Source organism: Squalius cephalus, assembly GCF_949319135.1.
Source record: "Squalius cephalus genome assembly, chromosome: 7".
NCBI classification, from domain to species: domain Eukaryota; kingdom Metazoa; phylum Chordata; class Actinopteri; order Cypriniformes; family Leuciscidae; genus Squalius; species Squalius cephalus.
This window is the reverse complement of record NC_137128.1, coordinates 11,896,485-11,957,432: the sequence shown is the minus strand read 5'-3', so window position 1 is coordinate 11,957,432 and position 60,948 is coordinate 11,896,485. Positions and strand designations below refer to the sequence as shown.

The window sequence follows — 60,948 nt, the reverse complement described above, 5'->3', positions numbered from 1 at the left end:
TGCATCGTCATCATGTAAACATACCCTAATTCTGTTCACATTAAACAGGTTGAGGTGATGGACCTGGGGCTACGACTACAAGTCTGTGGAGAATAACTTCGAATAACGAAACAATTGACACAAGAATTGTGTCAAATCTTTGACAGTTAAATAATTTAAGCTGATCTTATATGAATGGAAAACAAGCCCTGGAGCACTTCCTAAAATAATGTTTTATTTAATGCAGAACTGAGATACAACTTAAAACTGACATAAACCGCTTCTGTGCTCATTAAATAAGTCACACACAGAGGAAGATTAATGTACCTTTTTTATTTCTGGAAATGGCATGTAGTGACCACCACACTACACGTTAGTGTCGGTCCGAGATTAGAGGATACAGTACGAGACAGGCTACCCTATTCAAACATGACCCCTTGTTACCCCACAGTTAAAAAACCGAAATGACCAAATTAACTTTATTTCTTGATTTATCTCAGACTGATTGAGTAACTACGACAAATGAAAGGAAAGAATAGCGGTGCATTAACAATCCAAATAGTAGTATTTCTACTCCCATCACAGAAGAAAACTTGTGGCATTTGACAGCGACACACCCTACTTTTCTAAAGGAAAAGTTTGTTTTGTAAAGCATGTACAAACAAGTTGTTACACAGAAGGACAGCTCATTCAGCACAACTGCAACTTCTCACTGTTTAAACTGCAACTGAAGATGAACTTTGCTCACTGTGTGACAACATTGGACAAGGCTTTCTTATATGATTCTGCAGATCGCTGGACTGGGTGAAAGTCCTCCCACACGCAGTGCAGTGATACGGCCTCTCTCCAGTGTGCACTCGCTCGTGTCTTTTCAGGGCTCCAGAATGAGTGAAACCCTTTCCGCAATAGGAGCACTTGTAAGGTTTTTCTCCAGTGTGGATTTTTTGGTGCTGTTTCAATGCACTGGATCTAGTAAACGTGTCCCCACACTCAAAACATATGTGAGCTCTCTCGCCAGTGTGTATTTTCTGATGATCATTAAAACAGCCCAAGCGCAAAAAGCCCTTTCCACACACAGCGCACACGTAAGGCTTCTCATTTGTATGGATTTTTATGTGGGCCTTTAGGTTTGATGCCAAAATAAAATTTTTACCACACTGATCACACTTAAACGCCCTTTCTCCAGAGTGCGAGCGCTGATGATCTTTGAGGTTCGTTGCACATTTGAAACTCTTTCCACACTGACTGCACGCGTACGGCCTCTCTCCAGTGTGAATCCGTATGTGCCTTTTAAGGTGTCCTTTACATGTGAAACTCTTTTCACAATGAGGGCAGGCGAAAGGCTTCACTCCGGAGTGAATTTTGACATGTTCATTGAAGTGTCCTTTATGTGTGAAACTCTTCCCACACTCAGGGCAGGTGAAACAACTGTTGGCTTCTGTTCTCTGCTTCGTTTCTTGTGAGAGATTCTGTTTCGATCCTGAACAACTAAAAGACTTTTCTCCACATCTGAAACTATGAGCTTCTTGATACAGATATGTCTCCTCTGTGTCATTCACTTGACCTTCTTCTTTCACTTGCACCAGGTCTAAAACGAAAACAGTATACGGTCAAAAATCAATTCACAAAAGGTGAAATCAAAAACCACAATGATCCAAGCTTATGGCATAAAGCAAGAGCTGTCACGTATCTATTTTTATCAGATCTCTGATGTGCTGATTGATGCACTGCTAATATACAAATTAATGATCATTGCAGTATCTGTCCTCATATTATAAAGGGATAATTTACAGAAAAACTTAAAATTCTGTCATTAATTACTCTCCCTCATATCATTCCAAACCTGTAAGACTTTTGTTCATCTTCAGAACACAAATGAAGATATTTTTGATGAAATCTGTAAGCTTTCTGTCCCTCCATTGACAGCTACTCAACTACCACTTAGACGCTTCAAAAAATTCATAGAGATCGTAAAACTAATCCATATGAATAGAGCGTTTAAGTCCAAAACATTTCTGAGGAGACTTAATCAAAATAAAAGCCTAAATGCAATCTGTTCATCATATAAAGCGATTGAGTCTCTTCAGAAAATGCTGAAAATTCAGAAAACTCTTCAGACTAAACCGCTCAATTCATATGGATTAATTTTACGATCTCTTTATGAACTTTTTGAAGCGTCAAAGTGTCAGTTGAGTAGCTGAGTAGAGTCAATGGAGGGACAGAAAGCTCTCAGATTTAATCAAAAATCTTCATTTGTGATCCGAAGATGAATGAAAGAATTATGGGTTTGAAACGACATGAGGGTGAGCAAATTATGACAAAATTTTCATTTTTGGGTGAACTATCCCTTTAACAATGTTATTTTAGTAGGTGACCAGGGAGTGTTGTATCAAATGATAAGGTGAAATAGTTTAACCAGTTATAAATGAGATACAGGGATTAAATCACATACACAACATCAGATGTTGTAAGTATCTGAAAGGATTTTCAGAACAAAATCACTTCTGTGCTATAATTTGATGTTACAATTGTAGGTTTTTATTTGACAGAATGTGTATGTGCATCTGCATTTATCTATAATTTAATTTATAATTTATTTTTTAAATAATTTTAAGTTGACCAACTATCGATTGATATAACATGTAACACTTTCCAAAGTACTTTACAGAAACCGTAAAGCATGAATAAAAACGTTTAGTGTATCTACATTTGCCACAGCTGTGAGAGTAACTAACACTGCTGTTTTTTAATCTTTAAATATTTGATAAATTAGTTCAGTATTTTGCAACCTGAAATTAAAATGGAATTCCTCCCATTTGTTTACTTTGAATTAAAATGCTTCAATTGAATTGGGGTGTGGGGCTGATAGAAAAACAACTGTGAGAAAGTGCATTTAACAAAGTATTCATGCACACGCACGTAAAACTAATAGAAAGATGGAATTCCAAATGTAATTTGAGTTTGAGACAGGGCAAACACACTGAGAGCAATGGAAGCATGGACAAAACTCCCCAGTCTCCACTACTGCCATGGTTTTCTAAACAAACTCTATTTGAACTTAACACCGTTTCATTAGTGAAAACTCACCAACCTATTTGTTCTTCAGTATCTTCATCTTTCACTCTGCATGCTTCTGCATCACTCATGTCTTCACTCTCATCTTTAATACACTCCATCTTTACGAGAATGCCAGGCAGATATCAGCATTTATTTCTATACAGATTGTTTCAAAGCTGATTCACAGTAATAAACAGGAAAATAACGAGCAATGACGCTAACTTTATCAAATATGAGCTGTTACACCTGATTTTTTCCTGTTTGTTTGGTAACGAGACTTTGCCACGTTTACGGAGATTAAAATATTCGTGCCATTAATTTATTGGCCTGATTGAATGCCAACTCTCACACACACATATTACGCGCTAAAAGCACGTGCCGCGTTTGTTTACGTTTTTCACTTCCGAGCTTATGATAAGCCAGCACTATCACATCTTTAAGCGGATCGACCCTTTGTCGCTTATCCAGATCGGAGATGCTTTGCAAATCCTTCCTCCTCTAATATGCGAAAATTTCTAATTCTTTATATATTTTTTTAGAGGTTTGCAAACTGATCTCGGTGCATTTCCGCCACCTACAGGGATGGAGTGAGGACATAAAAAAACAAAACAAAAAAACCCGTATAGACTAAATTGACATTGTATGCTCTTATAACGCTGATATATCAACATACCGCTGGATAACAAATGTAGCTTTTAAATATATGTCACCAAAATTACCCTCTGACTTACATTTTTGTATTATTTCCTAAAGACCTTTATTTTGCTGCGTCGTTTCAATGACGTCACACGAGCTGCGGCGCACTCAGACTGCTGTGAAATTTGTATTGTGGTTATGGTTTAAGGTGTAAATAGTTACGAAACCTTCGAAAGTAGTTCATGTTATTTACAAATGTTGTGAAACAACATGGCAGTATTACTGCATTTAGCGTAATGTAATGAGAACGTAGATTATCGCCATATATGTCTTATTGTAATGCTTTTTGTAAAGTGCTGGTGGTCTCTTTCAAATGGCGCAACATTTATGAGTGTTATTATGGAACAGGGATTTATTTTGCATATTTATTTAGCTTTGATCTTTCCATTTAAATTTTCCCATAGTCTCAAACGTGACAAAGTCTCCTTTCCAAACAAGCAGTAAAACCCCAGCTGAGATCTGATGACATATTGTTGTAAAGATGGAGTTTATTAAAGAGGAGAGAGAAGACATGAGTCATGCAGAAGCGTGCAGAATGGAAAATGAAGATAATGAGGAACAAAGAGGTTGGTGTCAATTCTTGATTCTTCATTAATGACTGCTGACAATGAATAAAGTCTTGAACAGTTCACAGGAGCTGTAAAATGAAACGGTGTTTTAGTGAAAATGTTACAAAATGCATATAAATGATCATAACAGATCAGATGGCATTAACCCAGCTAACAAAAACATGTTCAAAGAACGTTTAGCTAATGTTATTTATTTTTTTTAAACTTTATTTCTGAATGTGACTATGAACGTTCAAAACATTTTTGCTTTAAAAACGTTTTTTTTCTTGGTTATATACATTTTAAATGTATTGTCAATCCAAAAATGAAAATTCTGTCATTAGTTATTCACCTTCATGTCATTGCAAACCCATAAGGCTTTCGTTCATCTTCGGAACACAAGTGAAGATATTTTTGATGAAAACTGACAGCTTCTGTCCCTCCATTGACAGCTATAAAACTAACACTTTGACGCTTCAAAAAGTTTATAAAGAGATCATAAAACTAATCCATATGAATTGAGCGGTTTAGTCCAAATATTCTGAAGAGACTTGATCGCTTTATATGATTTTCAGATTGAATTTAGGCTTTTATTAACATATAAAGATTCATCAACGCACAAATCAGTTTTGATAAACCGAAGCTCAAGCATGTTCGCTTGACGCACAAAAACCAATGAGTTTCACTCGTGTTATGCAGCACATTTGAGCTTCAGCAAGAACCACTGTTCATTCTCGTGTCTCGCAGCACGTTTGAGCTTCTGAAAGAACTAATGAGGTTCATTCTCATGTTACGCATCACGTTTGAGCTTCCGTAAGAACCAATGAGGTTCATTCTTGTGTTACACAGCACGTTTGAGCTTCCGTAAGAACCAATGAGGTTCATTCTCGTGTCTCGCAGCACGTTTGAGCTTCTGAAAGAACTAATGAGGTTCATTCTCGTGTTACGCAGCACGTTTGAGCTTCCGTAAGAACCAATGAGGTTCATTCTTGTGTTACACAGCACGTTTGAGCTTCTGTAAGAACCAATGAGGTTCATTCTTGTGTTACACAGCACGTTTGAGCTTCCGTAAGAACCAATGAGGTTCATTCTTGTGTTACGCAGCACGTTTGAGCTTCCGTAAGAACCAATGAGGTTCATTCTCGTGTTACGCATCACGTTTGAGCTTCCGTAAGAACCAATGAGGTTCATTCTTGTGTTACACAGCACGTTTGAGCTTCTGTAAGAACCAATGAGGTTCATTCTTGTGTTACACAGCACGTTTGAGCTTCCGTAAGAACCAATGAGGTTCATTCTTGTGTTACACAGCACGTTTGAGCTTCCGTAAGAACCAATGAGGTTCATTCTTGTGTTACGCAGCACGTTTGAGCTTCCGTAAGAACCAATGAGGTTCATTCTTGTGTTACACAGCACGTTTGAGCTTCTGTAAGAACCAATGAGGTTCATTCTTGTGTTACACAGCACGTTTGAGCTTCCGTAAGAACCAATGAGGTTCATTCTTGTGTTACGCAGCACGTTTGAGCTTCCGTAAGAACCAATGAGGTTCATTCTCGTGTTACGCATCACGTTTGAGCTTCCGTAAGAACCAATGAGGTTCATTCTTGTGTTACACAGCACGTTTGAGCTTCTGAAAGAACCAATGAGGTTCATTCTCGTGTTACGCAGCACGTTTGAGCTTCCGTAAGAACCAATGAGGTTCATTATTGTGTTACACAGCACATTTGAGCTTCTGTAAGAACCAATGAGGTTCATTCTTGTGTTACACAGCACGTTTGAGCTTCTGTAAGAACCAATGAGGTTCATTCTTGTGTTACACAGCACGTTTGAGCTTCCGTAAGAACCAATGAGGTTCATTCTCGTGTTACGCAGCACGTTTAAGCTTCAGCAAGAACCAATGAGGTTCATTCTCGTGTTACGCATCACGTTTGAGCTTCAGCAAGAACCAATGAGGTTCATTCTCGTGTTACCCAGCACGTTTGAGCTTCCGCAAGAACCAATGAGGTTCATTCTTGTGTTACACAGCACGTTTGAGCTTCCGTAAGAACCAATGAGGTTCATTCTCGTGTTACGCAGCACGTTTAAGCTTCAGCAAGAACCAATGAGGTTCATTCTCGTGTTACGCAGCACGTTTGAGCTTCCGTAAGAACCAATGAGGTTCATTCTCGTGTTACGCAGCACGTTTAAGCTTCAGCAAGAACCAATGAGGTTCATTCTCGTGTTACACAGCACGTTTGAGCTTCTGTAAGAACCAATGAGGTTCATTCTCGTGTTACGCAGCACGTTTAAGCTTCAGCAAGAACCAATGAGGTTCATTCTCGTGTTACGCAGCACGTTTGAGCTTCCGTAAGAACCAATGAGGTTCATTCTCGTGTTACACAGCACGTTTGAGCTTCTGTAAGAACCAATGAGGTTCATTCTCGTGTTACACAGCACGTTTGAGCTTCCGTAAGAACCAATGAGGTTCATTCTCGTGTTACGCAGCACGTTTGAGCTTCAGCAAGAACCAATGAGGTTCATTCTCGTGTTACCCAGCACGTTTGAGCTTCCGCAAGAACCAATGAGGTTCATTCTCGTGTTACACAGCACGTTTAAGCTTCCGCAAGAACCAATGAGGTTCATTCTTGTGTTACACAGCACGTTTGAGCTTCCGTAAGAACCAATGAGGTTCATTCTCGTGTTACGCAGCACGTTTAAGCTTCAGCAAGAACCAATGAGGTTAATTCTCGTGTTACGCAGCACGTTTGAGCTTCCGCAAGAACCAATGAGGTTCATTCTCGTGTTACGCAGCACGTTTGAGCTTCCGTAAGAACCAATGAGGTTCATTCTCGTGTTACCCAGCACGTTTAAGCTTCCGCAAGAACCAATGAGGTTCATTCTCGTGTTACACATCACGTTTGAGCTTCCGTAAGAACCAATGAGGTTCATTCTTGTGTTACACAGCACGTTTGAGCTTCCGTAAGAACCAATGAGGTTCATTCTTGTGTTACGCATCACGTTTGAGCTTCCGTAAGAACCAATGAGGTTCATTCTCGTGTTACACAGCACGTTTGAGCTTCCGTAAGAACCAATGAGGTTCATTCTTGTGTTACACAGCACGTTTGAGCTTCCGTAAGAACCAATGAGGTTCATTCTTGTGTTACGCATCACGTTTGAGCTTCCGTAAGAACCAATGAGGTTCATTCTTGTGTTACACAGCACGTTTGAGCTTCCGTAAGAACCAATGAGGTTCATTCTTGTGTTACGCATCACGTTTGAGCTTCCGCAAGAACCAATGAGGTTCATTCTTGTGTTACGCATCACGTTTGAGCTTCCGTAAGAACCAATGAGGTTCATTCTCGTGTTACCCAGCACGTTTAAGCTTCCGCAAGAACCAATGAGGTTCATTCTCGTGTTACACAGCACGTTTGAGCTTCCGTAAAAACCAATGAGGTTCATTCTCGTGTTACGCATCACGTTTGAGCTTCCGCAAGAACCAATGAGGTTCATTCTTGTGTTACACAGCACGTTTGAGCTTCCGTAAGAACCAATGAGGTTCATTCTTGTGTTACACAGCACGTTTGAGCTTCCGTAAGAACCAATGAGGTTCATTCTCGTGTTACGCAGCACGTTTGAGCTTCCGCAAGAACCAATGAGGTTCATTCTCGTGTTACGCAGCACGTTTGAGCTTCCGTAAGAACCAATGAGGTTCATTCTCGTGTTACACAGCACGTTTGAGCTTCCGTAAGAACCAATGAGGTTCATTCTCGTGTTACGCATCACGTTTGAGCTTCCGCAAGAACCAATGAGGTTCATTCTCGTGTTACGCAGCACGTTTGAGCTTCCGTAAGAACCAATGAGGTTCATTCTCGTGTTACACAGCACGTTTGAGCTTCCGTAAGAACCAATGAGGTTCATTCTCGTGTTACGCAGCACGTTTGAGCTTCCGCAAGAACCAATGAGGTTCATTCTCGTGTTACGCAGCACGTTTGAGCTTCCGTAAGAACCAATGAGGTTCATTCTCGTGTTACGCATCACGTTTGAGCTTCCGCAAGAACCAATGAGGTTCATTCTTGTGTTACACAGCACGTTTGAGCTTCCGTAAGAACCAATGAGGTTCATTCTTGTGTTACACAGCACGTTTGAGCTTCCGTAAGAACCAATGAGGTTCATTCTCGTGTTACGCAGCACGTTTGAGCTTCCGCAAGAACCAATGAGGTTCATTCTCGTGTTACGCAGCACGTTTGAGCTTCCGTAAGAACCAATGAGGTTCATTCTCGTGTTACACAGCACGTTTGAGCTTCCGTAAGAACCAATGAGGTTCATTCTCGTGTTACGCATCACGTTTGAGCTTCCGCAAGAACCAATGAGGTTCATTCTCGTGTTACGCAGCACGTTTGAGCTTCCGTAAGAACCAATGAGGTTCATTCTCGTGTTACACAGCACGTTTGAGCTTCCGTAAGAACCAATGAGGTTCATTCTCGTGTTACGCAGCACGTTTGAGCTTCCGCAAGAACCAATGAGGTTCATTCTCGTGTTACGCAGCACGTTTAAGCTTCCGCAAGAACCAATGAGGTTCATTCTCGTGTTACACAGCACGTTTGAGCTTCCGTAAGAACCAATGAGGTTCATTCTCGTGTTACGCATCACGTTTGAGCTTCCGCAAGAACCAATGAGGTTCATTCTTGTGTTACACAGCACGTTTGAGCTTCCGTAAGAACCAATGAGGTTCATTCTTGTGTTACACAGCACGTTTGAGCTTCCGTAAGAACCAATGAGGTTCATTCTCGTGTTACGCAGCACGTTTGAGCTTCCGCAAGAACCAATGAGGTTCATTCTCGTGTTACGCAGCACGTTTGAGCTTCCGTAAGAACCAATGAGGTTCATTCTCGTGTTACACAGCACGTTTGAGCTTCCGTAAGAACCAATGAGGTTCATTCTCGTGTTACGCATCACGTTTGAGCTTCCGCAAGAACCAATGAGGTTCATTCTCGTGTTACGCAGCACGTTTGAGCTTCCGTAAGAACCAATGAGGTTCATTCTCGTGTTACGCAGCACGTTTGAGCTTCCGCAAGAACCAATGAGGTTCATTCTCGTGTTACGCAGCACGTTTGAGCTTCCGTAAGAACCAATGAGGTTCATTCTCATGTTACGCAGCACGTTTGAGCTTCCGCAAGAACCAATGAGGTTCATTCTCTTGTTACGCAGCACGTTTGAGCTTCCGTAAGAACCAATGAGGTTCATTCTCATGTTACGCAGCACGTTTGAGCTTCCGTAAGAACCAATGAGGTTCATTCTCGTGTTACGCAGCACGTTTGAGCTTCTGTAAGAACCAATGAGGTTCATTCTCATGTTACGCAGCACGTTTGAGCTTCCGTAAGAACCAATGAGGTTCATTCTCGTGTTACGCAGCACGTTTGAGCTTCAGCAAGAACCAATAAAGTTCATTCTCGTGTTACGCAGCACGTTTGAGCTTCTGTAAGAACCAATGAGGTTCATTCTCATGTTACGCAGCACGTTTGAGCTTCCGTAAGAACCAATGAGGTTCATTCTCGTGTTACGCAGCACGTTTGAGCTTCAGCAAGAACCAATAAAGTTCATTCTCGTGTTACGCAGCACGTTTGAGCTTCTGTAAGAACCAATGAGGTTCATTCTCATGTTACGCAGCACGTTTGAGCTTCCGTAAGAACCAATGAGGTTCATTCTCATGTTACGCAGCACGTTTGAGCTTCCGTAAGAACCAATGAGGTTCATTCTCGTGTTACGCAGCACGTTTGAGCTTCCGTAAGAACCATTGAGGTTCATTCTCATGTTACGCAGCACGTTTGAGCTTCCGTAAGAACCAATGAGGTTCATTCTCGTGTTACGCAGCACGTTTGAGCTTCAGCAAGAACCAATAAAGTTAATTCTCGTGTTACACATCACGTTTGAGCTTCTGCAAGAACCAATGAGGTTCATTCTTGTTACGCAGCACGTTTGAACTTCCGTAAGAACCAATGAGGTTCATTCTCGTGTTAAGCAGCACATTTTAGCTTCAGCAAGAACCAATGAGGTTCATTCTTGTGTTTCGCAGCACGTTTGATCATCCACAAGAACCAATTAAGTTCATTCTCGTGTTACACATCACGTTTGAGCTTCCGCAAGAACCAATGACGTTCATTCTCGTGTTACGCAGTACGTTTGAGCCTAAGCAAGAACCAATGAGGTTAATTCTCGTGTTACGCAGCACATTTTAGCTTCAGCAAGAACCAATGAGGTTCATTCTTGTGTTTCGCAGCACGTTTGATCATCCACAAGAACCAATGAGATTCATTCTCGTGTTACGCAGCACTTTTGAGCTTAAGCAAGAACCAATGAGATTCATTCTCGTGTTTCGCAACACGCTTGAGCTTCTGCAAGAACCAATGAGGTTTTATCTTGTGTTACACATCACGTTTGAGCTTCTGCAAGAACCAATGAGGTTCATTCTTGTGTTACGCAGCACGTTTGAACTTCCGTAAGAACCAATGAGGTTCATTCTCGTGTTAAGCAGCACATTTTAGCTTCAGCAAGAACCAATGAGGTTCATTCTTGTGTTTCGCAGCACGTTTGATCATCCACAAGAACCAATTAAGTTCATTCTCGTGTTACACATCACGTTTGAGCTTCCGCAAGAACCAATGACGTTCATTCTCGTGTTACGCAGTACGTTTGAGCCTAAGCAAGAACCAATGAGGTTAATTCTCGTGTTACGCAGCACATTTTAGCTTCAGCAAGAACCAATGAGGTTCATTCTTGTGTTTCGCAGCACGTTTGATCATCCACAAGAACCAATGAGGTTCATTCTCGTGTTACGCAGCACTTTTGAGCTTAAGCAAGAACCAATGAGATTCATTCTCGTGTTTCGCAACACGCTTGAGCTTCTGCAAGAACCAATGAGGTTTTATCTTGTGTTATGCAGCACTTTTGAGCTTAAGCAAAAACCAATGAGGTTTATTCTCGTGTTACGCAGCACGTTTGAGCTTCTGTAAGATCCAATGAGGTTCATTATTGTTTTACGCAGCACGTTTGAGCTTCCTCAAGAACCAATGAGGTTCACTCTCGTGTTACACAGCTAGTTTGAGCTTCAGCAAGAACCAATAAAGTTCATTCTTGTTACGCAGCCCGTTTGAGCTTCAGCAAGAACCAATGAGGTTCATTATTGTGTTACACAGCACGTTTGAGCTTCAGCAAGAACCAATGAGGTTCATTCTCGCACGTCAAGCAGGCTCAGTTGAGCTTTTGTTTATGTTTTCTGATCAATATGTGAATAAAAGCCTAAATTCAATATGTTAATCATATAAAGCTATCAAGTCTCTTCAGAATATTTGGACTAAACCGCTCAATTCATATGGATTAGTTTCACGATATCTTTATGAACTTTTTGAAGCGTCAAAATGGTAGATGAGTAGCTCTCAATGGAGGGTCAGAAAGCTTTCAGATTTCATCAAAAAGATCTTCATTTGTGTTCCGAAGATGAACGAAAAGTCTTACGGGTTTGGAACAACATGAGGGTGAGAAATGAATGACAGAATTTTCATTTTTGGGTGAAGTATCCCTTTAAGGGAATATTGCATTCATAATTTTGCAAACATTATTAGAATGTCATATTTGATTGATCCTTCTGAACCAATTAGGATTTTTTTTTTTTTTTAAAGTTCCATTAACGATTTATAAATATATATATATATATACTGTATATATATATATATATATATATATTTTTTTTTTTTGTGCTAGCGTTTTAACAAATGTTCTATTAATGTCACTGGAAGAACGTTTGTTCATAACTTTGAGAAAACCATAAGGTTTTCTAAAGTTCTGAGAATGTTCCCCCATTAGCTGGGAAATTGTTAGATTGCATTTTAATGTGTCATTCTTGAATTGATTTGGACAATTAAACATGTTTTAGGCCTGATAGAAGTCAAAGAGGAACATCAGGAACTGAATGAAGTGGAGGGGAAAGATCTGTACGAGGAACCTCATCATTTCATAAATGAAGAACAGTCTTGTAGTTGGTCACAGAATGATAATAATCTTTCACAAGAAACAGCGCAGAAAACAGAAGCCAAAAACTCTTTTACTTGCTCTCAGTGTGGAAAGAGTTTCACACGCAAAGGACACCTGAAGATTCACATGATAATTCACACAGGTGAGAGACCGTACACCTGCCCTCAGTGTGCGAAGAGTTTCACATGCAAAGGAAGCCTTAAGGATCACTTCAAAATCCACTCTGGAGAGAAGCCTTTCACATGCCCTCAGTGTGGATGGAGTTTTGCACGTCAAGAAGACCTTAAGAGGCACATAAGGATTCACACTGGAGAGAAGCCGTTCACATGCTCTCAGTGCGAAAAGTGTTTTACAAGCTCAGGAGACCTTAAGAGGCACTTGCGAATTCACTCCGGTGAGAGGCCTTTTACCTGCCCTCAGTGCGGAAAGAGTTTCACGCAAAAGGAAGGTCTTAAGGAACACACTAAAATTCATTCTGGAGAGAAGCTTTTTGCATGCATGTTGTGTGGAAAGAGTTTCACACATCAAAGAAGCTTGAAAAGGCACATGAAAGTTCATTCTGGAGAGAAATTACACCAGTGCTCTGAGTGTGGCAGGAGATTTGCAGAAGCTGGCAATCTCAAAACTCACTTGCTGTCTCACACTGGAGAAAGACCATTTAGCTGTGAGCGCTGTGATAAGAAGTTTTTTTTGGCCGTTCACTTAAAGACACACATGAGGATTCATGAAGATGAAACGCGTTATGTGTGTTCTTTTTGTGGGAAGAGTTTTCTGTGGCTTAATGGGTTTAAAGACCATCAGAAAACACATATTGGTGAGAAACCCTACGTGTGCTTGGAATGTGGAAGCAATTTTACTAGAGCCGGTGAACTGAAAGTGCATGAACGAATCCATACTGGAGAAAAACCTTACAAGTGTTCACACTGTGAAAAGAGTTTCACTCAGTCAGGAGCCCTGAAAATTCATGAGCGAGTGCACACTGGAGAGAAGCCGTACCTCTGCCCTTCGTGTGGGAAGACTTTCAGCCGATATGGAAATCTAGGGAAGCATTTAAAAAATGCTTGCCCAAAGTTGAGAAAGTGAGCTAAGTTCTCCTTGAAGTAGAGCTGCACTATTCTTGATCAATTGAGAATCACGATTGTTTTGTTTCAAATAGAGATCACGATTCTAAATATACAACACAATAACAAAATAACATGTCATTTACTTGAGGTTCTGACAAAATGTTAATTGCTGCAGTCTTTTTAAAATGTTTAATTAATTTAAATGAATTATTTTAAAAAAATGGTTTGAGTAAAAGATTCAATGATTCAAATTGTTATTTGAAGTGCCTAGTTACATCCAAAAGTTGATTCGTGCTATTTTGATCGCTTCCGTAGACAGAAGTGTTTATATCTGAATTATAAACTTTTATCCCAGTACTTCTGTGATAATTTGAAAATTTGCAACACAAATATTGTGTGGTTGAAAAGACTCGTAAAGCTGTTTCACACATGAACATCTGCTCTCTCACAAATCTGAATGTTCCAGTGTGATTTTGTCAAAGGTTTAATATACACAGGCGAATCGTTGTCGTTTAGGAATGAGATTACCGTGGGTGCTTGTAGATCTTTTAACGATTAATCATGCAGCTCTAACTTTAAGTCAAATACTTGGACAGAATATCCTCCAAAAAGCATTTTTGGAAATTTAGACAGGAATATTAATGGAGGGCAAAGTGTATTTCTGTGAAATGCTACAAAATTTGTAGGAATGCTTTAAGGGAAAAGTAATATTCTAAATGACTACTTTTTTTTGCACATCATTGGTCAAACAATGCCAATATAAGCCTGTTATTCATTCTTATATCCTCTATCATATCTTTAAAATGTAATTTTGGTCATAATTCAGAGAAGATCTGAAAATACTTTTTTTTTTATTTTACTTTTTTTTATTGAGTGCTATTGTAATCAGTGTCCTATTGTAAGCTTAGCCATCGACTACTATTATTGAATGGATGAAGAGGGTCTAATGAAACGAGGTAACTTCAGTTTTCCTACTTTGTTTTTATTTGCATAAATCATGGAAAGACGACAAATGCATATATTTAAGGTGGAAAAAAGTGATGTGAAAGTGTGTATGTGTACATTCAGACATTTGAATGACTCACAGCCAGTCAAATGCATCCTTTTCTCTCCCTTTTATGTGGGAATATGTTTTGTGGCCATCAGAAAACACATATTGGTGAGAAACCTACGTGTGCTTGGATTGTGGAAGCACACCAGAGTACTTTTACCAATTCACTGATTTACTCTTCCTTTTATTTATTTAGCAGACCAAACGGATTTACAAATGAGGAATACATACAATGATTCATCTTATGGGGGCAATAACACAAGAAGTGCTTACAATAGAAAGTTCCAATCATTGTCTAGAATAGTATACAGGCTATAACTGTGAGGCACTTTAGAAATAGTGAAAGCATATTAGAGATTTAATTCATGTAAACGTCATTAAGCTTCAGAGGTTTTCAACACACTTGTGCTTTTCATGAGAATCCAATGGGTGTGAAGTGAATATGCATGACTGTAAAGCATTGTTATGATACACAGCAGTCATTACTTCCCATCAGAAATATTCTACAGCTTGACATCATCTCACACATTTATTTTTTCACAGCAAACATTTCTATAGAATTTACATTCTTACATAATTTTGTAAGTCCTTGTAAATAATCTCATTAGATGTGTGATGTTTGTCGGTCTGTAATTAAATTCAATGCGATTCTAGATGTAGAACTGTACATATCATCAGAAGCGTGAATGTATGAGTTCCATCTTACTATTAATGCTAATAGTAAAATAACATTTTATATCAATTTGGATAGTGATGTAATAATTTGTCTAATAGTCCAATGGTTAAACAATAAAATGCAACTCGTTACTTTTATCCACTATGTAATTGTCATGCATCTCAAATTTGGAAGCAAAATGGTCATCAATACATGATGCAGAATTACCTGTAGGAAGATTTAAAAGAATTATGTAATCTCATTCCCTGTGCAGTTAAAGGACGATTGATCATTCGTTTGGTTACAAAGACTACACTGCCCTCCCTCACTGAAGAATCTCCTTCACTGACACTGAAGTTAAAGCACAAGCCTAATTTAATCTATTCTACAGGTGAAGGCCAAGTTTGGACACAATAACCCAACAGACGTAAGAGATAGGAGGCTGGTCAGAGATTTGATGCGCTGCAATTCACTCTCATTTTTGTACAAAAACAAATGCATAATAAATACTTTCACCTTGAAGTTTATAATTTCTTCTTTATTTCAATACAATTTTATTTCATTTAAAAGTGAGAGAGAGAGAGACCTGTTTTAATTGCTGTAGCATTTAGCAACAGCAACAGCTAGCCTAGTGGTCAAGCAGTTCAGTCTAAGTGTACTTCTGATCAGCATCTTCTAGCTCCGTTTGAAGCCGTTTGTACTGCAATACACTCAGTGTTTCCTACAATTCAACACCACTCAGCTGCAAGCATAGAGACCTGTAGCCCCAACAAGACTGAAACTAGGAGTGAGAACTGCATTAACACTGCCACTGTGTTAAGATTGTGTCTCTGAACAAGTAGCAGTAGGCCTATAGAGGGTTTTGGTCATGTTTGATCATAGGTTCTAATAGATTTATATGGTTCTGTATGTTTTTCTTATCAAGTGTTACATTTTCTGGAGAATTTGAACAATTTCTGGAAACTTAAAATAATGCATGTAGATTTTTAGATTTTTTTCCATTTTTGACTGATATGTCCTGATTTCTTTCGTTTAATCTCGTTTAGTCTTTTACTATCTTCTTCTATTTCTAGTCTTGGCTAACAGACGGTGGCGGCAATGCACTGTTTTAGTTTGCAAACCGCCGTTAAAAGATATTTAGAAGAACCTCGGTCGCTTATCAGTGACGTCATCAGGGCTGCGCCAGGTCTGCTGAAAATCGGTCGAGAAGAGGTTTGTGATTTTGAGCGGAATAATATGCATGTAAGGTGGACAAATGACATTAAATGATTTATGTTTTAGAAAAGTATCCAAGAGACATTATTATTCTCGGTAATTAATTTACTAATAGATCTTATTCTCGATTTTAATATTGTAATGCTTTATTTGTTGAGTTCTTATAAACATAGAAACTTACATTGATTTTTCTTTCGGTAAAATGCCTGCTCACGTGGACCAGATTGAAATATTTCGTGGTTTATTTTCTTTCACCAGTAATAACACCAGTGATATGATCATTTTAAACGTGACGAAGACGCGAAAGTCTTGAGTTTTGACAGCTCTTCCTGACATACTGTGAGCGAGGTTGTTAAAGAGGAGAGTGAAGACATGAGTGAGACAGAAGCATGCAGAAGGAAAGATGAAGATACGGAGGAACAAAGAGGTTGGTGATCGTTCTTGATTAATCAATTATTAACATTAAAGTAACAAAGCCTCATAGAGGCAAAAATGGCATAAAAACACAACAAACCTCCATTATAGTTGGAGCTCCATTGCTGCCAATCCATAAACAAAAGTTAATCGCAAATTATTCTGGGATTAATAGCACCTAACATTAAAGTTTTTAAAATACTTTTATATTGTAATAATTTCACATTTAATCTCCAAATTAATGTAGAAACAACAAAAAGACAGTAGCCTATATTTTAAATGTTTAATGGCATCTTTTTATGAAAGAAGTATATATATAACACTGCTACTGATGGCTCTATGAAATAGATTTTTTCCTCCCTTAGGCTAATTTTAGACATTCAGCATGACCGTATCATTTTAACATTTATTAGGCTTTAAAAAAATATAACAGCTTTTAATTTTTGTGAACTTAAAACAATCTTCACATAAACTCATTATAATAAATGCCACATTTACCTGTGTGCTTCAATATATCAAGGCTTAACACTGAGGTTTTTTTCTACTGGCCCAGTCAGACTGGTTCAGATTTTTACTTGCCCTGTCAAAATGCACAAAAAGATATTGTTTTCGTAGTTTTTGACCCATGTAACCTTGTAAACGGTGCTTTAAGATTTTCAGGTAGTTAGGAAATAAACAGATAAATTGAATAAAGTTGTCAAACACTTCACAGTCTTCACTGCATAAATTATTATATTAAATACAGATTAATTATAATTAAAGCTTCACAAGTTATTCAGTCAAGAGTAGTGTGAGTGATTTTCTATTTTTCTTTTGTTCTTTGATTATCCTTTTATTACAGACAGCAGGAGTTATTAGGCTGATGTCACGTTAAGACGTGCCACGGATCTGACTCTTTACATTTATTTAAGACTTCATTTAACTAATTTAAGACTGAGCTTGCGAGGATACTCGAAGCAAACAATAATAATAATAAACAATAATTTTGTGTTTTTGTCCGTTCAAGCGCTGTCTGAAGCGGCTTTCTGTGTGTGTCTCACGGACAGGAGATTCACTGACGTGCGCCAGTACTGCACTGCGTTCTCTTCTGTGTCTTATCGCGCTTGGATCGAACTTTTACACTTTCATTTTGACAGCCCTAATATTTATAAATCATTCATCATCCTGGTCTGATGGAACACATCAAATGTCAGTCTATTTGGGCTTATTTCGTTTAGTTTTTTATCTGTCTTGTTTTATTTGTTGTACTTAAATAGTTTTTTTTCACTATGTTAATTTTAGACCCAATGGAGGTGAAAGATGAAAGTCAAGAACTGAATGGGGTGAAGAAGAAGCCTCATAAATTAAAAATTAGGGAAAAGTCTTCAAGTTGCTCAGAGACTGAAAAGAACGTTTCACAAAAAAGAACTGAAGCTAAAAGCTCTTTCGCCTGCTCTCAGTGTGGAAAGAGTTTCACACGTAAAGGACACCTTGAGGTTCACATGGTAATCCACACAGGTGAGAGACCGTACACCTGCCCTCAGTGTGCGAAGAGTTTCACATGCAAAGGAAGCCTTAAGGATCACTTTAGGATTCACACAGGTGAGAGGCCTTTCACCTGCCCTCAGTGTAGCAAGAGTTTCACTAATTCAGGAGGACTTAAGAGGCACATACGAATTCACACAGGTGAGAGGCCTTTTACCTGCCGACAATGTGGAAAGAGTTTCCCAAGTTCAGGAGAGCTTAAGAGGCACATACGGATTCACTCTAGAGAGAGGCCTTTTACCTGCCCTCAGTGCGGAAAGAGTTACAAACAAAAAGAAGTTCTTAGGGAACACGCGAAAACTCACACGGGAGAAAGGCCTTTCGCATGCATGTTGTGTGGGAAGAGTTTCACACAACAGAGCACCTTAAAAGTTCACATGAAGGTTCATTCTGGAGAGAAATTACACCAGTGCTCTGAGTGTGGCAGGAGATTCTCAGAAGCCTGCAATCTCAAAACTCACTTGCTGTCTCACACTGGAGAAAGACCGTTTAGCTGTGAGCGCTGTGATAAGAAGTTTTTTCTGGCCGTTCACTTAAAGACACACATGAGGATTCATGAAGACGAAAGACGTTATGTGTGTTCTTTTTGTGGGAAGAGTTTTCTGTGGCTGCATGGTTTTAAAGATCATCAGAAAACACACATTGGTGAGAAACCCTACGAGTGCTTGGACTGTGGGAAAACCTTTGCTAGAGCTGCAGAACTGAAAGTGCATGAAAGGATCCACACTGGAGAGAAACCTTACAAGTGTTCACACTGTGAAAAGAGTTTCACTCAGTCATCAGGCCTGAAAGTGCACGAGCGAGTGCACACTGGAGAGAAGCCGTACCTCTGCCCTTCATGTGGGAAGACTTTCAGCCGATATGGTAGTCTAGGGAAGCATTTAAAAAAGGCTTGCCCAAAGTTGAGAAAGTGAGCCAAGTTCTCCTTAAAGTTGTATAGAAATATATAAAAATATTACTATTATTTGCTCGTGGTAGCAGTTATCAACTATACTGATATCATGTGGTAAAACTTTACAATAAGGTTCTATTCTTAACATTGGTTTACTACGTTAGTTAACATGAACTAACAATGGAATTATGTTAATTTAAAAAAATTAAAAAATGGTTCAACAAGATCAACATTTACTAATACATTACTAAATTCAAAAGTTGTATCTGTCAATATTATTTAATGGACCTGAGATGACGTGAACAGTTGAATTTGCATTAAATAACGTTAACAAAGATAAATAAATACTGTAGCAAATGTATTGCTCGTTGTTAATGTTAGTTCATGCATAACGTTAACTAGACCTTATTGTTAAGTTCTGCCCAGTTTATTTATCTTTAATGAATCTTTAAAATGTAATTTTGTAAATTATAGCTCTTCAGTACTGAAAATGAAGTTTTTATTGCATCATTTGTTTTTATTGCAAAAACATGCATGCTTGAAATGTGTCAGTTTGTGCTCTTGTAGGGTACATTAATCATGTATATTTGTCACTTAATGGACTAATAAACCAGCAACTAAGATGTAGTTTTAGTGTTTCTAGCCATGTATGAAATTACCAGCTAAAGAAAGGAGCATGCAATGAGCACAATTGTACTTCAAATACTTTTTTAACATTGGCATCTTCATTTAACTTTATTGTAATACTGTAGATTCCTGCCTTGATGGAAGCATTAAATGTTGTTGTTTTATATGTAATTAACCAGTACTGGTTTTTTGCAACACTGTAAAGTGGAACCATTTAATAAATGTGCCTTTAAATTCCCCTTTACACCACCAGATGGAGTCCTCACCTCAAGCCTGAAACTGAACCGGAAGCTCGCTGTTTCCTACTATCCGATTTACTATTGTCGTATTCACAGTCATCTGTATCTTGCCTGTGTCACTCGAAGATAGAGCACTCTTTTGGATTTGTTTGTCTTGTCTGTCTTTCTTCAGTGGCTTGTGTTTATGAATGTTGCTTGCCTTCTGACTCTTGTTCTGAATGGCTCGTGTTGAAATATTTGACAGTCACTTTAATAAAAACTTTTAATTTCCGAAGGTTTCTGTAAGCTTGATCTTTTGCGAACCAAGACTAGCTTTGTAGTTGATGTGTTGATGTATGTGGGTTTCTGCTATGGTGAGTTTGGTGGCAGATATTCCCAGGATTTTAAGTGACTGTGATATTTGGGGTATTTGGGATAAGAGCATATCATGCTCCGGTTGTCATTTGAGTTCATTGGTTCACCCACTAGCTTTACATCTTTAATCCAGTGTCTGTATGTTGGAGGTGAAGAGTCTTTCCATTTACACAAAATTAGCCTCCTAGCAAGAAGTGATCAGAAAGCGATAACATCAGACTGGGATTTTGTTAGATTACCATATTGCTGTCTACATGGCTGGAGCAATAAAATGACCAACCATTTTAGAGAAGGTCTCAAAAACTATGAGTCTAGAAAGTCATTAAAGTGAAAACAGATTTGAAATTGCAATTGTAAATTTTAACCTTCCATTAATATTTTAACATTTCAACCCATTAAACCAATGGCAATAAAAATAAATAAAATAAATACCACTAATACATCTTGCCATTGCCATTTAATATTTTTATTTCATGTCAACAGAACCTCAACTAGTTTCCTATCAAACAATCGTTTCAATGAAAAGAAGAGATATAGAGGTATATGTAGAACTTTTATTATATTACAAGTGTATGAAAACACAACTTAACCTGTTTTATTATTGTATCAGTATTGTATATTTGACGTGTCTTTATTAAGATGTTTACACAGGAACACACGAGATAGATCTGCCGCTAAACACGGGCTAAACAACACTGCTAACTCGGAGATTCAGCCACCTGTTGCACAAGCATACCCTCTAGTGGTCACACTCCCAAATAACCTTACACTTCACTACACATCAACAGAACCGCAACTAGTTTCCCATCAAAAAATGGTTTTAAAGAAGGGAAAGTGAATGAAAATACAAATTAACCTGTTTTATTATTGTATCACACTATATTGAGTCCTCCAGTTCAAGCTGACATTTCAATTATTTGACGCCTCTCCTGAACATTTATATACGCTGAGAGAGTTAAATCTACCAGCTAGTCATAACAGCATGCTTCATGCTTTATTACTGTGCTAAATCTGTCTATGAATGACTGCAAACTCATTTCTGAACACAGCTCTGATCTTGTAACATGCTGTAATGAACTGGCGAACACAATCAAGCACTAAACCAGGGCCATATTGCCTTTCAGAAATACAAGGGCTGTGACCATTTTATGTGCACAATGTGGTCTCACGATGAGGCCATCTTTGCTAAAGACACGCTCTACCTGTGCAGAGGAGGCTGGTATAGACAACACTTTTACTGCCAGAGAGTGGAGCTGTGGCAATCTCTCCCTGTTTGTAGAGCAAAATGTAAATGCTGTATTTGTATCTGTGTCTCAATGTACTTATGTGTCTGAGCTTAAATGCACGCATCCTTAGCTGAGAGGCTCAGCTGCTTGTGGGCTCGATAGCGAGCGAGCTGCTCCACTGAGCAAGCTGGTCCACTTTCCTATTTTGCTCAACCATCTTGGTTCTCACAAAGATCCCAGAGAAGCTCTTTAAAAGTGATTGTCGAAGGGCTTTGGCTAATGGCCGGCAATGACTTCTTGACTCTGATATTTGGAGCAGATGAGTGTTTAAATCCAGTACAGTGGGGACCACCATACTAATACCCAGCAAGCAATTTTGCTTTTAAAAGACGTCTAATAGCCATCCAAACACAGCCCTGACGTCTAGGCTAAAACAAGGCAAAATGTGGGCTGTCATTGTAATCACTGTTGACTTTGCTTACATGATAGAAAATCATACATCTCGCAAGTTATTTTGGCAAGAACGGCATGTAACCAAATTCAAGGTTATTTTGGCTAGGAGCGGTTTACTCATAGCCGGACTATATTGCGTCTATAGTTAGCTGTTGCTTGCTGGGTGGTGACATTTTCTCACATTTGTTTTCCTTGCAATGGGTGTGTATTTGTTGTCCATTGCTTTCAAGAAATGCTGATTTTCAACAACTGATAGTGGTAAAGTTCAGCCAATGGAGAATTTGCATCATAAAGTTGCACTGCTTGTTTTGCCAATTCTGGTCTTGTAGATCCTGCTGTGCAGCTTCTGCTGGTTGAGCACTGTACTCTCTTATTCTGGGACAAAAAAATAAACATTTTAGCGATTCTTACTCATTCAAAAGGAGGAGACTTTACAGAGTGCTTGATTCTTGCATTGTCTAAAACCAAATCATTTACTGAAAGAAATATGAAGATAAAATGTCTATGGATAACTCACTTATAATAAACACTGCAATATTCCATAGCAAATAAGAGTTTGTCAGTTTTGATTTCATGACTTTAAACTGTAGTGAGCTGAATTTATGAAGCGCATTTGTTCCCTGGTGTTCTGCCTTGGCAGACCTTTATTTATTTATATATTATTATTTTTTATAAAGTATGTTGTTGTATGTGCACTTGACTATTGTTGCCCTATTGGTTTTATTGCTTCTATTGTTCTCCTCATTTGTAAGCTTTGTACATAAGCATCTGCTAAATGATTCAATGTAAATGCATTTAATATTGCAAGAGAAATGTCAATAGTGCAAACAGTACATCTGTTAGAGGATCTAAAAAAGAAGTATATATATATTTGTTAATCAATTATTCTTTGTTATTGGATGACATTTTCTTCTTCGTATAAGAAGTCTATACAAGTATGCATTTTGGCGGACCTTTATTTTTATCCTTCGCGTTGTGGTGTTGTGACGTCGTTCGCGCGTGCGTCGTACGCGGCTCGGGCTCGAGAAATGCGGAAGGAATGATTTGTGCTTTTGAACGCAAATGCATTGGTCGTATATAAAACTGCAAGGAAGTTTTGACTTGGTTTTAAGTTTGTAATGTGCTAGTAACGTGAAATTATTGTAGATTATTAAATGTAGTATGCGCAGCTCTATGTGAAGTGCTAATAGAGATTGTTTTGTGAATGGCAAGATATACACTTGGTATACTCTTGTAAAGATGGAGTTTATTAAAGATGATAGTGAAGACATGAGTGATGCAGAAGCATGCAGAATAAAAGATGAAGATGGAGAGGAACAAAGAGGTTGGTGATCATTCTTTATTCTTTCCATTCTTCTTTCATGATTAACAAATTAAGTAAGGAGAACAGAAGTTTTCATGGTCACCAAGTTTGTTTTTCAACCATGTCTAATGTCATCACCATTAAAAATAACTTTAAGCACATGAAACATCAATTAAAATAAACACTTGGTCTCTAACAGTCAGTTTAATTGATTTTTAACTATTTCATGTGTTCATTTTAGACCTGGTGGAAGGTAAAGAGCAAAGTGAAGAACAGAATGAAGTGGAGGAGAAAAAGCAGGTTCGGAAACCTAATTATTTCATAACTGGAGAAAAATCTTTGAATTGCTCCCAATCTGAAAATGATCTTTCACCAGAAAGAACAGAACTGAAAAACTGCTTCACCTGCCCACAATGTGGAAAGAGTTTCACATGTAAACGAGACCTTAGGAGGCACATAAGGATTCACACTGGAGAGAAGCCGTTCACATGCTCTCAGTGCGAAAAGTGTTTCGCAAATTCAGGAGACCTTAAGAGGCACTTGCGAATTCATTCCGGTGAGAGGCCTTTTACCTGCCCTCAGTGCGGAAAGAGTTTCACGCAGAAGGAAGGTCTTAAGGAACACACCAAAATTCACACGGGAGAGAAGCCTTTCGCATGCATGTTGTGTGGGAAGAGTTTCACACATCAAAACAGCTTGAAAAGGCACATGAAAGTTCATTCTGGAGAGAAATTACACCAGTGCTCTGAGTGTGGCAGGAGATTCTCAGAGGCCTGCAATCTCAAAACTCACTTGCTGTCTCACACTGGAGAAAGACCGTTTAGCTGTGAGCGCTGTGATAAGAAGTTTTTTTTGGCCGTTCACTTAAAGACACACATGAGGATTCATGAAGAAGAAAAGCGTTACGTGTGTTCTTTTTGTGGGAAGAGTTTTCTGTGGCTTAACGGGTTTAAAGACCATCAGAAAACACATATTGGTGAGAAACCCTACGAGTGCTTGGACTGTGGAAGTACTTTTATTAGAGCCGGTGAACTGAAAGTGCATGAACGAATCCATACTGGAGAAAAACCTTACAAGTGTTTACACTGTGAAAAGAGTTTCACAGTTTCAGGAGCCTTGAAAGTGCACGAGCGAGTGCACACTGGAGAGAAGCCGTACCTCTGCCCTTCATGTGGGAAGACTTTCAGCCGATATGGAAATCTAGGGAAACATTTAAAAAATGCTTGCCCAAAGTTGAAAAACTGAGTTCACCCTCAGGAATAAGCCTGTTATGAATAATTGAAAATGCTTTAATTGTTTCCATTTACATTTTCATCTGGCCAAAATGTGGCTCCTTTTTTTTTTTCATTGGCCAATAATTTTTCAGTTTGGCCACTAGAAGCAGGACTTTTATTTTGACATTGCTGAGAACACTAGGATCCCCCATTCTCTGTGTCTATTAGTTTTCTGTCTTTGTTTAACAGTTGTCAAATAATTTTTTCACATAATGTTGACAGTGTGGATAGGGGTGTTCAGCTTGGGCGTTTAAACAAGCATAGCCAGCCGTGAGCTATAACTTGCCTAATATGATCATCAGAAGAATTTTAGAAATGCATTCTATCCATGCATTACAACCACGACCGAAAACAAAATCAACATTTAGCAGCATTTCCCAGAGGATTTAGTGAAACAGTGATGGATGGACCTAGGCCTCAAAGGAAGACAATTTTGTACAATTTAAAGTTAAATTCATAAATCTGGTGCACTTTGAGATTATGATATTAAGAGCTCCAACCCATAATCAGTGTGCATCTTGAACAAAGTCAGTGCATTGAGACTTGTGCCTGAACTATAAATGGGACACAACCCTTAGTTGTGACATAGTGTCTCAGTCTACATTACACTACATAATACTACTAATAATATAGTATTATTCACATGACACAGTAATAGCCATATATTGTAAAACAAATGCACTGAAAAATAAATGAAACGTTCATAATTAGTTTTGCCTTAATTGCTAAATGCAAGAGATAAACCCGTGAGCTTTTATTTTGACGTAAACTGCAGTCGAGCTTTTATTTTAGCGGAAAACAACTTTACAAATCATTATCATTAGAAATCTAGTGAAATGCTGTAATCGTCAACAATATACTCAGCACATGCACAGATAGAGTTCACTGGATTCATTCACTGTGAACTAGGGCTGGAACGATTCCTCGATTAAAGTCGAGTTCTCAATTTGAAACAATCCTCGATTGCAATGTTCCCATGTCGAGTATCCGGTAAAATACCGGAAGTGGCGCCTTCCAAGGACGAGAATCCATGAACTGCATTATTACACTGTTTAATAAGGCTACGCAATATATATATAAAAGCATTTACAATCATAATATAGCTTAGTGCTATTGTGAAATCACAAAGGCTGCGATTCATTTAAGTAAATTAATGCGCAGTTGTTTTTTTTGTTTTTTTTTCACAGAGAAGCACAACGCTTTAATTATTTACATGCGTGCAGATTACATGTTAAAATGACCTCAGCTCCGTTCACAGTTAACGCTGCTCCACACGAACTCTGTCTCTGCATGTGCTGTTTGTTTAGGTTTCCAATAACGTGCGTTTGTGAATGCAAAAAGTCGGACGCAGTTTGTGTTTGATAGTTGCTCTGTTATCACTGTTATGTGCGTGGAGCATTATACTCGGGTTTCTCAAACTCCCATCTCTGCATGCTGTGAGTTTGGTTTGCTTATAACGTTAATCTGGGAACGCAGTGTGCGCCATTTCACAAGATTTGTAACGCAACTCATTTGTAAATCTATGCCAACACAGGAGAATACATAAAATGTTTTTAAATATGCGAATTGTTGTTCATCGCCATTTCAAAATGTTCTTTAAGACCCTGTGAACTGAAAGTTGTAACCAACTTTACTTTAGTGTTGTGACGTATTTCCAAGTGAAACAGAATATTGAAGTGAGGCCAGGGTTTTATTGTAGCGCGCCTCCTCTCCATCCCTCACTCATGGGGGGTTATGTGGCTGCATAATGACAATTTTCAGCTGAGATTTGGAGCCAAATTAGAGAGGTGTAAAAATGATTTTAGAAAGATGGCAGAATCATTATATTATTTTTACACAGAGATTGGTAGGTCTATTAGTTAAATCTGTTTACTTTAGCAATCTTGGTCTCATTATATGCCAACGATGACAGTTCAAAAATGGCAAAAAAGCACTTCTTGTGTTTTTTGCTTCAAGTTAGGATGCTTGTAACCCAAGAATTGTTAAAGATACATTTCTAGTTTCAACATTATTTGTTCTTCAGATATTCCTCTTTTAAAGAAAAAAATTATCAGCTGTATGCAAAGTGACCCACAGTTTTTGGCAATTTACCAATTTACTCATGGAGCCGCATTAAGATCTCCATAACTCTGGGATTGAACCATCGAGGGCCTTTAAAATTAAGTTAACAAAAGGAAAGTTTGTTAAGAACCAGAATCTAAAAGGATATTCAGATATCTTTAATACTTCTTGAGTTACAGGCATGCAAACTTGAGGTAAAAAACACAAGAAGTGCATATAATGAGACAAAGATTGCTGAAGTAAACAGATTTAACTAACAGACCTACCAATCTCGGTGTAAAAATAAAATATGGATTCTGCCATCTTTCTAAAATCATTTTTACACCTCTCTAATTTGGCTCCAAATCTTAGGTGAAATTGTCATTTTGACCCCTCTCTACAAAATGGTGGATTACTCAGTAAATATACATCTGTGACATTTAATAATTTGGCTTTCTTCATTATTTATGTCTTTCTACAGAAAAAAATATTAACAAAATCTAAAATTTGAGCCGGGGAAGTTTCAGAATTTGGTTGATTTGACATGGAATGACCCTTTAGATTTTAGTCAGGATTATTGCGCTCCTATTCTATTGCGCTCCGCCTGTTTGGTGCTCATTTACTGATGTCTGTGAAGGTCAGCGGAGAATCGCTTGGCTTGCATAAGGCTTGTCCACTCCTGACAGCAAAAAGTAAATATTTGCATGGCCTTCTAACATTTACAGATGGAGAATATACTTTTGAAATGTAAGTTATGCACTGAAGAAAACACATCTCAAACACAGTAAACAGCACATGTCGAGGCAAGCTGCTTTAAACACATCAACTATGTCTTACGAGTTATTTTTAAGCCCTTAAAGGGATACTTCACCCAAAAATGGAAATGGATAACTTTAATGATGTCTTTCCCATCGTTTTGGACCTTGAATGTGTAAATTGCGTTGCTCCCATGGAGGGACAGAAAGCTCTCAGATTTCCTTAAAACGATCTTCATTTGTGTTCTGAAGATGAATGAAGGTCTTGCGGGTTTGGAACGACATCAGGGTGAGTGATTAATGACAGAAATTTCATTTTTGGGTGAACTAACCCTTTAATATAAAGCACATTTCATGTTTAGGATAAATTGGATTATGTAGTTTCCCTGCAGAAGCTCATTTTGTGTCCTCCGCTATTTTTCGCTCATAATATCAAACTACTGTATATCCATATAAACATAAGCTATTGCCTCATCCTGTATTGTTTATAAATATTGATATATTGTACAAACTTGATATTCCACCAAGCCCTACTTCAGAGGCAGCATAGCGGTTAAATGATCAACAACAAAATAGAGATAGCTTTGGTGATAATTAAGCTAACATTTCATTACTACAAAAGTAATTTCTCACTAGAAATGACATCAAAAGTGGAAAAAGTTGGTCAAAGCGTACATTTACACATTTTTCAACTGTAAGAGATCTGAACGCACAGGATTGTGGGATATCATAGGCAGTGAAAGATACATCTAAGCTGCCTTCAAAAATCAATCAGATGAAGGTATCTCAGTAAACAGGATTACTTGATCGGTGGATTCGCTACGTACCTTGTTGCCCCCTCCATATGCTGTTCAATTGACAAAAGTAAGTGCCCACCAAGGCCAACAGACCAAAAGAAGTGTGAACTGGCCTTTAGTCTCGAGTAGATGCTCTTCTGAATGTAATGCATGATGAAATTTGTTTTATAATTTCAGTCGGTTGAGGTTATTGTAATCAAAATAACTTCCCCTCCCCCTTGCAGTGACATCTCTTTTACTTTCTAATGATGTTTACTGGCACAAGGGCAGGACAACCTGTCACTCAATCCAATCAATTTGCATAAAAAAACAAGTCCCGCCCTACATTTTTCTTGTTCCAGAGGTCGTTTCACTCGGATATACAGTACCAGTCAAAAGTTACTACGTTACGTTGGAAACATTACTATTTTTAATGTTTTTGAAAGAAGTCTCTTATGCTCATCAAGCCTGCAGTTAAAAAAAAAAAAAACAGTAATATTATGAAATATTATTACAATTTAAAATAATGGTTCTCTTTTTTAATATACTTTAAAATGTAATTTATTTTTGTGATGCAAAGCTGAATTTTCATCAGCAAGTACTCCAGTCTTTGGTGTCTTATGATCCTTCAGAAATCATTCTAATATGATGATTTATGATCAATGTTGGAAACAGTTGTGCTGCTTAATATTTTTTTTATAACCTGAGATACTTTTTTCAGGATTATTTGATGAATAAAAAGTAAAAAACTGTATTTATTTAGAATAGAAATCTTTTGTAACAATATACACTATACCGTTCAAAAGTTTGGGAACAATAACTATTTTTTTTAAAAGAAATTAGTACTTTAATTCAAGAAGGATGCGTTAAATTGATAAAAGGTGATGGTAACGATTTATATTGTTAGAAATGTTTTTATTTTGAATAAATGCTGTTTTTATGAATAAATGCTGTTAACGTTTTACTCATCAATGAATCCTGAAAAAAGTATTCCAAAAAAATATATTAAACAGCACAACTGTTTCCATCATTGATAATAACTGAGTATCAAATCATCATATTAGAATGATTTCTGAAGGATCATAAGACACCAAAGACTGGAGTACTTGCTGATGAAAATTCAGCTTTGCATCACAAAAATAAATTACATTTTAAAATATATTAAAAAAGAGAACCATTATTTTAAATTGTAATAATATTTCATAATATTACTGTTTTTTTGTTTGTTTTTTTTTTTAACTGCAGGCTTGATGAGCATAAGAGACTTCTTTCAAAAACATTAAAAATAGTGATGTTTCCAAACTTTTGACTGGTACTGTATATCATAACAGGGAAGAAAAGACTAAAACAACTTCTGTTTCATGGCAACTTAAAATAAAAAAGATGGCACTTTTGATTCATGAAGATCTAGTGAGCTTTTATTTTCAGCAGTTCAAAGGAGCTAAACATGAGTGATGTTGAGTAGAGCTTGTTATTAAAGTCCCCTTGTGGTGAAAATCAAGCTTTCAATGTTGTTTATATGTCTATGTGGTGTTTTTAAATATGCTTTAAGACTTCATAAGTCAACATCATTGCTGAGTATTTTCTCCTTAAAACTGAACCAAAGACAGTCTCAAAAACACGGTTAGAAATCGCTGGTTTCTGACATCACAAACTAGCCTGTAACCAATCAGATCAACGTGTGATCGTCAACCAGTGGACCTCTGAGCTGAGTGAGTGAGTGGAGGCGGGGCTCATTTACATATTCATAGAACCGCACATACTAAATTAGTCAAGGGTGTAGAGTTACATTCAAGCTATTTTATGGCACAAGGACATATTTTTCAAGGAAAAGGCGTTTAAATATGTCATTTTGGTGATCAAAGATGAGTTTTAAGGGAATAAAATGATTGACTACAGGGGAACTTTAAGTTCAAATGTCATTAATGCTCAAATGCTGCCTGGGTTTTTGCTTTTAGCTTATCCGATTGCTATGGGGTTAGAATAATTTATTTTCCCAAATAAATAGACAATACATGTACAACCATTCACAGAAATTAAGCACATTCATAAATCATCAAATTAGAGATCCACAAATATATATAGGAGTTTTACGAAAGTTAACTGAATTCACAAATGAATAAAATGAGATTGAAAATTGCCAACGTGTTTGTCACAAAGACAACTCTGCCTGGATTCATTTGCATGCATAGATTTGTGGATTTAAGAAAATTTCTATCCAAGACAGGCCTAAAAATACACAAATCAGTTAAGATTTGCCATTGACCATGCCCAAACAACAGGTGTCTTGTTTGGATTTGGCTGCAGTGATATGCAGTTAACCACATACCTCGAAAATGTTCACAGAACTCTTGTGAAACCACTTACTATAGTCAGTCAATTGGCCTGTGCATTTTATTGACATGCTAAAAGTGCTAAAAAGGAGCATTTAGATTCTGAGGAAACAAAAGTATTCCATTTAAAAATCGAAATATATGCTGCTTCATACAGAGGATTTTGACAGATGTTTGTGACCAAAATACTGTCAAATAAATTACTTATGAGCCCGTGGAAAAAAGTTTGCATACAGTGCTGTGGACTCTTTAATTTTAAAAGGTTTAATTGAATCCTTTTTTTATTTTCTCACCATCATTTCATTAATTTCTGACTGACTTTTGGCTGTGAAACACAAAATGAGAATTTTTGAAGAATTTTCGAAACAAAGAGAGGAAATGAGGACTGGAGCTGTAAAACTCAAAAAGCTCCATAAAAGTGGTCCATGACTTGTGCTTGATATTCTCGGTCAATGATAGGTTAGGATAGCTCTGTGTGAGGAACAGAACAATATTTAAGTAATCAATTATTCACTATAAATCTTAAAATCTACCCTAGCTCTTCTTAGTCAAGTCACATTTATTTATATAATGCTTTTTACAATACAGATTGTTTCAAAGCAGCTTTACAGAGATAATAGGAAAATAATGCAAAAAAAGTTTGTTTCCAAAAGAAAATAGCGTCACAGTCCAGCATTCAGTAAGTTCAGTGATGTTTCATTTTGTTGTAAAAAAGTTATTAATTTAGTTCATTTATATATATATAGCCGGCCTGGAGAAAACCGTGATGTCATCGTCCAGCTCAGTTCAGTTCTCATATAATGGTGTCAATGCAGGCAGATCAATATTATTGTTTAATATTAAATTAAATGTTAAATTTAATGTCCCCAACTAAGCAAGCCAAAAGCCAATGGCAAGTACTGCGGAGCTAAACCATTTAGTGCTTTGTAAGTAATCAGGCAACATTTTCAAATGTATACGTTTAGTGGCTAGCCAATCAGATAACTCATATAAGAGCTATGAGTTACTACTACTTGGCTGAACCATCCTGAAATAAGACTATTTTAATGCTATTTGAGCATAAGTTATTTAGAAATGTTGAGGTTGGCAAGCAGTTTTTGAGTTCTTCTTCGTATTTAATTATACAAAAATGATGAGCATCTTGAACATCGTGAACAGTAAGACGTCACAAACAGCAGATTTTACCTTTTAAATCACAATCTGACAAATATTCGACATACCATGTAATATCCTAAATATAAGCCTGAATGGCCATCAGTGATGTGACAGCACTGGCCTCAGCTTCACTGCACTGTACTGGGGTTTTGTGAGTGGGTAATGCAAGTGGATAATAAACACCAAGCAATGCTGAAAAAAAGACATATTTGTATTTATTTTGGATGTTGTAACTTGAATTCCACGCCATGCCTTTGTTTTTGTATTTAGTTTATGTTGAATAAACCGCTCTTGGGTTTGTCAATCTCGCCAGTGGAATTATTACATTCATAAACTATGGGAATAATTTTAGAATACATAATTAAATTGTTTAATTAAATATGATTACATAATGCTTAGCTCCATAGAGCTCCTCATATCCATAATTAATAATGCTTGATCGAAGAACTCAGTTGTAGGGATGATCTTTAAAGGTCGATATAAAATATTAGCCTTAAATTGTCCAATTCTGTGTAAATTCAGAGCAAATTTTTTTTAACTGTTACACACACAACCCCAAGTTTGAATATGTTATGATTTTAATGCTAAGGGACCGTTCGGTATTTATGGAAGGGGCCACCGGAGGAAAATAGGGGAGGGTCATGTCTTTTTATTCTTTGTTGAGGGGAGGGTCATCCAACTTTTTTTAGTCTAGGGGGAGGGTCACCCAACTTTTATATTCATTAAAACAGCAACATTTCAAAGTGGCTTGTTTGGTGCTATTTTTTTCCATTTAGCTCCATGTTGATCTCGCGTTATCAGCCCCCCTTCGATATCAGATGGGTCTGAGTCTGACTCAACAAAAATCCAGTTTGGCGCTGTTTGACTGTGCGCGCGCACTTCAGTTCGCGCTTAGAAAAAGTGCATCATGTCAGAACAGAATGCCAAAGAAATGTTTACCCGGCAAAGCTTTAAAGCACGAGCAAATAATGAACTTTTGTTAAGTGCACAGTGTCCTGTGAGTGTAACTCTACCGCTGCATTAACATGTGATGTGAACGTACGTCGAGTTTAACAGTATTGGGACTGAGGCGCCAGAACTGCTGATAGAATGTGCGCTGTAGGGCAAAACTGCATATTTTAGTTTCCATTCTTATTTTGTTTCCACGATGTGTAAGATGTAGGGCTACCACCAGCCGCGGCGCTACCATTGGGCCCGGGTGGGCATTTAGGTCCGGGCCCACCCATTTTCTATAGCCTATGGTTTTGTACGATCTATTTGCGATGATCGATCCAAATTCTAAACAAACAGTTTACATGCTTCGTCCTTGATTCATTATTCATTATTCATTAAGATAATAATTAATAAATGCACGCATAATTATCAGTGAACTTGATAAATGTTGCAGATATGTTTTACATGCATGCACAAACAAATGCCTTTCAACTTGTGTGTGCAAAATTCAGAATAAAATGAATGTGCAGCAATTTGCACAAATACAGAGTCTGTAGGCCTACTGTGTTGTTACCATTAAATAAGCTCATTTAGTTTCTTTTTTGTTAAAATATAATAGTTATTTTTTCATCTATGTTGATTATGAAAAGTGAACCGCACACACGAGTATACGCAATATCGAGAGACATGGAGCGGGTCAGACATGATTTTGACCACTTAATTAAGTTTTGTTTTGCAGAAAACGATTTTTTAAAGTGAATTTCGTTTTGTATAAATTGTATCTTAATTTTAATTTTTTTTTTTTATCAACAAATTGCCAAATACCAAATATAGCAGACAACACAATCATAGAGGCGCCCGCGTGGTCACTTGCACTGCTCGTAAACAGGAGCGCATCTCATCCTAACTTAACGAAACTCAGCATATGCCTCACATACATGAAATATATCTTAAGAAAGCTTGAAATGTCTTTTTAACAATTTAAAACGAAAAGAAATAGGCTACTCTCTGGTTATGTAATGATGTGCATTTCTCTCTATAGGCGTGAGATGGCGATCGTCAACTTCATCTTTACAGCTGTTGTTGCTGTTAATAAACTAAAAATAATAGGCTTATAATTTTATTAAACAACAAATTAAATGAAATTTATATTGTATTAAAAAAGCAACAAAAAAATCCTGTTTATCAATATTGTGTGTGTGTGTGTGTGTGTCGAAATAATTTGTCCGCTGCTGCTCAAAAAAAAAAAAAAAAAAAAAACGGTCAAAAACCCCACTGTCAGTGTTTTGTAAGGAACAGGCAAATATGTTCAATATAGCAGGAGACATTTTAATTGTTTACTAATAAAACAGTTATTTTTTATGTCAGTGTCGGCTAGACGAAGTTGACGACTCGCGATCTTCGCAGCGCTACCACATCTTTAAATCACTATTAGTAGGCTATTATTTAAGTTAACATAAAATACATAGACCTACACCACAAAAACTAGTTTAGGATAAATTCGTTAAAACTGGGCGATTCCAGTGAATGGACGTGACATTTGCAGTCAAAACTTAAAATAAAAATTCTCAGAAAATGCATTTATTTGAAACGTCTGAAAGGAGTCAAGACATTAGAAAAATATCAGTCTGCACATGCGTTTTATATTTAACTAGTGCAAAAAAATGCCCGTGCAAAATCAGTTTTTGTGTGTGTTTTTAGTAATTGTTGGTTTGGTGTGTGCTCATTGTTACAATTACACAGCAAAAGTTCAGTGACATCTTTATTTGTGCATGGTAAAAAGCACTCAGTGAACTCCGAGAAAACGCTATGCTTGAGCAAACAGTTTGTGAATAGGCAACTACAAATGATGCCCGTGAAAGAGACTGTGAACGCATTGAATAGGATATGTTTAGTTGGTGAATAGCATAGGCTACTATTACACAGTAGCGATAGCGTTAAGCGCACCAGAATGAAATATAATATTCAGAAGTAAACAGCATAGCTGACTTACAGATTCAGTTAACATCCACAAATGAATAAGCGTGTCGATTCAGGGAGCAGTGCAAAGTGCCCGTGCAAAATCAGTTTTTGTGAGCTGATCGCCGTCAAAAAAGTTCAGGAGATATTTCTTGCGATGGCAATATGATCAAAAATAACTTTATATTGATTCAATGGATTAATTGCATTTTGAAAAAAAAAAAAAAAGTCATGAATTTATTGCATTTTTGGGAAAAAATAATCCGTTTTTATAATAAATCTTAAAAAATTAAAATCCAGATTTTGATTTTCAATGTTGTTATAACCTAAAGATGCTATGTGAAAGTTTGAAACAGAAAATAGTGGTTTTCACACATTTAGTGGTTATCTCACATTCGAGAGATATGCGAATAACACACAGACAGACAGACGGACGTTTCTGTAATTTATAGATAGATGGATTTATCAGGTTCGGGAACCAAACTATAATATTCAGAAGTAAACAGTGTAGCTGACTGAGTGTTTATGTCAGAATGTTTATTTTTAAACCACAACCTTCTTGGGGCTTCTTTGACCGATACAACTCTCTAATGTCAGAATGTTTATTTTTAAACCACAACCTTTTAAAAATGATATATTTAACAATATCTTTTGCATTTCTCATCCAAACAATGTCAAACTTGGCACTGCACTTACTCGTGCCCGTGGCGAGACACCCGTCGAGTTTGAAATCAATCGGACTAACGGTTCGAGAGATATGCGAGGAACAGACACACACACAGACAGACAGACAGACAGACAGACAGACGTTTCTGTAATTTATAGATAGATATGAGGGAAATACACATGTGACGTGACACAAAAAAATCTTTAACTTTTAGGTGGCAAAATATTTTTTAGTAATTCTTTAAATTACACTGTGCAAACCAAAATATATATACCCACCGGATGAATAAAGATCGGCCTCCACAGAAAATTAAATTTTATATTATTTTTATTTTATTTTTAGTGTTTGCATTTATGTGAAAAAAAAAATGTTACGGACGTGACAGTTCTCCATTACGCACGGACATGACTGCTCTGAAGCGACTTTAAAAATTGCACAGAGACCTCAAACAGAAAGCACAAAGCCTTTCTTTAAAGTGAATTTCGTTTTTTTATTAATTTTATCTTAATTTTAATCAATGTTTCATCTGGATTTAATAAATAAGAAGTAAATATAGTAGAAAATAGATAATCATGACACGGAGACGCGAGCGAGTGAACTGCACTCTTGTCTCATAAATGAACCGAAACTCAGCGTAAGGTATGCTACTTGCCTCATAGACCTGAGAAATATAGAAAGCTTGAAATGTCTACTTTTAAACATGCAGAACAATTCAAAACGAAGGAAAACAGACTGCTTTCTCCTTATGAAATGTGCATTTCTCTCTGGCGCGTTCTGAGACGATCGCGACGCATCGTCAACTTCATCTTTGCAGTCGACACAGAAAACACTTGTTTATTAAAAACAATTAAAATGTCTAGCTATATTTGACATATTAATAATCATTACTTTTGCCGGTTCTTTGTGACAGCTTTTAGATGCTTTATTCGCAACGCCACCCACATGTTGAACGCGTCACACCGCATCAGCACCGAAAACATGATTTTTTTTTTCAAATCTAAAATAAAAAATCGTGATACGAACCGAATCATAGGTTTGGTCTATCGTTACAGCCAGATGAGAAAGCAAGAGTTTATGGTTTAAAAAACAAACAAACAATGGCTATCTGGAGTGGACATCTTTGCCAAGCGCAAACCAGTACAGAATTAGGCTAATCAATAAATTATCGGGGAGGGTCATGCCTTTTTTCCAGAGGTGGGAGTAAGTCACACATGTGCAAGTCACAAGTAAGTCTCAAGTCTTAACCTTCAAGTCTCAAGCAAGTCCAAGTCAATTTTGTGAAAAGCAAGTCAAGTCAAGTCAAGTCACTGCTTTATGTCAAGCAAGTCAAGTCAAGTCGTAGCTTGGGTCACAAGTCACGGCAAGTCATACAAACGTTTGATGATTTCACAGAATTTATATATTAAAGGGGTCATGAACTGGATTGTTTTATTATTTTATAATGTTGCCTGGGGTGCCCTTATAATGTTAGTATGATTTTTACATAAAAAATTGTCATAATTTATAAATAAAAGCCATTTTTCCAAGCCTGATTTCTGCCTCAGATTTGAACACTCCGTTTTAAGGGGCGTGTCTGCTGTGAGACTGCAGTGCAAACGCCCACTGCTGTGATTGGCTGACATGCTTGCAATGAAATAGCTAGTATTATATGAACTCTCTCGAAAACTTTTACTACGTTTTTACTATTACAGCTATCGAGATTAACAAATCGTGAAAAGTATCGTTTAAAGCATTATATTTAAATCTATTCCATCACATGAAAGGTTGCAGCATGATGAGCACTGACTGAGCAGATGACAGACAGTCTGTTGATCGCGTGAAAAAAGATCTTATCATTGCAACGCAATTTTTGCACTCTCACAAATGCTTACACCAAATCACAATGCAAACACGATGTGAGTACACAGTAAGAGCTTCGTTGTGTAGTGTAACAGTGTCATTATGTCATCACGAGTTTGGTAAGTAAGTGTCCAGATAAGCTCTCGTGGCTCGCGCTGTGCTGTTTGATTGACAGCTTGGGCGAAAGGGATCGTTCTTTGATCGCTTTCTGTAGGCTATATAATTTAATAACAGTTTAAAAAAAGATTATATTCATAATACTACGAGAAATTATGTGAAGTTGATCGTTTAGTCACTGATGCATAAACAGTATTGAACGATTTTAAGAGAAATATCTGAACTTGAATAATTACACAGAAATCACTGATCGCAGATCAGGCATTAGAATACACATGGTTACTTACATGTTGCTGGCAGATCCGTCGGGAAATTGTGATTGAATGATTTAATAAAGTTTAACCATGCTGGAATCCGAAGGAAGCTTATGACTGTCTTCTTCCACAAACAGGCACTGCACAATATTTAGTAAACATCATGTTTATTGCTTGGAAGTAGCTCGATCCGGTAGCAACTATCATGTCGTCCTATGTTATTTAGCATGTTTGGCCGAATCGGTGGGCGGGGCTAAACAGGCCGTGTTGAAGTAGGCGTTGATCTTCTTTTGTGGAGGCGGTGTTTTATCCTCTTTGACGTCATAGTTCCCCACTTTGAAAAACGAGTCGTTTGCTGAGCCTGATGTCTATAAAAGCTTTTATTGGACTAACAAGGTAGTTTTCAGTTCTGAAACTTACAGGATATGATTATAGTATGATGATCTCTTATATGTCAAAAGCTCAAGGAAACTTTGATTTCTCAGTTCATCACCCCTTTAAAATAAGTTAAAACTACATAAGTTGTGGACTATGGTTTTATTTGCAACATTTTTTTAAATATGCATTTACACATACAGCTGAGTGGTTAAAAATCTAAAAAATAAATAAAATTTCAAACTAGATAGCCTAAAATGTAAATGTAACTGAAATTAGGCCAACATTAAAGCATGAAAAATAAATATGCCTTAAACATTGCAGTAGACCATTAAAAGATATTAAACAATTCACAATTCAAGTATAATGGTTCCTATGCCACCAAATGGCATTCTTCAAACTGGCATCCCCTTTATGGAACATGAACACATCCTTAACAACAAGTTAGATCTTTCCTTTTTAACAAAATAATAACAAGAAAAAAACAGTAATAATTGAATTGACACAAAACTTAAACCTGTCAATCAGGTGGGTTGACTATTGTACATTATTAATCTGTGTGAGTGAGTGATTTATTAATATTTGTGAATATGTGTGTGCATGTGTATGAGTGAAAGGTGTATTGTTTGCATGTCCATGGTTGTGTTTGACTTTCTGTGTGTGTGTGTGTGTGTGTGTGTGTGTGTGTGTGTGTGTGTGTGTGTGTGTGTGTGTGAGTGTGTGTGTGTGTGTGTGTGAGTGTGTGTGTGTGAGTGTGTGTGTGTGTGAGTGTGTGTGTGTGTGTGTGTGTGTGTGAAGAGAGAGAGAGAGAGAGAGAGAGAGAGAGAGAGAGGTGATTTGATTGAGTGTGATTGATTCATTAATATTTGTGAGTGAATGTGTGTGCGTGTGTATGAGTGAAGAGTGTATTATTTGTTTGCATGTGTGCATGGTTGTGCTTGCAAGTTTGAATTTTTGTTTTGTTTATTTGTGTATGCATGGTTTGGTTCGATAGTCTGTATGTTTTTTTTTCTTTGTGTGTAGGTGTCTTTTTACAATCTTTTATGTGCATCCCCCAAAACTATCCAATTATTAGACACTGTACACATGCTATTATGCTATTAAAGGACAACTCCAGCGCAAAATGAACCTGGGGTGTAATAACACATGGGAACAGAGTCGACCGTTCTCTGGGATTTGTTCTCATGATAATCGAATGTAAAGAGTTTTATCTCTAAAAACTGATTAGCTTATAACGCTAGTATATGGGGCATAGAGTAAGTAAAAAGAAATCGCTAGTTAATACCACTAACAAGGCTCAAAATAGCCCCACACTAACACGGTAGCATAATGAGGGTGCTTGTTAGTGGTATTAACGAACGATTTCTTTTTACTTACTCTATGCCCTATATACTAGCGTTATAAGCTAATCAGTTTTTAGAGATACAACTCTTTACATTCGATTATCATGAAAACAAATCCCAGAGAACGGTAGACTCTGTACCAATGTGTTATTAATTATTATTAAATTACAGTTAATTTTTTTTTATATTTCTTTTAACATTCAAGTCAACCCTGGGATAGCAGACTATATTGGTAGCATATAACTAGACAGTACAAAGGGATGTATGCAGGCAAGAAAAACTGGAATATGGCATATTTTAACATATTTTAACACGATTTTAATTTTCAAGAAATGTTTTGTTTTTCGCTGTGCTTTTGTATGTAAGGGATTATTCAGATCATAAAAAAAATCATTAATCCAAGGCATTCGAATATTATTAGAAATATATAGAAAGCCTTTATTTCATCATGGCTTTAATATTTTAAAATCAGGTGACAAGTAGCTACTTGCACACCTATGCGTTGCGGCTAATGCCTTCGTCAGGGTGTGTGACCTTAAGCCCCTTTCACACAGAGATTCCGGAATATACACGGATAAAGTGACCCGAGATTTGACTCGGGTTAGTTTGATTTAGGTTCATTCACACTGCCAGTGATTTTCCGGAATAAGAGAGTCCGTTTACACACAACCCGTAAAAATCCCGTAAAGACACATGACATCGATGTGACTTTATTGTCTCAGCAGCGTCTTAAGTTTGCTTATGAGCTGCGATTTCTCTCTCGAGAAACCATTGTGCATCTTTTTTCCTCTCTGATTCGATCATAAACTTGCGCATTACATACCGTTTCACAGCTGGCGAACGATCCCGCGCTTCAGCGTCATCACTACGACACGCGGCTTTTGTTCACACAGCGGGCGTTCCTGCTGCGTCACGTGATTGTTGCGTGCGTTCAAATACAGATATTTATTTTTAAAAAGACAAGTTATTTCGAGTCATTTACCTCAAGTCCGAGTCAAGTCTCAAGTCATGAATATCAAGTCAAAGTCAAGTCAAGTCTTTTATTAATATTTGTCAAGCAAGTCTCAAGTCCTAAAATTTGCGACTTAAGTCTGACTCGAGTCAAGTCATTGACTCGAGTCCCCCATCTCTGCTTTTTTCACAATCATTTTGGAGGGTCATAGAAAAAATTATTGCTGGCGAAGGGAGGGTCATGTCTTTTTTGACAACAGATCTCAAAACTCCTCCGGTGGCCCCTTAAATAAATAACGAACAGTCCCTAATGAAAGGAGTTTCTTATGCTCACAAAGGCTGCATTTATTTGATCAAAAAAACAGTAAAAACAGCAATATTGTGAAATATTATTTCAGTTTATAATCCCATACTTCAGTTTTCAGTGTTACATTATCCTTTAGAAATCATTCTTATATGCTGCTCAAGAAATATTTATTATCATAAATGTTGAAAACTGCTGTTTTTGCTGCTTCATATTTTTGTGGAACCCATCATACATTTTTTCAGGATTCTTTGATGAAAAGAAAGTTAAATAAAAAAAGAAAAAAAAGAAATAATATGCTATTTTGTATTTACTGTCAGTTTTGATCCATTTAATGCATCCTTGCAGAATAAAATCATAATTTTTATAAACTTTTGCTTATAAACCCCAAACTTTTGAACAGTAGTGTAGTATCCGTGTGTCACCATTATCTTGTGTTTCAGTCTTTCAGTTCATTCTGTTCATTGTGTTGTGTTGTTTGTGGCTTACCACACTGTTTCATATTTTCTTTCTAGTTTGTATTGTTCTTTTTTTGTTTTATTTGATAAATGTTGCGCTGCAAGTAGAGCCACTACGCCTCTCACCTCATCTTCCTTATAATCGTCTTTATCTTAAATGTGACACTGTGACAGCATTCAAATGGAGTTTGAATAATTTGTTATCAATATATGGTAAAAGAACAAATATGAACGTAAGTTTACAAGACATTTTTATTTACCCCATCCCACAGTCTTTTAAAACTGTTCACTGACCGTTTCTCGGTTTTATTTGGTAATTGTATAATTTGTGACATAGTTCCTCCTTCATTTCATGTATCTCTTTACCCAATTCTTTTTTTTAATACTTAAAGTACCATAAATGTTTTGTAAATACTGTGCATGCCAGGTTTGGAAATTAACTGTGGCTTGGGGCAAAAATGCCCCGCAAATTCAGGATACAATGGCACAAATTTTAATTAATTAATTTAATTGGCCCTCAATTATACTAAATTGACTACTACTGTCAAATAAAGTGAATGAAAAGTGTTCATTGCAGCATTACATTTTGATCTGCTCAAGTTACATCAAAGATTTCTTTACATCAAGACCTCCGGCACATCAGAGTGTAAAGAAATATTAATAATCAATCATAACTTGTTATAATTCATTATGAATATTTGCATCAGTTAATAGAAATTACGTAATGTAGTCAAATTAAAATTACAATCAATCCACCTGTTCGTCCTGTGAACACTCATTGTTAATTGTTTATTAATTCTAAGAAATGTTCCCCGGTGAGGGGTCCCCACAGACTGTGTTGTGTTTTAAGCGTGCTCATTTGCATGTGCAGCTGGATTGGTTGCTGATGAAGAGACTATGAAAGATTTGTGTAATACAAATATGTTGCGCAGCTATCGGCATATCATGTACACAATCATTTTGATCTTCAAAGTACCAATTTATAGAGACCAAACATGGTATAGGTGAGGGTACATTGACCATTGATTCTATTGTAAAATACACAGTATCAAAAAATAATAGTATTAAAATACATTACACAAGACAGTAAATCATTCATAAAATGTTCTGGGATGTTTCAAGGTCTGTAGGTCTTTCCTAGGTCCTGACCACATGACCACATTTTTCACAGCAATAAAGACATCTTATCTGATCCTCGCCCTGGCGACTGAAACCTTTCCTGCTCTCTTGTCTCTTTTGGGGGGATGTTTCATTCCTAAGAGTGATAAGGCTTTGAAGCTTATTTGTTAAATGTAACAAATAGTTATGTGTCTGATTGTCTCAGACGTTACAAAGTCTTGGATGCAGGATACGGCAAGGCTATAGGGAGAACACTACACATGGAATGTAAAGCCGCGTTTCCACCGCAGGAACTAGGAACTTTGGGGTGGTACTCGATGTGTTTCGACCACAGGAACCAGGGTCTAAATGAAGTTCCGGGTAAGAATTTCCCCCTCAAGTGCCTGGGTGCTTCTCAATATCCCTCCTCGTTTCCTCGCTCCTATGACCCGGAAACCGATCGAGCTCAGCAATCTTGAAGGACATCTCGAAGGACATCTCAATTCTCTAACCTCACCGCGAGGATGCGAGGAACGAAGAGTGCTTCCAGAAGAGCAGCTTCCTGCACAGTACATTTGTAAATGAGTAAAATTTACTCTGATTGAAGAAAATTTTACTCAATGCCAGATAACATTTGGTCCCTCTCTGAAAAGAGTAAAAGTTACTCTTTTGATAGAGCAGTTTTCCAGAGTTAATTATACTCAATTTAGTGATAATATTTTACTCTTTCCTACGATATTTAACTCTATTTAGTGGTTTTTTTTAATCAACTCTCATACTATTTTACTCACTTCAGAGCTACAAGAAATTGACTCAGGGGAACTTCGAATTAACTCTGCCACAATTTACTTCCCCTCCTGAGTTGTTTATCATCAATTATGAGTAAACTATAAAGAATAACTAACTGTTATTACCCTCAAAAAGTCCTAAAAATATCAATGAAAAACTTACTTTTCAGTCTGAAAATAAAATCAACAACTGTATACTCATGGCTCAAAATTTGATTTTTCAAGCACCTGTTTAAACAATATTACACTTACGCTTAATTCACTTGTGATCCTAAAAAAAATACTAAAATAAAATAAAAATCTAGCACCTGTTTAATTCACTTGGGATCATAAAATAAATAAATAATGAAAACAATCATACTAAAATAATAGAAAATTGTGATGGTGATAATGTAAGAGAAGAGATCATGAAACAAATCAGAATCCCAGCCATAAGACATAAGAATGGCAAAATATCCCTAATCTCCAAAACAGAAGGTGCTTCTGTGGTATGTGCAGCATGTGTAAGCATGGATATGTTCAGCTAAACCAAATGTTTTTAGTGCAGTTGTAATCAAAAGGACCTGCTCATCTTTGATAACGATATTCTGGATTACATGAAATACAGGCATGTCATTTTGAACTTGAACACAAACCGCTAACCCTAACTGATAAGTATTTCCACAGCGCTTGACCCATTTCACATTTAGGACCTTAGTCCACATAGGTACATTAAGTTTCTCAGCAATCTCAGCACCAACTTCCATTTCATTCAAGGGAGTCATTTTCCCAGGACCTAATTTCATGTCAGACATTTGGATCAAATGTTTGTCAAATGTAAGCCATTTGGCACTGGTGTTTTTTTGCTAATGTTTTCATTATGTTTTTATTATGTTTTTAAAGCTTTTCAACTGCTTTTTAAAAAAGTTATGCTTCGCTTTGTAACGCATGCACCAACAATGTAGCAGTGGTCCAATTTTCTGGGGTAATGCACCATAAAATGTTGCTTTTCTCGCTGAGATCTTTCCCGGTCTTTTGCAGCCTTGACTTGAGGGTGGCAAAAGGTGAACCAGCATCAGAATGGAAGACATGTCGCTGTCCCAACCTGGAGACAAGGAAAACAAAATAAACACATTTGTTTTAGGTTCTTAGGTAGAAGGGATTGAACATACCCTCCTACTCAGTTGAAGTAGTTTAACTTCACTTGGATGATGTGCCGAAATACATTAAGCACTCCAGTACTTTAGTTTATACTGCACACAGAATCAGTATTAACAGCACATTCATGGCATTGATGACTACAGATGTGTGGATGAATTAAGGTGAAACCTCTACAGATATTGAACTGAGGTCATAGAGTTAAACTTTATCTACTATATATCAACCATACTTTTGTTATTCAGAGACCCAAATGAAAACAATTTCAAACTGTAAATCTGTAACTCCTGTACTAGGCATTTGAGAAAAGATCAGGGTAGAAATGTTAGAGAAACAGGTGATTTTCATTCTGACAGTTTACCCACTGCAAGTCTGTGTTGCATATGAGTCAAGCATGTCTAATGGGTAAAGTTGTGACCACACTTTAAACTCTATAGATCTGAATAAAGCTATGCTTGTCATAAACGCATAACTTCCTATTAAATAATTTAAGTTATAGCACAATATAGTTACCTTCTTCAACTTCAGCATTTTGGATGAGGTCTTGGAGCTCACTAGTCTGTGTGAGGCCACGGCACTGTGCTATAACCTTTGGTTTTTATGTTGGTAGACCACTTCTCCAACAACTTTGCAGAGGTCGCATCACCAAATAGAAGTCCAAAATCTTGATCAATCTGTACAAAATGTCAAAGATTAAAGTAGGAACCACAGTAGAAACTCACTTTTTTACCTATCTGGGTTACTGCACACAACAACAAGAGCACTTAGTTTCATATTTGTATGTTTTCATGTTTAAAGATTTGAAGTCTCACATACCAAGCCTGGTATATCCAAGAATCGCGGGAAAATAGAAAGAATATCAGATGACTCTTTAGGGTCGTGCAGCATCTTCTGGCGATAGGCCAGTGTTAACCTAATCTTTTCCTTTACCACTGCCTCGTCAGCTGTATGCTTTATCAGGGCAATTGCTTTCTGACACGGACGTTCATCTTTCAACCAGCTGTCTTCTTTGAAGGGATCCCTGTCAGTAGGTGGCCCACCTGAAAGTGTTTAAGACAATATGAAAACCAAATATTTAGTTCCTTTTCTTTCAAAACACAAATACCAAAACTAGAAAACATGACAGGAAAAAAACATGCATATACAGTATCCCAGAGTGACTTTTAAATTTGCCCAACATGGATGATTATGCAAAACATATTTGCATTTAAAAAGAACAGCAATTATATTTTCAAAAGATACTATGTAACACTTGACCTCATTTACATTATGACCTAATGACAGACCAATCTGGAACAAAAGAATACTTCAAAGACAAGTCATAAATGTGAGTGAGATGAGTAAAATAAGCAAGTTGTATGTTTAATAAAATACATTTAAAAAAAGTTTATCAAGCCTTCCAGCCAAGCTAATAAAAGCACTGACTAAACATCAAATCTCGCACCTGTTTGTGGTTGGCGTTGGCGTTTCATCCGTCCCTCTGATGCTTCTTTCTACTTTCTATTCTCCATGCCAGATATCCACTTCCATCTTCTGCATTGTAATAATGCTCCTATGACCAGAACAATAGTAGTTATACATTACACAACTAAGGAAATAAATACCATATGAATTATAATGTAGATAATCTTTACTCTGCAATATACAGAGTATATCCTCCTCCTGTAAATCAAAAAGATTGAGAGGCAACAGCTTGCTCCTGCGGTCAGCCAAGTATGGGAATAGGGAGATGATTCCCTTTGCATATTCTTCCTTCAAACGTCGGGAAGGACTTGTTCTTTACACACACAAACCGATTACAACCCATAACATCATAAACATCAATTTTCAAATTAACGTATGAACAACCTATTTGTCAATTGGGCAACCAATATTTTCACCAAGTCACGTCTTCTGCCATCTGACAGACTTTTAGTGCGTGTGTATTCGTTTATGTCCAGGGCTGCTCTTTAGGATATCTTCAATCCTCTGGAGGGGGGAATGATGTAATATTGAGCAGAGATGAGAAATTATTAACAACTGACAAGTGTATATAGTTCCAAATATCTTTACTATTTAAGTCATTCTGTATAGATGTAATTCAAGATTGGTGATCCTTACTTGGCCAAGACGACGTTCCTCAGCTCGATTTTTTTCAGGAGGACTTCTAATCAACATTGCTGTGTCATCAGACTCTGACGTGCCCTCGGTCTCTCCTAAATATGAGCTTAAGCTTAAAGAATCTGCAGTATAAACCATATCAATGGTCTGAAGATCTGTTCATACTACTTTGATTGCATGCTATAACAGCTATTGAGAATTAGTCGAATAGACATATTAGCCTATGCAAATTGGTGAATATCGCTGCGATTAGGGCTGGGTAAAAAATAAAGATTTCTGGATTTTAATCGATTTTCATTTTTACGAGAAACATTAACCTAGAGAGGAGCATTTTGCTAAATATATGCACCATATCACATATTCATTATAATTTTTTATGTTCAATATTTAATGCATGTTTGAATAAATCTGGCAAGTTTTTAAGACAGCCACCATTTAAATGTTTATATTTCATATAACTTAATTATTATAAAAATAAATAAAAGTGTAATTTAAGTGTTTGTATACAAATCAGTTCATTTTTACCTTCAATATAATAGCAGGCTAATGAAGCCTAGTAGGCTACAACTGACTCCCAACACATCTGTGGATATTCTGTATCATAACAAGCTCAACTGAAAAAACTCTGCAATGCCAAAAAGCTCTCAAGCGCCCACAGCTAGGCGTTTTCAGCAGAGTGCCTATAGCGTTTTCAGATAGATAAAAACACTTTGGTGGACATGCAGTCTTAGAACAGATCGGCCCGATTGGTGGAAACGCGACTTGACTCTATTTCTGTAGGCCTATGCCAGTAGGTGGCAATGCTGTAAGAAACCATAAAATGGTTCTTGAATAAAGTCAATCTTATCACTCTCTTTACTCTCTTCAGAGTGGCACAAATTCAAAAAGTGTTATTATACCAAAGCAAAGGCAAAATGACTACTTCACAACGTCGTCTTGTGATTCTGAAAGCCTTTAGATGGAGACATTCCCCTGAATGTCTCTGGAGAAACACTCGAAGCAACTTATTAAAAACTGTTTCTTTCAATTAAGGAACATTTCTAAGATAAGAGCCTTGGTGTCAAAGGCCGAGTTGGAGATGATCATTCATGCTTTTATTTCGTCTCGTTTAGACTATTGCAACAGTCTTTTTATTTGCCTTAATAAGAAGGATCTTTGTCGTCTCCAGACTGTCCAGAATTCTGCTGCTAGGCTTTTAACCCACACGAGTAAAAGGGCACATATTACTCCTGTTTTAGCTTCACTTCATTGGCTACCAGTGAAATTTAGAATGCACTTCAAAATTTTGGTTCTAACTTTTAGAGCCCTACAAGGACAGGCGCCCCCATACATCTCTGACCTGATCCTGACCTGACGTCCTCACGTAGTCTGAGATCAACAGGCCAGAGATTTTTAGTTGCCCCCCTTACACATTTTAAAACTGGAGGGGACCGTTTGTTTCAAGTTGTGGCACCTAGGTTATGGAACGCTTTGCCTTCTTCCATACGCTGCTTGGATTGTGTGGAACATTTTAAAACCCAGTTGGAAACTCTTCTTTTCAAAGAGGCTTCTAACTAGACTGTAGGGTGGTTTAGGCTGGTCATATGTGTACCTCTGTTTATTGTGATTATGTGCTGTAATGTACTTATAAGAGTTCTGAATTTTCCCTTTTGTTGTGAAGCACTTTGTGATTTTTATCTGTGAAATGTGCTATACAAATAAATTTTACTTACTTACTTACTTGTACTACTAACTTACTAGTGATAATAGCAAACCCTTAACAGTAAACGCTCTGGTGTTCAGGAGTAACAGCCTTTTCCCCTAGGTTACTTTACGCAACTGTTTCCTTTTTCATATTACAAGCAAAATATGTCAGGAAAGTTTGTAAAAATGGAATCCAAACAACAAATCCAACTTAAACACCCCCCCCCCCCCCCAAAAAAAAAAAAAAAAAACCCACAAGGACCACGAAGCCTTTAGGCAAACGGATAGTGATTGAGATGAGAAACACATTACCATAATCTCCTCACTCAATGCATCTTAAGCCATAGTTCTAAAATTGTATATGAGAACATCTCTTGGACGTCTCTGTAGAAATCACTAAAATTCCATTTCATTTTTAAGCTGCCAGATGAGACCAAACATGACAAAGTAAACACAGGCGTTAATGGGGCATTGTGAAGCATGTGACACAGGTATGTATTAGAGGTGTTATTCTGCTTCTTTAGACGGGACTGTCCTGTCCCTGAATTGCCACGAAAAGTCCTCAATTCGTATATCAATGATCTCTTGCACCAGATAGGCATTAGCATACTGTGGCAATCAAGAGCATTGTTCCATGATCAATTCACATGCATGCTGTTAAAGGGATTACAGCTGAAACAGAGGGCTGTATTGCACCCACATTTGCTCAGCCCTATACTATCACTTAAAATGGGGACAATTCAAATTATTTGTATCTTCCATCCATTCTGTAGTGGGATCGTCTGCATCTGTAGTTGTGTATAATGTTAACTTTTTATGAGTGGCCAAAATGCAGCCTATGTATATAATTACTAAATAAAAATAATAATTATTCTTATAATTAATTAATTAAAAGCACATTTTGATCATGATAGGACTTATGAAGTTGACATAGGCAATCCAATGTATGTAACATACAATTTATTATTATTAACATTCAAATTATACCACTAGAAATCTATTGGGTAAAAACAAGAGGGGTTACATACAAGAGGTCCTGTATTAGACAATATAAATTTAATAATTACAGATGTATTTTGTGTGTGTGTGTGTGTAATTTATAGTATAAAGGGAATAGAGTGCCACAGGAATCCACCAGAAACGAGTTTGTAGACTTTCTGCTTCCATCATCCTGAAGTCGATTTGTCGGTTTTGAAAATGTCTGAAATATAAGGTGAACACAAGCTCAAGATATTTTCTCATTTTATTCAACAAAATCAAATGCATCAGTAATACCCCTTTCATTATTTTTAAAGCATTTACGTGCCTTGAAAATAATGTCCACCATGTAATTTAAAAATCTAAATAAATATATAACATAGTAATAATTAAAAGAATAAAATTAATAAACAAACATGTTAAAAAAATTAGAGCATTCAATCTCCAATAATTCTTTATTTTTATTTATTTAGTGAAACAATATTTAACTCCAGTTCACTAAAGGGCTTATTTGCCCAATGTTTTAATTTAAAAGATATTGTTTACAATTATACTAACGCTTACAACAAGTGTAAGGAATATAGCCTCATTTTTTTAATTTTTTTTTTTTTTTTTTTTTTTTGGTATTGGTTTTATCTATAAGCAAACATTTTCGGGCTCACTTCCTACTCTTTTAATTGAGTATTTTTTAACTCAAATATTTTTATTTAAATAAAAAAAATGTGACAGATTCTTGAAACAATATGATAATTTCTGTAATGATTCTATTGATGAGGCTTAGTTTGTTTCCCTCTACTTATTAATGTTCTTATTAATTAACATTAGCTTTTTTATTTATTATTTTTTTTAGATTAAATCAAATTTGCTTACCCTTTTATTTTATTTGTTTCTCTTGTCTGTTATATGTGAACATTTCTGTTGACACTCCTTAATATCCTCCTGAAGATGTTTTTATATTTTCATCTGTTTCTATATATATATTAGCGCCATGTTTTTTTATATATATATATAGTACAGGCCAAAAGTTTGGACACATTACTATTTTTAATGTTTTTGAAAGAAGTTTCTTCTGCTCATCAAGCCTGCATTTATTTGATCAAAAATACAGAAAAAAAAATGTAATATTGTGATATATTATTACAATTTAAAATAATTGGTTTTCAATTTATTATACTTTAAATTATCATTTATTTCGGTGATGCAAAGCTGAATTTTCAGGATCATTACTCTAATGATCCTTTAGAAATCATTCTAATATGATGATTCATTATCAAAGTTGGAAACAGTTCTGCTGCTTAATATTTTTTCATAACCTGTGATACTTTTTAGGATACTTTGATGAATAAAAAAAGAAAAAGAAAAAAGAAAAGAAAAAAAAGAAGCAAATGTTTTCAAGATAGAAATCTTTTATAACAACAATATACACTACTGGTCAGTAATTTGGGGTCAGTAATTTTTTTCTTTATTTTTTTTTTAAATAAATCAATACTTTTATTCAGCAAGGATGTGTTAAATTGATAAAAAGTGATAATAAAGAAGATTTATATTAAAAAAAAAAAAAAAAAAAAAAAAAAAAAAATATATATATATATATATATATATATATATATATATATATATATATATATATTGAATAAATACAGTTCTTTATAACCTTTTATTCATCAAATATATTAGGCAGCAGAACTGTTTCCAACACTCATAATAAATCAGAATATTAGAATGATTTCTAAAGGATCATGTGATTGACTGGATGTCACATGTGACACTGAAGACTGGAGTAATGATCCTGAAAATTCAGCTTTGCATCACCGAAATAAATGATAATTTAAAGTATAATAAATTGAAAACCAATTATTTTAAATTGTAATAATATATCACAATATTACATTTTTTTCTGTATTTTTGATCAAATAAATGCAGGCTTGATGAGCAGAAGAAACTTCTTTCAAAAACATTAAAAATAGTAATGTGTCCAAACTTTTGGCCTGTACTGTATATATATATATATATATATATATATATATATATATATATATATATATATATATATATATATATATATAAATATATAAAACATGGCGCTACTAACTTTCGTGTTGTCTGCGTCATCCCTGCGTCCCCACGCCTTCATTTCTCCTCACGCCAGTCTCCAGTTCAGTAGGCAGCGATAAAGCAACAAACAAACACTGAAACTCGAGAAGAAGAAAGTAGCGTTGCCATCTTGTTCCGCTAGCGTTATTTTCCGTGAGTGTATCGCTCAACAACAGCACACACTTTATAGTGGACAGCAGCAGGTATTAAGTAAACATACAACGTCTGGCTTCGGATATTCTCAGAAGGACGCGTGTATCTAGTGAATAGAAGGAGTTATGCGAGTCGGATAAAAATATCTCATATATTACTGTTACTCGGAACGTGAACACCCGCGTTTGAACAGGCCCAAATAACTCAAGCTTTATCACATTATGTCTTCGTCACATACAATTGTAAAGATGGACTTTATAAAAGAGGAGAGTGAAGAAATGACGATCCCAGAGCCATGGCGAGTGAAAACTGAGCAGACAGATGAACAAAGAGGTTTGAGTCTTCATTATTTACTGCGCTCGGTAACAAAGCTCCACTGCTAGTTTTGGTGGCTGTGAAATAACAGTTAGCGTTAGATGGCATACATTGACATGTAACTTTAGAGGGAAGATGCATGGCATACATGACTATAGTTTCATATGCTAGTAATGTGCCAGGTCTGACGGCAATAATACAAGAATGACATAATCGACCGAGAAAGTACCATGTGACTCAGTATAATCCATTTCTGAAAGCACACGATAGGATTTGGCGGAAAACAAATCATCTAACGTTAATTTAAAAATAATAATAATAATTGACCGTTCATGAGAGTAACGTTAGCAGTTTGCGGCGACGCGCCTAGGAAAAGCCCCACGCGCACCATTTTGATAAAACAAGATTACCCTGCTGAAAAAAAACTAACAATAGAAACCCTTATAGAATCTGTAATTGATTTAATGGTTATAATGGGAATTGGTTTGGTTTTGATGGAAACTGTAATGGTCCCTCTGGGTCTCTACTTGCGTTCTGTTGGTAGCATGTAAAAAAAAACAAAAAAAAACATTAAATCCTAATGGAATATTGCCCAAAACACACAACCGGACAAGGGTTGCCAGGTCTGTGTAAAAAAAACAGCCCAAAGAAGTGACCCCAGAGTGTGTCGCCCCGCCCACACCCAATTTCATTGGTTTATATAATACTGTAATCTTATTGGCGTAGACGCTTGAGGCGTGAGCATGCTCATTCCTTTATGTGAGTTTATGAATGATCTACTACGCTGTTTGGCCATACTACAGAAATATGTAAGCAATAAGGTACGAGAGGCTGTCCTGTATCGTGAATAAGTCACGGCTGAAGGGCATTTATTAGGCGGTTTGTTTTTCATAAACTTTCATGACGTAAAATCACTAAACGCCTTCCTTCCGCTGGAAAAAATAGTCCCTGACCGTAAACAGCAACAGAAGTTACATACATTATTTCATCATTAGATGGGGGCAAAAACTGTCTTTATGACTGAGTCAGTCAGTAGAGAAGACTTTTACATTGAAAGGGCTCAAACTTGTGAACACAGAAAAGCAAGACGCAAATGACTAGGGCAAGGGTAAACCCTTTGACTGTTAAAAGGACAAGATATCGCAGCGGACATTCAGATTTTTTTTTTATTATGAAAGAATATAGGACTAACCTGAAGGAAAATGCTATGTATACTGTAAATACAGGTACACTCGCTTACTCGATCTCCCACAATACTCTAATCTAGCTTCAATGAACAATATCAATGAGATCAAACATATGTTTAATGACTCGTTTCCACTGACCGGTACGGTATGCAATTATTTCCGTTTCCACTGTCAAAAGTTGTGAATTGTACCAAAATGCTGAACCGTACCGTACCACTTTTTCGGTACCCTTCCTGCTGGGGTACCTAGCACAGTGGTACGGTACTAAAGGGTGGAGCTAGACTCACTGCAGGACGTTGATTGGTTGACAGAGTATCGTCACTTGCGCGTGCTAGAAGGGGAACGACAACATAAGAAGCGCCATTTTTTTAATATACAGTTGAAATATAATACTACTGTTATTGTGTCATGAAATGTAATTTTAAGAGTTTTTCAGGCGAGAATGTAGTTGTTTAAAGCTCAAATCTGTGGTTTATTTCTAAAGATTTATGAAAATTTTATCTTCGAGATTTCCTATTGGAAGATTTAGGTTGTGAGATCCAGGCGATCAACGGGCGCTCATGTACCCCGCCTGGAACAGCCTTTCCTCGGCTAGTCCTTCTGATGTTTGCCACTAGGGCTGTCAAAATTGCTTAAAAATGACGTTCGAATATTCCCTCTAAAAAACACACGAATATTCGAACTATTCGAACATCTGGTTGCGCATTTTGTCAATGACGCGCATTACGTCAATAACAGGACAAATTAATACAAAGAGACATAACTACTTGTATAGGTAGTAAATTTAAGTTTAAACATATTTGACAATGTATTACCAACACAAAACCAAGTAAATAAACTAATGGCCAAGACCGCAGACCTCTCTCTCTCTCTCTCTCTCTCTCTCTCTCTCTCTCTCTCTCTCTCGCGCGCGCGCGCGCGCTCACGCTCTCTCTGCGCATAACGGTTAAATTAACAACAACAATAAGCACATGTTGAGTGCTGATCAAGAGTTTTGTGCAAGCAATTTAAGGTCGCGACTGTTGTCCCAAATATAGCAGGCTTTATTCAGTGATTGAAACAAATTTATTAACATTAATTGAAGTTTTACAGTATAGAACCGACATTGAACGCTCCGAGCGAGCGTTGTAGACCTGCGCTGTGGTAAACATGGAACTTTTCTGTTTAACGTTAAATAAAATGAGGCACACAATTCCGAGAAATGTGACAACAAAGAAATTTTACCCTGAGGTTCATAAAAAATAGTGCTATTAAAAAAGAAAAAGGCTACTTACATTCTTGGTGCTTGTATTAAAAAAAGGAAAAACTGACTGCAATTTATTCCATTGTCTTTTTAGTGCACTGTCAACTTTCAGCAGTGACGCTGTGCTAGACAGTGGGACTCATGTGACCTGTCCCTCAGGCAGCGCGCGCGCCCACTCGCAAAGCAGACAGCCGCGCCTCTGCTTCCGCGGGGTGTTTTTCCATATTCGAAATTCACATTCGATTCGAATATTAATTTTCACGTTCGAATTCCTGTTTTTTAAAACTATTCGAATATATATTCGAATTTAGAATATTCGTTGACAGCCCTATTTGCCACTGACTCTGACGTCTTTGTAGTGGTTAAACAAAATAACGATGATAAAAATAAAATTAAAAATAAATACATTTTCTAGGAAAACGGATTAAAACAGGGCAATAATTAAGGAGAATTAGCAAATATGACTAAATTGTCCAGGTGGACACTGCCAAAATGGCAATCAAGAAATGAACCGATGACTTTAACCCTCGGAAGTACACATAGCAGAACATAACGCAGAATTTAGTAGTCAAAACTAGGGCTGGGCGATATATCGCATCACATTAGCCCCGTTTACATGCACACTTTTTAGCTATTCTGATTGAGATCATTCTGATTGACGGATTCCGGTTGACTGTTTACATGGGATGTTATCTAAACCGATCAGGTGTTTACATGTGCTGACGGTTTCAATCGAAATCATTTTGTGACATGCGCACACAGCTTGTCTGCCGGATCTGGAAGCTCATTATTTCCCACGTTTTCAATCCTGTCAAGATGGTGCATCACTTAATCGTCGCGTTAGTTGTACGTTAGGCATTAACCGCGTTTCCAATGTCGGGCCAGGGCTTTAAACGGGCCTTGCCAGGCTAAGCCTCGGGCCAGTAACGTTCGGACCTTGCCCAAAATCTGCTGCGTTTCCACTGTCGGATCAGAAGCTACACAGCGCTTCACTAAAACACGCCCGTAACACGGCTCTCTGGAACAACGTCACACTAACCCATCATTTCACCAATAAAATGGAAGTTTTATCAGAAAACTAATCAGAAAGAAATCACTGGAAACAGCGTGATCGCAAAACAAGAGCGACCGTTTGCTGGCATTTTTGTTGTTTAATTGAATATTTAAAACCCAAGAAAAGATGTTTCACCACAGGTTTACAATAAAAAACGATACATTGATCATAATGAATTAATTTGTGTCAAAATTGCACATAGTCACACAGAAATAAAGTGGTTTACCGTTTATGACGTTTGTGAACGTTCACAAAAGAAAGAGGACACACAATTATTCAGTCGCGTCTGTTTCTGTTTATTTGGTAGCCTAGTTACAGGACATTTACTTTTACATCACATTTATAAAGAATCATTTCTACAAATATGCCACCAGAAATTTGACCTGAGGAGCTTTAGCACTCTCTCCCAGAAGGATACAGTTATATTTAAAAGAGGATAGTCCAGTATAAAGAGATAAAATAAAAACAGGATTAAGATAACTTAAGATAACTGTCTGATTCCTTCAAGCGTTCATATTTATCATGTTTACTATGGTAATGGTTAGCGCGCATAGTTTTTTGCATCGGGTATAAATATTCCTACCTTATACGGTGATCAGAATCCACAACGGATCACAAACAGAAGGCTGACAGAATTATCTGGCGCAAAACCAGGCATGCGCAGAAAGACGTACACTCAAAGTAATCGGATCAGCTCGTTTACATGGTGTAATCTTTCGTTTGATCGGTTCATGAAAAGGTTTATTCCACCCCCTTCAATCCGACTGAAATTTCAATCGGTTTGAGCATTTTTATTCCGATTGAGGTGTTGACATGGAGCATTTCATTCCGATTGGACTTTTAAACTGGTTATAATCGGAATACAATGCTACATGTAAACGGGGCTATTGTTATGCGCATCTCGTCAGTAAAGCCGGTTCCTTGATTAGTAGTAAATCACCATCACCTGCTTTCAGATGGAGCGGCATTTACTACACAGAGCCGTAGTTAACTGACAAGCTGAGCCATATCGCATCAATATCGCGGACGTATTGCCAGAGATAATTAATGCGATATGGCTCAGCTTGTCAGTTAACTACGGCTCTTTGTACACAGCAAAAACTCCAGTGTTAAATTAACACTCCTGGGAGTGTATATGAGTCCACACTCAAGAGTGTTGAAGTTAATGAGATAATTAAGTGATTAATTGAGTGATGATTGAGCATTATTGAAGACACCTGATGTTAACAAGCAGAATCACTGAAGGAGAAAATCACAAATTGTAAGCCACTGTTATGGCGATCAGTGTTTGCTATAGTTGGGCTCTTGACCCTTATATTATTAACTTTAAATTTTGTTTGGCTGTTGTATCTGAGTTGAACAAAGAAAAGTGATCTGATGGTGTTGGTTATATTATGATAATCATCATTTGAACTTGATCACTGAACTCATTAAGATCCTTATTTCTGACTTATATTTATGTTGTTGATTACAGCATAACTGTGATTCTGCATAAATATCCAGAATTTTAGATATAATACAAAGAATTTCTTGAAAGTTGTTTTAAAAAACAAAATCTTTCTCTTAGGCACACACAGACGTCAAGATTCAGTCTATGCATCTCAACAATGGTGACGAGCAGAATATTCAATTAGGAAAAGTAAATTACTTAGACAATTCAGATCATAATTTATTCATACCGCAATGCATGATGGGAGCCATTAATGAGTTGTGATTGGTGGCAGCCACTGCAACATGCTTTATTATTGTCACCATTGTTGAGATTCACAGGCTGATTATTGATGTCTGTGTTTCTAAATAAATTCATTTGAAAGTGTTTTGATCAGAACAATGTTTAAATATTTTGGATTATATGAAAAATACTGATAATCATATGCTGTAGAATCACAAAGCTGCTGCTAACAAGTTAAACCAAACTATCTCAAAAAGTTGCATTTCTCAGATCACAGCATGATTATGTCAAAACATAACCAACACTATCACATGACACTTTTCTTTGTTAATTTGACTGTTATAAATCAATAACAGCAAACAAGCAAAATTTAAAGTTAATAATATAAGGGTCAAGAGCCCAACTAAAGCAAACACTGATCGCCATAACGATGGCTTACAATTTGTGATTTTCTCCTTCAGTGATTCTGCTTGTTTACATCAGGTGTCTTCAATAATGCTCAATCATCACTCAATTAATCACTTAGCCTAATTATCTCATTAACTTCAACACTCTTGAGTGTGGACTCATATACACTCCCAGGAGTGTTAATTTAACACTGGAGTTTTGGCTGTGTAGTAAATGCCGCTCCATCTGAAAGCAGGTGATGGCGATTTACTACTAATCAAGGAACCGGCTTTACTGACGAGATGCGCCTAACAATGTCATGCGATATATCGCCCAGCCCTAGTCAAAACTGATTTATTGTTGATTCAAACCTTTTTCAGCAGCTGTCAGGGACAAGTAGAGTGCATGCAGTCTTTGGACGGTGTAAAAGTTGCAGATGTCTGGTTAGGCTAGTGTGCACATGACCATGGACAGGAGTCGTCCCATATTCTATTTCAATTCAAGTCATTCAACTGTGCTCTCCTCTCAGAGTTATATTCACCATCTCCCACCACATGAGTACGTTTTTAGAGTTGCTCACTATCTCACTCTTTACTGATACACCTTCCTTTATATGTATGTCACTTTGGCTTTAGCGATCACTTGAATATACAGCTACAACTTATCGCGCTAAATCGCGTCTGCTGATCCCTGATTGGCTAAAAGTGCGTGCTCGTCGGTGACATCAACACCTACGCCAGCTGACTCTGCATGGGCGTGTGTATTTAGTAATGTAATGATGACTGATTTTATGGACTACATACAATCTTTAGTTTAGTTTTTTTAACCAATTAGACTTTAAAATGTAGATGTTTGAAAACCGCCGAACTGACCCCAAACCAGCCCAAGTTTTGTCCACCCGCCCAAACCCGCACAATCAAATTCAAAACCTCCCAATCTGGCAACAAAGTAAAACTTTAGAGGCAGACGATGTACACGATGGATCGCGTACAAACCAATAGGGTGTCGGAATGGTATTTATACTTCTCATCCAACCACAATCAAATTCACTCTATTCGGATGGTGCGATTTATATGGATTGTTTTTTGTTTTGTTTTTTGAACGATGATAAGCCGGAATGAAAACAAGCCGAAATGAAATGGGAGTAACGAGGCTATTTTTAAAATGTAAGGAGTAGAAAGTACAGATAATTGCGTAAAAATGTAAGGAGTAGAAGTAAAAATTAGGCTGAAAAATAATTACTCCAGTTAAGTCTAGATACCCAAAATTTCTACTTAATTAAGGTAATGAAGTATTTGTACTTCGTTACTTGACACCTTTGATCATCATATTAGAATGATTTCTGAAGGATCATGTGACACTGAAGACTGGAGGAATGTACCAACTCCTCTTTCAAGAGCAAGCGTTTTGCAAATCCCGCAGTTGTCAGTAAAATTATGTGTTTGAGGGCTGGTCAAGTTGTTTGCAGGTGGACAGCGAACAACATAGGCGGGCCATTATGCAAATGTATTTTCTAGTGATGTATAACGAAGTGGGAAAACGACTTGTTTAGGGTCGATTCTTCCTTTTGGGCGACAATAAATTTTATAACTACACACAATTTTGTAACTACACACAAAAAGTTATGAAGCATTTTTTTCCCCATATGGTTTACGTTTCATGGCTATACTACAAAAAAGTAAGCATTTTAATGGTTATTCAAATTTGCCAATTCACTTACATTTTACGTGCCTCATTTTTATTTTATTTTTTAAGGGGGCTGGGGGTGTTTTAAAAGTAAAGTAGGGACAGGTGGATAATACTCTTGCACCACAGATTCTGTCGATTGAGCTAATCTTGTACTGAGCATGGAATATTCCTTAATTTTCTTTCCATTATCTTGACAATCATCAGTTTGTGATTTTAACTTTTTCTTCTTGTGTTCACATTAGGGCTGACAGAAGTGAAAGAGGAAAGTGATGAACAGAATGTGGACGAGAAACATCAGAATGAGGAACCTCAGATTGTCCTGACCGGACAGCAGGTTTTAAGTTGCTCCGAGTCTGGGAGAAGGTTTGGGCACAAGAGAGCTCACAGAAGTGGATTTTTCTTCTCCTGTCTTGAATGTAAAAGGAATTTTGAGTCTAAAGAGCACCTGATGGATCACTTCAGAACTCACTCTGGAGAAAATTGCTCAGAGACTACAGCAAACGTGTTTCCAGTGCGAGCTGGAGCTCAAAAAACGGTCAATATGCCTTTCACGTGCCAACAGTGTCAGAAAAGTTTTTTGTGTAAGGAACACCTGATGGAGCACTACAGACTTCACACTGTAGATAAACCTTTCCCATGTGATCAGTGTGGGAAGAGTTTCATTCATAAGCAAAGCCTTAAGAATCACTTAAGAGTTCACACTGGCTTGAGGCCGTACGTATGCCAGCTGTGCGGGAAGAGTTACATACATAAAGACAATCTTACCGATCACATGAGGATTCACACTGGAGAGAAGCCGTTCGCATGTGATCAGTGTGGAAAGAGTTTCACACACAAAGGAAGCCTTCTGCATCACATGAAAATTCACACCGGACTGAAGCCTTTCACTTGCCGTCAGTGTGGAAGGCATTTCACACATAAAGGAAACCTGAAGATTCATATAAGACTTCACACCGGAGAGAGACCTTTCACATGCCCTCAATGCGGGAAGAGTTTCATCTATCATGGGAACCTTGTAGGTCACATGAAAAAGCATTCAGGAGAGAAATTATACCACTGTTCTCAGTGTGGAAAGAGTTTCATTGAGAATCGACATCTCCAGAAGCACGAGAAAACTCATGAGACCGTAAGGCCCTTTGTTTGTTCTGAGTGTGGCAGAGGTTTTCTATGGCTCCACAATTTTAAAGAGCACCAGAAAATCCACACCGGCGAGAAACCTCACGTGTGCTTTGACTGCGGGAAAGCCTTTACGAGAATCATATACTTGAAAAGGCACCAAAGAATTCACACTGGCGAGAAACCTTACAAGTGCGCACAATGTGGAATGTGTTTCACGGTTTCTGATTCCCTGAAAGCCCACGAGCGAGTGCATACTGGAGAGAAGCCGTACAAGTGCCCGTCATGTGAGAAGTGTTTCGGCCGGTTAAGTACTCTGCTGACTCATAAGAAAAAGCATTGTCCAAATTTGCCGAAGTAAAGGTTGTGATTTGTTTGCAGGAATGTTTTTTTTTTGGGGGGGGGAACTAGCAGTTCTATATCTGCATTAATATGCTTAACAATTACATACTTTATCATATTAGTTGTAAGGTGATGCATGGAAAGAATGGTGTTGGAAGCTTTAATAGTTGGTTTCCAAAAAACTGGGAACTTTCTCACAAACTTGAGACTTTCCTCTGTGGAACACAGAGATTTTTAGCAGATTGTCCAGAGTGTTCTTTGTTATAATGAGAACTGGGGCTGGCAAGCTCAAAACAAGAGTCAGAAGTTAAGGTAATCACCATTAAGGTAATCCAGTGTTAAAGAGTATAGTTGTTATTTGCTGTAAATTTTCTTCTCTACTGTAGCTATCAAAACTCTAAAGTAATCGCTGTCCTTTGGAGTATGGCATGTCACATCAGGTTTGGCATCAGAGATGTCCAAAAAGTCATTGGTTCTCGCATGTCTCGTAAATAATGGCACAGCTGGTGTGTTTTTAAAAACAATGGATTAACTATTTCTTCAATCCTTGTGCTGTGCTGAAAATCATTTCACTAATTTGGTGTTCCCGGTCAAAAATGACTTTGGAATAGCTTGCAAATTTGGTCATTAAAAGTGTTATTTTTTTGGATCTGACTGAACTTTGGATGGAAACATAGCTAGTGATCTGCGCTCATGCAGTTTAAGTTTTATTTTTTAATACTTGAGTGAACTTTTTCATTCAAAAATTGAGGTCAAATCACTGAGGCCTATGATCAGTGGCTGCGTTTACACTGGCACAACAAATCTGGGCCGGGTTTCCCGAAACCTTCTTAACGCTACGTCGTTCTTAAGTTACACCTTAAGCTGTACCTTATCATTAATATGTGTTTTCTGAAACGTTCTTAGTTAAGTATACCTTCTGTAAGTCATACGTTCGTAAGGTTGGTCTGGACCACTCATAGCTTTACCTTATCACTGTTGCAGGTCTATACGAATATAATTCTGAAGTTTTAATACACCCAGACAGTGTTCAATTAGGCTAATTCAAGTGTTTTCATGCAAAGAATAAAATTGTCAT

The 60,948-nt window shown here is 37.0% G+C and overlaps 5 protein-coding genes across 6 annotated transcripts in view; 4 read left to right on the top strand and 1 right to left on the bottom strand.

Annotated features, from left to right (window-relative positions):
* Window positions 1–292: 292 nt before the first annotated feature.
* LOC307161354 (uncharacterized protein) lies at window positions 293–3,542 on the bottom strand. 2 transcript variants are annotated; one of them, XM_079876005.1, is made up of 3 exons: window positions 3,283–3,542; window positions 3,071–3,155; window positions 299–1,567 (listed from the first exon to the last, which is right to left on the bottom strand). In XM_079876005.1, exons 2-3 carry the CDS (start codon window positions 3,153–3,155, stop codon window positions 696–698), a joined length of 957 nt encoding a protein of 318 aa, XP_079732131.1. In that variant the 5' UTR covers window positions 3,283–3,542; the 3' UTR covers window positions 299–695. The 2 variants fall into 2 exon arrangements, with proteins under 2 accessions (XP_079732130.1, XP_079732131.1); XM_079876004.1 differs by having other exon boundaries at window positions 293–1,567; window positions 3,071–3,542.
* Window positions 3,543–3,816: 274 nt separating this feature from the next.
* On the top strand, window positions 3,817–15,574 carry LOC307161231 (uncharacterized protein). The gene is made up of 2 exons (XM_079875854.1): window positions 3,817–4,298; window positions 12,187–15,574. The coding sequence occupies exons 1-2, from the start codon at window positions 4,214–4,216 to the stop codon at window positions 13,365–13,367; spliced, it is 1,266 nt and encodes a 421-aa protein (XP_079731980.1). The 5' UTR covers window positions 3,817–4,213; the 3' UTR covers window positions 13,368–15,574.
* Window positions 15,575–16,336: 762 nt separating this feature from the next.
* On the top strand, window positions 16,337–20,250 carry znf1008 (zinc finger protein 1008; the record flags this gene model as incomplete). Its single annotated transcript, XM_079876735.1, has 4 exons — window positions 16,337–16,365; window positions 16,528–16,696; window positions 17,965–19,117; window positions 19,980–20,250. The coding sequence occupies exons 2-4, from the start codon at window positions 16,642–16,644 to the stop codon at window positions 20,248–20,250; spliced, it is 1,479 nt and encodes a 492-aa protein (XP_079732861.1). The 5' UTR covers window positions 16,337–16,365; window positions 16,528–16,641.
* Window positions 20,251–23,004: 2,754 nt separating this feature from the next.
* LOC307161232 (uncharacterized protein) lies at window positions 23,005–26,139 on the top strand. The gene is made up of 2 exons (XM_079875855.1): window positions 23,005–23,322; window positions 23,543–26,139. Exons 1-2 carry the CDS (start codon window positions 23,238–23,240, stop codon window positions 24,544–24,546), a joined length of 1,089 nt encoding a protein of 362 aa, XP_079731981.1. The 5' UTR covers window positions 23,005–23,237; the 3' UTR covers window positions 24,547–26,139.
* Window positions 26,140–50,710: 24,571 nt separating this feature from the next.
* LOC307162319 (uncharacterized protein) overlaps window positions 50,711–60,948 on the top strand; it is a 12,216-nt gene continuing 1,978 nt past the window's right edge. The window contains exons 1-2 of the mRNA XM_079877560.1: window positions 50,711–51,198; window positions 58,655–60,948. The exon at window positions 58,655–60,948 is cut by the window's right edge and continues 1,978 nt beyond it. Coding sequence (XP_079733686.1) covers window positions 51,087–51,198; window positions 58,655–59,889 — 1,347 coding nt within the window. The 5' untranslated portion in view covers window positions 50,711–51,086 and the 3' untranslated portion in view covers window positions 59,890–60,948. The remainder of the gene's footprint in view (window positions 51,199–58,654) is intronic.

Coding starts and splice junctions, on each gene's coding strand:
- LOC307161354 (XM_079876004.1), bottom strand. CDS start 3,155: ATGGAGTGTATTAAAGATGAGAGTGAAGACATGAGTGATGCAGAAGCA. Junction 1,568..3,070: donor AGATACTGAAGAACAAATAG/GTTGGTGAGTTT, acceptor TTTTCGTTTTAG/ACCTGGTGCAAGTGAAAGAA.
- LOC307161232 (XM_079875855.1), top strand. CDS start 23,238: ATGGAGTTTATTAAAGATGATAGTGAAGACATGAGTGATGCAGAAGCA. Junction 23,323..23,542: donor AGATGGAGAGGAACAAAGAG/GTTGGTGATCAT, acceptor TGTTCATTTTAG/ACCTGGTGGAAGGTAAAGAG.
- LOC307161231 (XM_079875854.1), top strand. CDS start 4,214: ATGGAGTTTATTAAAGAGGAGAGAGAAGACATGAGTCATGCAGAAGCG. Junction 4,299..12,186: donor AGATAATGAGGAACAAAGAG/GTTGGTGTCAAT, acceptor AACATGTTTTAG/GCCTGATAGAAGTCAAAGAG.